Source organism: Equus przewalskii, chromosome 13 (assembly GCF_037783145.1).
Source record: "Equus przewalskii isolate Varuska chromosome 13, EquPr2, whole genome shotgun sequence".
Lineage (NCBI taxonomy): Eukaryota > Metazoa > Chordata > Mammalia > Perissodactyla > Equidae > Equus > Equus przewalskii.
This window is the reverse complement of record NC_091843.1, coordinates 56174312-56246400: the sequence shown is the minus strand read 5'-3', so window position 1 is coordinate 56246400 and position 72089 is coordinate 56174312. Positions and strand designations below refer to the sequence as shown.

The following is a 72089-nucleotide window of genomic DNA, read 5'->3' as shown; positions in this document are numbered from 1 at the left end:
GAGCAGAGACCAAAAATCATTGGTGCTTTTCTCCTCTGTTCCCAACTTACATTTTAACATGTTCATATGGCTAAGATAGCAAAGGTACACCCTTCATCTCCTTCAGTCATCACAATAACCCAGTGAGGTAGGTGGGGGAAGGTATTTTTATCCATGCTTTACAGGAGATTATATGACATGTCCCTGATCATTATTAGTAAATGATGGTGGCAGCAGGACTTAAATTCAGTCTCCTGACCTCAAATAATTTCAGGTAGAGAAATTTAGGAGCTTTATCCACGTACCCCCCAGGCCATCTGGGACTAGAGTGGAAGGGCAGTTTGGAAATGCTAAGAAGGATATATTTGGTTCCAAGTGACAGAAACCCAACTTCAACTGGCTGAAGAAGAAAAGGTAATTTATTGGCTCCTATAATAGAAAGTCTCTTTCTCTCTCTCTCTCTCCCTCCTCCAATTTCTTATTGTCTTGGCTCAATTCTCGGGCAGCACCACTCTAATGAAGGCAAGATGGCCACCAGAAGGTCTCAGTTTACATCCGTCCAGACTAGGAATCTCAAAAGAAAAAGAGCTTTCTTTTGCAATGTCTAGTAAAGATCCAAGGATTGGGTTTATTGAACTAACTCGTTTTATGTGCCCACTCTTGAAACAATCACTTTTTTTTCTGAGGAAGATTTGCGCTGAGCTAATATCCACTGCCAATCTTCCTCTTTTTGTATGAGCTGCCACCACAGCATGACCACTGACAGATGAGTGGTGTAGGTCTGCACCTGGGAACCAAACCTGAGCTGCTGAAGCGGAGCATGCCAAATTTAACCACTAGGTCACCAGGACTGGCCCAACAATCACTTTTTCAAAAAGGATGGAGTCTGTTGACTGGCCACCATGAGTTATGGACTACTCCTATAACTAGAGGTGAGGTCAGCTCCTTCAGGACTCCACGGCCTGAAAGGGAGGGAGGGATGGCACCTCCTAGGAAAATCAACAAGCTGTTATCAGAGGAAAGGGGAAATGGATGAAGAACACAAATTGATGAAGAAGGCAGCAAAATCTAGTTAACAAAAATAAGTTTAACAAAACTAGTGGATGACCTGGATCGACTTGAATTGTTGAAAGTTTACCAGAGCTCTCTTGGAGCTCTGCAAACCCAGGCTTTAGAGGTTTTCACTATGGAGGCATGACTGATTATATCACTGGTCATTGGTGATTGAACTCAATCTCTAGCCCCCTCGCCTCCCCTGAAGTGTGTGTGAGGCTGAAAGTCCCAACTCTCTAATCACCTGTTCGGTCTTTCTGGCCACTAGCCCCCATCCTGATGCTATCTAGAGCCTCTCTCATCCCTCAGGAGTCACCTCATTAGCATTAACTCAGAAAGGCTGACCGGGAACTTATTATGAATAACAAAAGGCACTCCTAACAGAGGGCCAGTTGATGCTCTTGCCTCAGGTAACCACTAAGAAAATGCAAACAGTTCCCCTGCTCCCTAATTTAATAAAGGATTTGGAGTAAAAAGGCCCATGTGTTCATGTGATGTCCTTCCCAGAAAATTTACCTGGCTTCTCACAGGAACCTTCAGAGCTTAAGCCTAAGGATCCAACTGGATGTATGAGGTCCACTCCAAACCCTTCCCAGGAAGGTTCCCAAGCAACTATGGTCTGTTCCCCCTTCCCTGAGGATGACAGGTGTCATGTGATGCCTCCGTACAGCAGTCCCTTACTTCCCTCAGAGATTTTCAGGCATCAGTGAAGATATAAAAAACTACGCTATTTTTTTTGGAGGGGGGAATGTTTTATTTTCCAAAGGAATCACGATAATGGTGGCCATTTTAAATGCCAGGTCTTGAGGGTCCTACTTCTGCTCACACGATCATCGTTATTCCTACTGTGATAGGGAATGAGAGGTGGCGTGTAAAAAGGTATTTGCCCACAGCTTCTCTTTTTCTAAGCACAGATGACAGAAACAAGAAAAAGTTGTGGTAAAAATTTCACGAGGTCAGCACAGTTCCTCCAGACCCCCTGCCTGCTCTTTTGACTCTCTTCCCCTTTGACAGGTTCCCAACAAATTCCTCCTTTCTAACCCCCTCACTGCAAACAACACAGGAAAGGGACACAGAAAGGAAGGAAATGAAAAAAGACAGAGCCCAGGGGAGCTCAGCTCGGTGCAGCCATGGGAAACCCAGGAGTTGAGAAGTGAGAACCAGGACAAGAGACTTTAGCGAGTTGATATTGAGATTGATCGACCATGCAAAAGGGATCAGAGGTGATTACTGAAAAGCAAACTACAGATCTTCAAAACTCAATAAATGGGAAGGGAAGAACTGAAAAGAACTGAAAATACAGTTTGCCAGATAAGACCGATACCAATTAGAAAGTCATCTTGTTCTATAATCCCAACATAGAACTCTAAAGTTGGTCTCCACATCACTGCCACCACCAGAGTCTGTCCCAACCACCATCCCTGGACTCCTCATGCCTGCTCTTGTTCCGTCTGGTTTCAGTCATTTTAATGACAGCCAGACGGTACTTCTTGAAATGTGAGTTTAGTCATGTCACTCCCTTGCTCACAATTTTCAACGGTTTCCAACTGCACTTAGAATAAAATCCAAAATCCTTACTATGGCTTAAAAGGCCTCTGCCAGCTCCCTAACCTTATGCCCTATTGCTCTCCTTCCTTCTACTGAGCGCAGCCACCAAGGCCTACTTTTAGTTTCTCCTAGTACTGGGAGACTGCCCCCAAGACCCTGACTCCTGCTGTTACTGCTTCCTGGAAGACTCTCCCTGCTCTCCCCCACACCACCTCCTGTTCATCGATAAGACCTCAGACTACTCTGTCAATGCCTCTGTCCACCTAAATTAGGTTCCCTATGTTGTCCTATCTCTTTCCTTTCATTTATCACTTACATGTGACTATGTATGTTTGTTTAGTCTGTGTCCCACACTAGAAGCATCATGAAGACTGGGGCCATATCAATTTGTTTACTGTCATATCTCCATTTCCAAGCATAATACCTGGCATGTAGTGACCCACTATAAAGGTTTGTTGAATGAGTGATGAGTAAATGAACTGCTGTATACTCATCACTCCGCGGACCTAGTTCTACAAACGTCATTGGATGCACCTGGATTACTCCCTTCTCCTACCACAAGTCATGTTCCCTCTCTTAAGGCACTAATGAGTTTCTCCCAAGTTAGCATTATTTTTTCTTCCCCTGCATTAGACAGTAAACACCTACAGAGCATATTGATTCACCTTTTTGCAGCCTTGTAAGGTCTAGTGCAGTGCACTTTAAAGATAATCTAAAGCATTTTTGAATGAAAGTTCAAAACAAGCAAAGATAGTTAACTTCTTGCTCATGTATCCTACCTCTCCCTGTGCCTACATCGTTAAATTGCATCTTCGTATTCCTGGAAGAGCAAAGGATAGCGGGATGGGGCCAGAAAGAAAGAAAGAATCGATGAAGAGAGAGGAAAGAAGGAAGGGGGAAACACGAGGGAAAAGAAATAAAGGAAAGTGGAGAAAGAGAGAGAGGTAAGGGATAGAGTTACAACCTGATATTATGATTGATGAAATGGATTTGAAGTCTCAATCGTTAAAAATGCTTAAATCTTCTTCACTCTCTTCTCTCTGCCATACTTGCATTTGATTATTTCCATTCCCCAGGCTTTTTGCTGAAAGTTGACAGGTCTGATGGTGGTACTTCATATTTTAATTCTTGCAAGTCTTGCTCATGACTCCTCCTAACAGACCTGGAGGAGTTAGAGAGTGGTAGTGATAGAAACACCCCTATTTCACAGATACAGAAGCTGACACTGCAATGGTCGGCCACTTGGCACCATAGAGTGAAGTGTCAGAAAGCTCTACCTCAGACCATGAATGGAACTGATTCCCAGGGTCTCAAAGATCTACAGTCAATTCAGAAACCTCACAATCTCAGGGTCAAAGTATGTCCTTTAGTCCAGTGTGTTCTCAGAATATGTTCGAAAGAAATTTTTTTCTTTCATGAGTGGCTCTGCTTTTCCTGTTAATTAAATATGACATCTCAATGGTCAATCATCATTTCATTTCATTTGACCCGAAGAATAAATTAATTTCTAACCTATGTACTAAGGAATAATCAGTTGAAATGGCTATCAAACAAAGTCAAAGTTTAAGTGGAGAATAGTTTAGGACTCTATTCATAAATTCTAAAAAAGATAAACTTATTTCTAGAAATGAGAGGATTCAATTGCTTGGTGGGAAGGAACAGTCTAAGGATAATAGACAGCTTAGCCTTGACAGCATTAACTTGCTTCATAATAGTTTCCAGAGAGTAAATCTTTCAAGTCCTACCCGATTTTTCTCCATTTTCCCATTCATTCGCCTCATCCCCTTGAGGGAGGCACAGTATCAAAGAAGTTGAGATTTGTATGGGATCTTAAAGGGAAGAATGACGTGTAGCCAGAAATATACTGAGATAGGGATTAGAAATCTGAATTTTATTGCCCTTTGCCAATAATTAGTGTGAACTGGGATAAGTCAAATTCCCATTCTGGGCCTTAGTCTCCTAAACTTGGATGATAATCTCTAGCTTTTATTTTTCAAGATGCTAGGCTATCTGGATTAATTCCCCCCTTAATTCAATAATTTCTCCTGAAGTGCTCAATGTAAACATACTCCTTTTAGCTTCGACACATGAGTGATGGAGAACTCTGCTTCCCAAGGCATTCGCTCCTCATTAGTTGATCTGTGGTCTCAGAATCTGCCTCTCTGTAATTTCCTCTCGTTGATCTTAGTCTGTGCACCAGAATAACCAGGGCAAGAGACCTCGTCTGGCCACACAACAGCTGTTTAAAATTTAAAGACATTATCATAGCTTTCATTTTCCAAGTTAAACCTCTCCACTTCCTGTCACTCTATATAAATGCTTTCCAGACACCGCAACGTCCTTCTTACCTATGCTGGCCCCTTTCTAGTTACCAATGTCCATCTTAAAATGTAGTTCCCAAAATTAAATTGTACATCCTAGCTGTGATCTCAGCAGATAGCTTAAAGAGCATTTCCAGTGATGTAGGAAGAATACTGCTCCAAGTGTTTTGGTTTGATTAGTAATGAAACAAAAGTGTGCACTGGCTGTTGATATGGTTGGGGTTTTTTGTTGTTTATACCATCTACATCATACTGTCACTTTTCATAGCTATGGTTCCAGCTGAACCTGAACTGGGATTCAGACTCTGAGAGTATCTGATAGACTGGTATTAATTGTGACCCACAGGCATTGATCATTCTGCATGAGGTGAGTTTCATGGAGGAAGTAGCTTGTGGGGAGGGCTTGGTGCCAGAGTGCCTGGGGATGGAAATGGGAAGCGAAAACACAGGTGTTTATCAAACTTGTGGCCTTTGAAATTTCTTAAATCTGTGGAGAGTGGGGCTGGGAATGATATTAGGCAGACACAAGACTATGTCAGAGACTTGGGGAGGTGGGACCTTCCACATTTCTGCTCATAACCTAGTGGAGTCTTGATGTGGTGAATAGGGAAGGAAACATGGCCCATGCATATGTCTGCCCCTGGGAGGGGACTTGGGGTTCTCCAGAAACACCCCAACAGGCAGTGAGCAACAGGCAACAGAGGGAGCAGGAAATCTGCTCCTCAGGTAGCATGTGGGGAACCATCTGAGGATGCCAAGAAAAACTTCAGGGAACTTTGAAGATGAACTAAAATCCTGTCTTAGGCACTGCCAGGGAAAACTGAACTAGTGCAGTTGAATTATTACTGAGAATGAGAGCCTATTGGGACCAATGCATTGATGAAGCAAAGGAAATTTGGGTTCTTTTAATATTAACAGTTAGTGCAATCTCTTTCATGTTAATACCAATCTGGAGCATCTAGCACTTTTCTGAAAAAATTCCCAAGTGATGCCAAATCTGCTAGTCTGCATACTACACTTTGAGTAACAAGGAATTAGAATATATAGCCATAGATCCTCTAAAAAAAAAAGAGTATTGGGTGAAAAAGTCCCCTGAACTTGGACTATAATAGTTGGCTTCATTGCTCTCTGCTGAGTTTCCATCTTTCTAAATCCCCTGAAACTTCCTCCCAGTTAATAGAAATGAATCTCTGCTCACAACATTTTTTCCATGTTTGTGTGGTCTGGTCCCTGAAAATAAAGAGAGAAAACTCATTTGCAAAAGAAATACCTGGGAAGCAAAGCTGTCTACTTTAGGGAAGGAAAGAGTCAGTTTTTCTTAAGGATATGTTAAAATCAATCATAGAAACAGACTTGGAACTTTCACTATATTTGACCTGACATTTGATGTTCCAGAATGACTAGTAAATAAGAGAAGGGAGAAAAAGCTAGAAGTCATTTTAATATGATTTCTCCACTTCTTTAATCCCAGTATAAACTGTCTATGGTTCTGTGGAGACTTTACACCCATAAATAAAAGCATGCTGACAGGAGACTCCCTGGTGAACTTCTAGATCTTGTTGAGATCCTTTGGGGCCAGGGTGGTACAGAAGCTAGAGGGGCAGATGAGGGGCCAGAGAGAACTCACCTTGAATGACAGACCCTGTTCTCACTCAGCCCCCAGCCTAAGCAGCTCATTTATCTTCCTTTAAACATTGTCGGAGAATCTCCATTATTTCCCCTCAAGCATCACACTCCCAAATCTCACACAGAAAATCCTTCTTAACACCAACCTAAAACACAAGGCAGACACTCAGGGACTAGGACACCAGCAGAAATTTTACATTACACTCAAGTACAGAGGGAGGTGCAGACACATGCACTGCCATTGGAAGATGACATCTCAGAGGAAGACAGTAGCCACACAGGCTCAACCTCCAGGGCAAGCCCTGTCCCTGCTACCATCTTGAAGACCTGGGGCTTGGGCTCTCCAATAGCAGTGCTTTGATAACCCTGCCCACTTAGGCTCGAGTAAGTTTTCTGCTGACAGTATGTGAAGAGCAGATGTATTTACACAGCACTTCTCTGACAACAGAGGCTTTCCAAGATTTGCATAAGAATATTAATTTCAGAAGCCAAGGCAGTGACCAGCTGGCTTCATTCAGCTGGCCAAGCCCAAGCAAGTCGTAGACGAGGCGGAACACATACCTTGCATACGCATAGCACAAAAGCAGCTGACCCAGGTGAAATGTAGCCAGGCCGCTATCTAAACTGGGACAGATGACTGATCAAGTAATTTACTAAGTCCTTCTATTTCAGCCTGCCAGCCACGTGGTTGTTTTTCATATCTCTTTCCATTTATTTATCTCTTATTCCTTACCTATTTAAAAAAAATTGAGGAAGTTTATGACAAAAGCCATAAATCCAGCTGACCCATTAAAACAAAAATAAAAAAAACCAGAGTCTGGATTGGGAAACCTGGAAAGCACTGAATTATAAAGTCTAAACTACAGACAACCATTGCAGTCATCCCCCAAATTAGTTCTGTGCTCTGGGTAGCCAAGGCGAAAAAAAAAAAGGGGGACACTATTAATTTTAAAGCTCTTATCTAATAAAAGTAAACACATTTGTTCATTAACAGAAATGAACAACCTACCCCTACTTCTACACTCTAAGATGACCCCTGCACATCTTCAGTTTTCTCAATTTGATTAAATCATAATCAGGAATGTCCTACTATTCCTGGGAACTGATACTGCCAACATTGGAGAGTCAGAAGGTAACTGTCTTGTTTCTGGACTTTACCCGCACTCCTATGTAGGGAACACGTTCTGACATTATAATTTATAAAATTATACTTCTGAGATAAAAATGGACTTGAACTGTCAAACAACTCCAAAAATTGACATTTCTTAAAATAACAATTATTTCAGTATTAGAGCCCCAATATCTTATGGTAGGAGGGTCCACGTGTGTTAAATATGGAGTAGGTGGAGCTCAGCTCCTGACATCCTGCCCTCCCATTTCTTTCTCTTCCTGACAGATGCCAATTTTCGTTTGTTTATAGTAATTTTTCAAACTTGGGGCTTGGTGATATTTTTAAAACATGCATAACAATGACCATTTTGTCCATTTTTAAGTGTACAATTCAGCAGCATTAGGACATTCACCTTCCCTCCCATTTCTGCAACTCCCACCTCCACCCTAGACCCTCCTATAAGAGAAAATGTACAAACATTATTATTTTTCTTGGGACTTTATATCTACTGACCTCTTAAAAAGAGGTACATCTCAAGAGGTTTACCATAAAGGAAGGCATGAAAGATTTTCAGAGAAGACAGACAGTGAGACAAAGAACTTTGGGTCAGCAGGCCGTTCCAATGTCCTTAACATCATACTTTCTTTCCCCTCTGCTCTGTTAGGGGTGTAATGGAAGAAGCAAGAGATTTAGAGTTGCTACTCTGCTGTGTGTTAGTTACATAAGGTTTCAGCTGGTATCTTTCTACTTTGATGTCTTCATCTGTAAAATGGGGATAGTAATACAGATATCACTGTTGCATAATTTAAATGAGTAACACACATCATGAGGGATCTCAGAATTAGTATGCACAAATTGGTTATTACTTCTGTGAAATTTTGGTCCTAATTAATACTGTTAGGCTGCAGGCTCTTTGAGGACAGAGTCTAGGTCCTGTTCACTGCTGTGCTGAGCCCCCAGCCTGAATACAAGTTTGGCACTGAGAGAATATTGGTTAAATGTAGGAAAGGATAAGTTATCTCCATTTTTCTGCAAGTTCTTAATGTATCCAGGATAATGAGAAGTAAAAACCACAAAGACGAAGTCAGTCAATTGACAAAGTAAACGAGTCTGTGTGGTTTGTTGCACTCCGGGTCCAGCATGAGCGGAATTATCATTAGGACATGAAGACTTGCACTCAAGTAATGGTACAATATTCTTATAGGGAAATTTGGAAAAGGGTGTAAAAACCTTAAAAACAAGCAAAATTTAACACAGAATTCCAAATTAAGGAAGTTATGAGAAATATTCAAAGATGTTGGCAAACATGTAACTATAAGGATGTTATATAGGAAGACCAGAAACTACTTTCTCACCCAATAATAGGGACTGGCAAAATAAATTACTACCATCCAGACAATAGGACAAAATGCAGCCAACCTTTAAAATGGTTGTATAGGAGTATGTTTATTAACAAGGAAAGATGTCTAGGATATACTCAATTAAAAGAAAAAAAAATTGCCAAGCAATAAACAGAAAAAGAAAGAAATACATGTAACAAATGTCAACAAAGGTGACCTCTGGGCTTATTCTTATTTCTTCATTTTGTTTTTCTGAATTTTCTCTTGTTTCTATAATAAGCATGAACTCATGAACTCTATGTAATTTGAAGGAAATAGTTAATAACAAAAAAAGAAAGAAGTGGCCAGTCTGGTGGCATAGTCGTCTAGTTCACATGTTCTGCTTTGGCGGCCTGGGGTTTGCAGGTTGGATCCTGGGTATGAACCTACACGTGGTTCTGTGAGGCGTCCCACATACTAAATAGAGGAAGACTGGCACAGATGTTAGCTCAGGGTGAATCTTCCTCAAGCAAAAAGAGGAAGATAGACAACAGATGTTAGCTCAGGGCCAATCTTCCTCACCAGAAAAGAAAGAAAGAAAGAAAGAAAATATGGTCTCAAATATGCTTGAAGGAATTTTGGAGGCTCGGGAAACATATTAAAAAGTCCTAGAGAATAAAGCTATATATTTATATGCCAGTAAGACTACTCGAAGGGTGAAGTAGAGCCTACAAGATGTCAAACCAAAGGGTCAGTTGACTAGTTTTTGTCTAATGAGTCATTTCGTTGAGGAAAATGCCAATGATCTCTACCTCCTGCTTCCCCTGCCTCTGCCACACTGACCACCAGCCAGCCTCACTTAGAAACCCAACTGTTAGCATCAGTTCCTTTTCTCCTCCACTTGAGATCTGGACATCTGCATGCCACAAAGTGAGGAAATGTCCATGCTCTGGGTCAAGTTCCCAGTGGGAGACAACTGCCCCCTCCTTTCCTTCTCCCAGAGGAGAAGGGGAGCCAGGGGACTTCAGGGAAACCACCCACAGCCCGTCCTGCCCCAACCATGAACAAGGCTCAGGCCCAATGCAGAGGGACTTCTGGGAATACATGCACAGACAAATAATTTCCTCCTGCTTGGTGAACCCTGAGAACAATCTAATGACTCAATCTTTTTAACTTTGTTCTACAAAAAAAAAAAGGAAAAAGTGCTCATACAGTAAGAGCAGCCAAGGAAGTATCAGTTCTGGTTTTTTGCAATTGCTACATTTTCCGGTTGAAAACTGCTTTATTGTCTACAGTGTCCTCTCTGCTTCTTCTCTCTAGCTTTCTTGCTTGACCGAGAGCCCTGAAATTCCCCATGCATCTAGAGTGTATAAGCTTGTTCAAAAGTCTGTGCCACAGCTGTGGAAGTATTGGAAATTCTCCTTGGCCTTTCCGCTTTCTGAAAACGTCTTCTTGCTGCTGTATCTCTAACAATCTTCAGGCTTGTCAGGTGCCCAAATCTCCTCAGTCTGTCTAGAGGGGCCTGGAATGCTGGGCAATTCCAGAAAAGACCTGGCACCAGCTTTCCCCAAGAACAAAGGTCCTTCTGCACAAACGTCACACTGAGCCAGGAGTTCTGTTTCACCAAAGTCCTAGAGAACCGGTTCCTTCTAAGGACAGAATTGCTGTTCTGAGGACAAGTTCAAAGCCAAGGCTTTCAAGACCATATGTCGGGCCCCTGCTCACTTCCCTAAACTCTAAGGGAAAAAGGGAGGAAGATGAGGAGGAACTACAGCGTTTGTTACTGTCGTTTCTGGATGAAAAGTACTTTTTTCCTCGTAAGCATGGGCTTAGAGCAGTTTTAGCAATACAGTATTGGGAAACTCCACTCATTGGGTAGATGAATCTCTTAGGACTCTTTGAGTTCCAATTGAAAAAAATCCCAAGACTTGTAGGCTTAAGCAAAGGGGAATTTATTGTCTTGTGTAAATGAAAATTTAAAGGGTGAATCTGGTTAGATACATTAATTCAGATCAAATGATGCCAAGAGTCACTCTCTCTCTTGCTAACTACTCATCTAATTTCCTCTGTGTTGGCTTCATTCTCAGCATACTCTCATGATCAACTCCCAAAACTCCAGGCTTTCCTTCAATTAGACCAAGGAAAGGGAGCTTCTCTCCTTTGTAATAGCTCCACATAAGTCCCAGGACTGATTCACATTGGACTGACCTGAGTGACATGCCCTGCTTGAACAAATCCGGGGACTTGAGAGGTGAAATCTGCTGATTGGCCAGGTCTGGCCCTCCCCCTGTTATTCCAAAGGAAAACTCATGTGATATTCCCAGAAGAAAAAAAGGTTGGAGGTCAGACAAAAACATTAAATGCCCTCCACCAGGGGCGTGTGATGGTCTTGGGTAGCAGAATGCGTAGGGTACAGACAAGGAGTACTCAAAGGTCAGCAGGTCCAAGGTCTAGTCATGTCAATGGCCCCTAAGCTCAAAGGCCTTCGAGAGAGCCAGGAAACAACTTCCAGCAATTGTCGCAACTCAAATGGCAACCTGAATTCAGGGAAATTTAGAGACTCATGTGCAAACGTGTTCATGGAGAACACAGGACTTGCACTGAGTCTTGAAGATTGGTAGGATTTGGATTGAAAGATGGGGTGGGAGGGCAGCAGGAAGAATGCAGACCTGCGTGAACACAGGCAAGGAGTCTGCACAAGCGTGAGATCCGCGGGCGGGAGCTCTAGGAGAGGAGGAGACACATGGGCAAGAGCGAAAGGAATTTGAGGGTCCGTTACTGAGAGTAGTGATTGATTCTCATTCCATCCTCTTCCTTTTCTGGTTAGTCTCTAATGTTGTAATATTGCCAATATTTCAATTCTACCTCATTCTAAAAACAGATTTTTCGTGCATTCCGTGCATTCCATGCTAATTGTCCTGCGGAGCAGCGGTTGAGCTGGCTCAACCCATCCCCTCCAGGATGCTGGTGCACAGCGTTCTGAAGCAAGCAGGGGGCCCGTGTGCTTTTTCCCGTCACGTGTCCGCCACAAGCCTGAGGTCTTCATCCCTTCATCGAGATTTCAGTGTTGCCAGGAGACAGGAGCATGTTAACAGAGTTAAAGCTTCTGTTATTAGGAGGTGCAGCAGGTCAGTTAGATCACTTGTAAGCAGGGATTAGTGTCCACTGTCACTGGAGAAAGCAAGAGCCTTGGAGGAGTGGGGCACAGGACTGGCACGAGGTGGGGAAGGAATTGCTGAACAAAAGGCTGAGAGCCAGGAGTCCTTCCAGAGTCTGGGAAGGGCAATGAGTGGGAAGCCTGGATACACAGTGGAAAACACAGGCTTGGAGTCAAAAAGAACTCAGTTTGGTAAAAACTTTCAGTGATGAGATGAATACAATTTTAGGAATCTAATGTACAGCATGGTGACTATAGTTAGTAACACTGTACTGTTTACTTGAAATTTGCTAAGAGAGCAGATCTGAATTGTTCTCACCACACACAAAAAATGGTAACTATATGAGGTGATGGATATATTAATTAACTTGATTGTGGAAATCATCACATCGTATACCATTAAAAAAATCACATGGTGCAACCCAAAAAAAAGACCTCAGTTTGAATCTTGCACTTACTAGCTGGGAGACAAAACTTAGTCTCTCTAAACTGCAGGTTCCTCAACAATAAAACAAGGATAATAAAACTTGTGTTTTATTGCAAGTGTTAATAAAGATGAAGGAAGTAAAGTGCCTGCTGCTGCATATCATTGTTCTGCCACTTTCTTGCTGTGGGTCCTTGGACACATTAACCTCTTTAAGCTACAATTTCCTCCTCTGTAAAGTGTGAATGATAAAAGTGCCTAGCTCGTAGGGTCGCAGTAAGGATTAAACAAGATAACACACATACAAGTTCAGCACAGCGTCTGCCAGCAGTGAGCACTCATAGATATTAATGATGATGATGGTGATGCTGATGATATTCATTGTATCAGCATGCTTGCAACTGTATGTGACAAAAAAACCCAAACAGAAGTGACTCAGCAGGAAGGAAATGTTATTACTCACATGACAAGAAGTCCTGAGGTCAAGAGTTTCCAGAATGTTTAAGTCATTGGTTCAAAAATATCTCGAAGGATCTAAGTGCTTTCCTGCCTCCATTCTTGAGTTTCTCAGCATGTTGGCTGTTTCCTGACATGCCTTGTCCCCTCATGGGCACAAGATGGCTGCCACCATTCTACTCCTAACACATCCTCTCCTAACAGTCTCCAAAAGTGGAGGAGATCACGTCTTTCCTTCTTAAGAGAAAGAAAAATTTTTCTGGAAACTACCCTGCACCAGTACACTTTCCCTCATATCTCATTAGCCAGAATTGCATATACATACTAATGCCTAAACCCATCACTGGCCTCTCAAGAGATGAACAAATTCATGGTTCTCTTGGCAAAGAAGGTGGGCATGGCTGTTGAGAGGCAAACAACATCAGTCACGTCAATAATGATGAATACTCTGGGCCAGAGTGCTGCCGGGGGACAGAGAGCTGTACCAGGGAGAGAGGTGAAGAGGGCGCTTTAGCTGTTTAGTGCAATTCTTAAGAGAAGAATCTCTGGAGTGACAAAGTTGTACACTGAATTCTTGGCTCTGCCAGTTTCTAACTGTGTGAGCCTGTGCAATTATTTACCCTCCAGGCCTTTGTTTCCACAGCTGTAGAAGGCCAACATCTAAAGGATGCTTGAGAATAAAATGGAGCCACACAGAGTAAGTGCTCAATAAATAAGTGAAACTATTATTAGTATTTCTGGCCTAGCAACAAGCACAGAAGCCAGATCAGTTGCTATGCCAACAATCATTGATGCTCTTGAATACAGACATGTGTCTAGATGTGCTACTTCGGTAGGCTCTTCCTTTCCTGAGGCTGCAAAAGCATGTTCAGAATGAGGGGAAGCGATTAGGAGTGTGATGGCAGAACGAAACAGGATTCAAAACCTGCTGCCAGTGCTACTATTTAGGAGCTATGCAATCTTGGGAAAGTCATTGAATCACCTCGTGCCTCAGTTTTCTCATCTGAAAAGTGGAGTAATAGCCCATTAAGTTGTGGGATTATACAGTTAGTATAAGTGCCTGCCATGTAGACTGTCGATGAAGGTCAGCTATTGTTAGCGGGTTCTCCCTTTTTGTCATAAAGATGCAGTTGTTCTATTCTGTCTCTTTCTGACTCTGCAAATTGTCGTGACTAGAGCAGCAGTGAAAAGTCGGGTTTTCAATTGTTGCTTCTTTTCTTAATAGCCACGTGGCTTCTGAGCACCAGGTATTTCATTCATGTGATCAGCCCGCCTACCTCTCCAGGGATAAGAGTCTCCAAATCAAACGTTTTGAAGACCGAAACTCAACATATAATGTCACATTATTTATACTTACTTCCTACAGTTCTGATTTTTGTCTAATTCTTTCTTATCACCCACGCTTTTCTTTGGCTTCTTGCCTGGAACTTTTTCCTATACAATCTCACTACTTATCATCATCTGCAGTATCTCCACTCTCCCTTCTATCCAAATTCTTATGCATTACTAATAACCTTTTAAATGTGCCTCAAACTTTTTATTATAGGAGGTGATATATACCTACATACGTATTCTTTTTATTTATTTTAAATTTGATCTATTTTCCACAGCCCACAGGGACTCGTACTGAACCAGAATATGAAAAATACTAACTAAGCACATAGTAGTGCTTAATTTATAAATGCTAAAAAAAAATATGATTTCAACAAATATTTGCTGAGGTCCTACTGTGTGCATTGCATTGTGCTAAAGAGATAACTCACACAGTTTCTGCCCCCAAATTGCTGACCTACTCTGGTTTGGGAGAGAAGACTTGTAACTAAGTGAATATTACACATATAAACACTTCGAGGGGCCAGCCCCGTGGCCAAGTGGTTAAGTTCAACAGCCCAGGCTTTCACCGGTTCGGATCCTGGGCGTGGACATGGCACTGTCATCAAGCCGTACTGAGGTGGTGTCCCACATAGCACAACCAGAAGGACCTGCAACTAGAATATACAACTATGTACTGGGGGGCTTTGGGGAGAAGAAGAAGAAGAAGACGACAAAAAAGAAGATTGGCAACAGATGTTAGCTCAGGTGCCAATCTAAAAAAAAAAACCACTTCTAAATAAATATTCAAGTAATAAAGGCCTTTTAGAAAGAATGGATTTCAAAAGCTTTGAAGTGGATGTCACTGAAAAAGCATCAGAAGGTGAATTTTCTTTAACAACTTTTAATATTTTAAATGTTTGAAATTATGTCATTTCCCAGAACAGATGGAACCCGGATGACGACTCACTGAAAGCGTAAATAGTTATCAATTCCATTTGCTCATCCTTTTCTGATCCTGTCTGAGGGTGAAGGAGAGGCTGCTGTGAGTCACAGGGTGGGTGTCTGTGGCCTCGAACCCCAGGTGTTTAACTCTCAGAAAACATGATGGTAACCAGGGAGCTAGGGAGATAAAGTATTAATGAAATGGAAGGTGGGATGAAATTGCCTTCAAGATTTCTGTGTCAGTCTGCATTCTTCCTGGTTAACAGCAGAAACCAACTCTGATTGGATCAAGTAAAAACATTTAGAAGGTTATTAGGACCTCACAGAATCCACAGGAGGCTGAAGGTCAGGCTTGGAAAACAGGCAAGAATCAAGGCTGATCCAGAGAGTCTGAGGCATCAGGACCACAGCCAGGCTTACTCTTAACATTCATGGGGCCCAGGGCAAGCATACAAATGGAGCCCAGGGGGGCCAGCCTGGTGGCGCAGCGGTTAAGTTCACACATTCTGCTTCGGCAGCCCGGGGTTCACCGGTTCGGATCCTGGGTGTGAACATGGCACCCCTTGGCAAGCCATGCTTGCTGTGGTAGGCGTCCCACATAGAAAGCAGAGGAAGATGGGCATGGATGTTAGCTTAGGGCCAGTCTTCCTCAGCAAAAAGAGGAGGATTGGCAGCAGATGTTAGCTCAGGGTTAATCTTCCTAAAAAAAAAATTAAATTAAATTAATTAAAAATAGATAAATAAACAAATGGAGCCCAAGGCCTGTGCTCACAACCCACCCACTTTCACATTCCAGCCACAGCCCCATTTGACACAAGAGGCCTCACGCACACCGGTGAGAACACCCAGCCCTCTTGTCCAAGCTCCTTCTATACACCACTCTCCCTCCAAAACAGATGCTCTTGGCCACCCCCAGGACCTGGGAGTACAAACACTGGTGGCTTGATCTGCTCTCACAGGCTTGGTGCTCTCCGGGCAGGGTACCCAGAGTATGGTCTAGAAAGGAAGATATGCGCTCTGGGTGGGCAGAAGTGAAGCCAGAGGAGTCAAAGAGGTGGCCCTCTTGCTCAGGCCTAGCAGAGACACGGCTTACAGCAAAGGTCAGTCAGACAGCAAGGCTCATCTGGGCTGCCTGGCCCCACACTGCTGGCATGAACCTCCATTGCTAACCCTGCCACACCACTCTCTGAAGGTCCAGGTGACACCTTCAAATGGCCAAGCCCAAGTCACTTGTCTTCCCCAAGGCTATTCCAGGCAGGAAGAGGTCCTACTTGGATCCTTGGGCCTCCTCCCAAGACCACACACAGAGGTGGAAAGGAATCTACAAAAGAAAATTAGGGAGCCGTGGGCAAAGCTGACTGGTCAGATAGCTCTAAAGCAGCAAACTCTCATGAGTATCTCTTAAGACTCACGGCTTTTCACCTCATAATAGCTGTTCCCTCTGGGCTTGACCTGGAAGCATCACCATTGCCAATCTCACCCAAAGGAAAACCAAACCTCTAATCAACACTAAATTTTTTTTAGTACACCCATCGATAAAATCAGAGGACAACAAGGCATTTATTTTATCTAATCATTGCTGGCATCACATCAACCTTCCTTCCTAGCTCTTTCCACATATCCCCAAACCCTACCCCAAAGGTCTCTGCTCCCTTGGAATTTACATAAACAAGCAAGAGTATTAAGAAAGTGTCATGGACTATCAGTTTAAAATCCCTCACATAGGTACAAGAATCCTTTGAATATAGCAACAAGGAGAAACCCAGTTATAGGACAGAATTGTACAGGAATGGAACCTGAAACAGACACTTCCAGTGTGCCAGCCTCCTGACACCAGGACCATCCTGGACACATGCCTGAGGCCCAAGGCAGGGAGAAAAATAGCAGAAAAGTAGTTTAGAGCATCACAGAATTCTCTCTAAACAGTCAGACACCTTAAGTTTCTATGTCTTTTCCTCTCTTTATTAAAAGAGAGAGATCTAGGTATTAAGTGCACAAAAAATATTATTTAGTGACAGCTTCACACACACACAGAGGGGAAGAAAACCATGCTTTAGAAACATAGAAACCTATGTGTGTTGGTTTGTAATAATGGCCAAGACATATTATTAAGTGGAAAAGGCAAGTTGCTGAAAATTGTGGTGAATACAGAACCAACTATAAAAATAGGGAGGAATTGCATATACATTCATTCTTGCACATGCTTAAAACACCTCGGAAGGTACACTAGTAAACTGCTGGAGGTGGAAGCAGAGACCGGCGTTTGGGGACTGGGAGTGGACGGACACTTTTCTCCTATTTCTCCAGCACAATTCCTCCTGGAAAAAGTGTTATGAAAGCAAAGAAAACAAAAGTTGATATGCACTGGTTTGTGGTACTACCCCATAGATTCACTATAGAATGGAACAGGTCCATGGATGATCTAGCCAAAATTGTAAAGGGAAAAATAGAGAAATGCATCTCACAGTTAAGCCAATAGGAAAGGGAGATGCAGTGTCGGGAGGTTAACAACGACGCCCCAGGCCCTTTCAGAGCATACAGCCTTTGCCCCACTCTCATAGGAGCAAAGTCTTGAGCAAATGGGATATTTTTAAAGAAATGATTGGAAAATCCTGAATTACTTGATTGATATATGAATGTATGATTGAGACCTGGAATTTCCTTCAAGAACTGGTTTCCTTTGTTTCTCTTGCTTTCTGTTTATTCCGTATGTAGTAGAAGCACAAGAATCAGCAGCATTATTTTCCAGCCCTTGGAGAAACAAACAGGGCAAAGGAGATTCGAAGAAGCCAAGACGCACAAGAAGAAAGATGCATCCAAATGCTTCTTGGAAGTTTCTTAAGCATACTCAGAAACGTGGAGGAGCAGATCTCTAAAGAGAAAGAAATTGGAAAGCCTGGCAAAGGTGAAAAAACAACTGTTGTGAAAGAGAAATCAAAAGCTACATTTCTTGGGAAGGGGAAAGAACCAAGGGGTTCAAATAATCGTCCTGTTAACTAAATGCTACTCTATAATTGCAAAATAAAGAGCTGTAGGTATGTTATTGGCATTCTGAATATATCTAAGGAAATATGTTTTTAATTAGTAAAAAGTCAAAAAAGATGATATCAGCTGTTTGAAAGAACACAGGAATTCTCCGACATTGCTTGAATAATTGTTTTAAAAGATTTGCTCTTATCTCTCAAAAATGTGAACTGAGGATTGAAAGGACACTTGGTGTTTGCTCCAGAATAAGACAAGGGGGTAAAGAATGCTTCTAGAACGTTACAACGGTAACAGACAGGGATGCACTGATTTCCATCATCACAACTTGATTCTGAGCCTCCTCCAGGATCCTAGATTGACTAACCACGGTTTCTATCAATTGTCATGTTCAACAAGGACAATGGGATTTTGAGTTTAGTATTAGCACATAGCCCCCTTCTCTCAAAATAAACTTTACCCTGGTGCATTGGCTGTTCATCACTCCACAGAAGGAAAATGTGAGCGTAGAGAAAAGTGGGAAACAAAGATAGAGCAGGGCTAGGAGTAACTTACTAAGAAGTGCACCTCCCAGAAGGAAGGGGAGAAGGAAGTAGTAACTTTCTTTACTGACACTCAAGCATGTAGGCACTTTATAAAGATCCTTTGATTTAATCTTTACAACCACTCAGTGAGGTAGGTCCTGTTATCTCTCTATTTTTCAAAGGAAGAAGCAGGCATTAAGAAGTTAAGTACTTGCCCAAAGCCACTCAGCTCCAGCAAGTGGCTCTGTTGGGAGTGGGGTGGGAAAGGAGCGCTGATGGAGGTTGGGCAGCTCAAAATCTCCCACTTGTTCCTAACCTCACTTCTATTGGGGCCAACCTAATTTCACACATGGCCTGTATTCCCTTGTGTTCAAGTTAATTTGTAAGATTGTCCTACATTTTCCTTTAGAGAGTGACTATTTGGAGGCTTTTTGTCACAAGGGCACAAATGTCTTTTCTAAATGGGTACTGTTTCTGCTAATTGAGGAAGACTGAATGCTGGAACAAGCATCTCTGACTCACCCTCTTTGGCTTCATCTATGAAAACGGACCCTGGGGATTCAAAAGAAGAGAGATGATCAGAAGCATGGCTGGGCACCACCCTTCAACTGGTTGAAAAACATTTGAGCATGGCTTCAGTCTGACCGAGAATAAGGCTTCCACAACTGAAATCTGTTCAGACACTCATCAAAAATATCTTGCCTCTTCTTTCTCCCAAAGTGCCTCTGAAGCCACAGCAAATCTCAGCTCAAATATTGCAGAACACCTCCTCCCATTGGCAAAGGAGAACCGAAGCTGTCTAATTTTAGGGTCTAACAGTTGGCATGCAATTAAAACTATATTTATGATGGGCTTCAGAGGAGAATAATTTATTTATGGGTAAATTAGGATCATTGCAATACAAACATGCTCCCACGGATCAGGAATTAGCTATGCTCAACCAGGGACTCGAAGAACTCTGCCATTTTACAATATGAGGCTTATTGTTTCAAAACAAGCAAAAGATCAGACACTTTCTAGTCACTTTTCAACATCAGTCCCAAAGTCTGCAGCTGGGTTCCAGACAAGACTGTCTCTATTTTGGCACTGGGAATCATTTGAGGGGATTTGATCAAGAAAATATGTACCCATTCCTGAAAAGAAAAGAAGTCATATCAGTTCAAAGTTCAGAAAAGTGATTGAGAGTATTTTGTTTTTGTTTTGCTTTAAAAACTTTGCTGACTAGAAATTTAGGCTGGGATAGATGAGTCTAATTATGCTAGTTTATTTTGTGTCAATGATTTGCTAAAATAGCATGGAGAAAAGCATGCCTTATGATTTAAATAATGAGAAATAAAAGAAAAAATAAATAAAATAGCTTATAGTGTACAACCATTGTTCTCCTGAGAACAAGGTTACCATAATACCTCCTGTCAATTCAGTATCACCTTCAATTTCCTGTTTGAGTCTTTCAACCTAATTAGAGTATGTCCCCACCTCCACCATAGTAGCTTTACAAAAAAAGGTAAAGCATATAAAAATACACAAAAGTATGTGTTCCTCCCAACTCAAAAACTATATCACAATGTTCTATGTGGAGTAAAACATTTTGTTTTTGAATTCGTTTTTGTGTTCTGGTGTAGATAGAAGTCTAAAGCCTAGAGCTAGGATTTAGTTTTGTAGTTCTCTGTTATTTGATCTATTTTCCTCAGATTGAGGACTTTAAATCATTGGTAATCTGTGACTACAGTCTCTGGGTTATGTGTTTCTGCATCTTCTTTTCCTGCCCACTCACTATTATGCACTGGCCCAGGCGTAAGTACTTACACGTGATTCTAACTAGTACCTTTATGGTCAAACCCATTCAGCATAAAGAGAGATGGAGATCTGCTAACTACCCCTGAGCACCCATCCTAAATGAGTACACAGACATCTACCTCCCCTTGGGTCAGTCTTCATCACAGAAAGTGTTTTGTTTTCATGGAAATTTCATTACTATAGGAAATAATCTTGTTCATTTGTTTGGATACTTTATTGTTTGTCTCTTCTTACTGAAACACTCATTCCATGAGGTTAGGAAACTTGTCTTTCTAATTCATCCCTACGTCCCCAACACCTCGAAGAGAGTCTGGCCCATAACAGAGATTCAACAACTGTTTGCTGAAGGGATGAATTTCCTAATGACTTTTGAGAGTACAAACAATGGATCTAAAGGGACTCTCTAAAGACAATACTCAAAGATCTTAGAATCTTCTAGATAGAGGGAGTCTCAGGTCATTCAGAGTTGGAAAATTTTTGTTAATGGACCAGATAGGAGTATTTCAGACTTTGTGGGCCATATGGTCACTGCCATGACTACTCAAGTCTGCCACTGTAGCATGAAAGCAGCCATAGACACTATGTACATGAACGAGTTTGGCTGTGTTCCAACAAAACTTTATGTACAAAAACAGTCAGTGGTGGCCTAAGTTGCTGACCCCTTCTAGACCAACGGTTTCCCAATGGCCTTCTAAGAATATGTTTTACCAAGGGCAATAAAAGGAAAATATGAGGAAGTTCCTGTGAGATTTTTCATAAAGCTAAAGTTTTTCAATTTAAAAACTGTCTTTTTTTGAGTGTGTGTTCTTCCTACCTTTTCGGTCTTCAAAATGTCTCTTCAGATAAATTATGGTAATAGTAAATTGATTTTGTATTGTTAATATCCTTTCTTGGCAAAAGAAAAGTTAGCAACATTAATAAAATTTCAAAATAGTTTCTGGTAATTTTTCTTATCCAAGAAATTCAAACAGCTGAGAATTACTGTGACACTAGGCTCATACATCTCATCCTATAGTCAGGTTCTCATTTACAGTCAAGAGAGCCTTTTCTATCTAGGATAAGTAAAAGAGATTACTGAAAAGATCTTAGAAGTGTATGGAATCTCAGAGGACCAGAGAACTAAGCACTAGGAGAAATCCACCCCACACCACGTGACTGTTTTGGCAGAACACGAACACCCCTGCTGTCTGTTGGACTGCACCTACATCAACAGGGGCTGAACGCCAGAAAGCCTGCCTCCGCTGACCCCAAGGAACAGATGCTTCGAGCACCATGCCTGTCAAAAAAATTGTTTCCCATCCCACTCCCGCGCCTAGCCACTGCCTTACTTTACTCACATACTCCTCCTAGTCTCACACAGAGGCATCGGCTTAGCTGAAGTGAGGTCACACGCAGAACCCTCACTGCAAGGGCGGTGGAGAAATGAATGTTTAGCTCTCAGCCTCTTTGAACAGGAAGTCAAGCTAGTAGGATGTTGGAATTGGTGCTGAGTAAACCAGTTTACAGCATCTTCCACAAGAATCCTAAGGCCCCAAACTCTTCACCTCCACACCAGAAGTTCACAATTGAAAGAATAAAATTTAGGAACAAATGATGTCACTACAAATACTACAAAAGGCATAAGTGTTCTTAGAAATATTTATGTTAATAGAGACTGTTCCTTTTTTGAGCAAAGAAATGTGAATGCTGATGTGCACATGTAATTTTTGGATGCACGGAATTTGACATTCTATGAAGGGATGAGAGGTTGGGAAGTGTTGAAGGAAGAACATTGCATCGTAGGGAAGAAAAACTAAGACATGCACAGAGTGTGAAAGTTTGCCAAGAATCTCAGTTCAGCAGTGTCTTCAATTCTTAATAGAACCTAGTGACCAAAAATATCATTTGTGCATATCTGTGTAACAAGTTCTCTTCAGGATTAAAAACATGTCAAAAAAGTCATGGCCACTAAATGTTCTAATAAACAAACCAGGAAAAAAGATATTATGTGTCTCAGTCCATTTGGGCTGCTTTAACAAAATACCATGGACTGGGTGGCTTATATACAACAGAAATTTATTTCTCATAGTGCTGGAGGTTGGAAGTCCAAGACCAAGGCACCAGCAGATTCAGTGTCTGATGAGAACCCACTTCCTGGTTTGTAGACTGATGGCCTTCTTCTCACTGTGTCCTCACAGGGCAGAATGGGTGAGGGAACTCTCTGAGGTTTCTTTTATAAGGGGACTAATCTCATTCGTGAGGGCTCTTCCCTCATGACTTAACCATCTCCCAAAGGCCCCACCTCCTAGTACCATCACAGTGGGGATTAAGTTTCAACACATGAATTTGGTGGGGGACACAAACATTCAGTCTATAGCATTATGTCCTACTGTTTGCAAACAGCAGGCTAAGAAGAAAGGAGGTTGCCTAGCCTTGTTGTGAATATCAGAGGCAGGCCCCTCCAGAACTACTTTTTCTACCAAGTGTTTCACTTATAAAAGTAGAAAGCAAGACTTTAAACAGCTTATACCAAAACCTGTACTAATCCTTTCTTTAGATTAATGTCAATATTCTCTCCTAGGCGTGTGATCAATTTCCAATCAGAGATTCTTAGCAGAGCAGCATCTATACCGTGTTCTGAGACCTGCTTCTCCACCAGCATTGGAAGCGCTGATCTGTGGCAGCCTCTGGGAGGTGGTTTACATTCCAGGGATTCATTTACAAGGAAATAGTCCTGTTCGTCTATGTCTAGGTTGCAACTTAACCACATTTTCATAAAGATGAAGTTTATATTAGGAAAAAGCTGGATTTACTGGCTATAAAGAGGGGATGTGTGCCCAGGGACAAAACTGGAACCAATGTGTGATGCTCCCAACTAAAGCATCTCTAGCCAGAATGGAGCTAATATTTGCATAGCTATTTGGAGTTGGACCACGCCACTCCCCCCTCATATCTATTTACATCTACTGACCTTAATGTGGGCTGAGAAAAAAAGGAAGCATGTCCACAGTAGGGTTCAGACATATACAGACAGGGCTGACAGCCTTCAGGCTCTGACAGAAGCCAGTTTGCACCATCAGAGAAGCCTCTAAGAGCAAGTTCACCAATTTTAAGCAGCCTGGCTGACTTAGCAGCAAGGTTTAAGCATCAGAGATAAGTGGTATCAGTAAACGATACTAGAATCCATCCTGACCCAACTCCCTGTGTGGCATGCCTGCACTCTGGGGAGAAAAAAACATGTGTTCTAAGACTGGAAAAGCTCTCTCCAAACTCTGCCGGGCTCCAGAACTGACGCAGCCCTCTGCAGGAGTGGTGCCGCAGAGTTGGCATTCTTATTACTCACTGGGGAAACGGAGAGGGATTCAGGCTTCACGAGGAAGATTCTTGCTCAATATAAGGACAACTTTAAAAAAAAAAAAATAGAGACTCTCATTAACAGAACTTTTTGTCTTACAAAGTAGTGAGCTCCCTAGCACTGAAAGTGTTTAAGTAGAGACTGAAAAACCTGCATTGCATGGAAATTTGGCCTGCGTGAGAAAGTGTGAAGAGCATACCAATGGTCCTACCTCACTGCACTGCTGTGATGGTCAATTTCATGTGTCAACTTGACTAGGCCACGAGATGCCCAGATATTTGGTCAAACACTATTCTGGGTGCTTCTGTTGTTGACGAAAATAATATAAATGAAAATTTGGGTGAGTTTATTCTGAGCTGAAATCTGAGGATTTAGCCTGGGGAGTTTCCTCCCAAAGGAAGAAAGGGCACCAAGGAAGTGAGGTATACAGACTGGTTATATACCCCCATACAGGACGTTTCACATAGGATTGAAATGTCCCTCCCACAATAGTCACAAGATTGCCCTGTCAGCACAGCGCTTGATGGATACAGCAGGTAGTGGGTCTGCTCTCTCAGAGGGCATAGCAGGAGGCAAGTCTATTGTCTTGAACTGGGTGGTCACAGGTGAGCACAGCAATCAGTTTCCAGCCTAAGGAAAGATGCTTAATCCTTAAGGAAATGCCAACGTTGGGAGAGGGAGGGAAGTTGCACCTTTATCTCAAGGGCCTTTGTTCTTGCCATAGGGAATATCTAAAGTAGATATACAATGCATGCTCAACAGCCACGGTCAGGCCCTTTTGGAAAGACAAGGTTAGGCCGAATTAGGTTTATACCAAATGGCTTCCTCATGTTCTCCAATATATCCTATTGCTTGCCATTTTTATTTGTCACTGTGAAGATGGTTTTGGAGGAGATTAACATTTAAATCAGTGGACTTTAACGTTTGATTAGATTACTATTTCAATCAGTAAAGCAGATTACTCTCCATAATGTGTGTGGGCCTCATCCAATCAATTAAAGGCCTGAATAGAACAAAAAGACCAACTCTCCCTCAAGTGAAAAAGAATTCTCTAGCTGATCACCTTTGGACTTCATCTGCACCATCGGATCTCCGGGGTCTTGAACCTGCTCGCCCACACTGCAGATTTGGACTTCCAGCCTCTATCATCATGTGAGCCAATTCCTTATAATAAATTTCTTTCTCTCTGTATACACAGCTTATGGTTCTGTTTCTCTGGAGAACCCTGACTAATACAACTTGCTTTCTCAGTCTCCATTGCTGACTCAGCCTCCACTTTCCAATCTCTAAATGTGGGAAGCATTCCAAAGCTCAGTCCTCAATGATGTTCTCTATGTACCTTTCTTCATAGGTGAGATCAGCCAGTGCCACAGCTTTCAACATCATCATCTATACATTGATGGCTTTATACCCAGCCCCAACCTCTCCCTGGAGTTGCAGACTAGACTACACTTCCTATCTCTTGTTGGATGTCCAATAAGATCTCAAACTTAACCTATCCAAAACAGAACTCTACTCTCCACTGCCACTCTCTCCCTCCACTCACTCATCTTAATTAATGGCACCACCATTCACCCTGTTGCTCAGGCTCAATACCTAGAAGCCATCTTGAATTCCTTCTTTTCCTTCAGATTCAACATCTAAATGTTTAGCAAGACCTATCAGTTATGTCCAAAATAAATCCCAAATCTGTCCACTTCTCATCATCTTCACCACGCTCTCTGCTTCTGTTCTTGTTCCCCTCCCTCTCTTCTTCTTAGAGTTATGAGTGGTATTTTTTTTTTTTTTTTGAGGAAGATTAGCCCTGAACTAACATCAGCCACCAGTCCTCCTCTTTTTGCTCAGGAAGACATGCCCATCTTCCTCCACTTTATATGTGGGATGCCTGCCACAGTATGGCTTGACAAGCAGTGCATAGGTCCGCACCTGGGATCAGAACCAGTGAACCCCAGGCCACCGAAGCAGAACATGTGAACTCAACCACTGCACCACCAGGCGGGCTCCTAGGAGTGGTATTTTTAAAACATGAACCTGATCACATCACTTCTGTCCTTATTATCCTCCATGGTTTCTCATCTCACTCAGAATAAAATCCAAACTCCTTACCAGGGCCTCAAAGGCACTGTACATCCCTTTGCTTCTCTCTCTGACCTTAGGTCCTACCACTCTCCCACCTGGCCTTTCTGCTGTTCCTGGAACATCCAAGCTACTTCCTGCCTCAAGGCCTTGACATTTGCTATATCCTCTGCCTGAAACACTCTGTCTCCAAATCTTCATAATGGCTTTACCCTTCACAGCATTCACGTCTCAACTTAAACATCATCTCCTCAGAGGGGTCTTCCCTGACTACCCTGTCTATCTCTTCTTCTCCCTCACATTCCATCCCCTAACACTGCTTTGATTTCTTCATGGCACTTACATTTAGCTTGAACCAGGTTGACATCTGAACAGAATCCCTGCCACTTGTTTCTTGAGTCTGGATCTTGGGATCCACTTGCAGAAGGGACTGGGCCTCCAGACTACCCAAAACTTACCAGTCAGCATCACAGGAAATTGCTGCCTCATTACCTATTGAGCCCTGATAGCAAGAACAAAGAGACAGAGGTTTCCAGAAGTGCACGTAGAAAGTGGGTTCTGGGCCTGACAGGTGTGCTTACTGCATGGGGGACAAGTGAAAGAGATGACTCTTGTCTTGAGGTACAGGATGGCCGGGGAGAAACCTGACTGTTGAGTCACCAAGCTCTACAATCAGATATTACTTCGCCTTGGGAGGAAGGGGTGGAGAGAAGACCTGCTAGTGGAAGATCCCTTGTGGAAACATGAGGCCTGGGGAGTAGGGATCCTTCTCACAATTTAGAGTAATGAAAAATAGTTTGAGGAGATGGGCTGAAAAGCAAGTAAGTTGACTAGTTCACATCTAGAAGACCCTCCTCCAACCACAACTCAATGCCGGAAGAAATGCAGTCTCAGTAATGACATTCGACACATTATTTTATATGGAACATCACTCCCACTTGACTGGTTCCTTACCTACGGCAAATTAAAGCACAGGTTGCCCCACCCCCACTCCCAATGCCTCTTCTACATGAATTTGGTTACGTAAGTTAATGATCTTCCTACTTCTCCTGTCTTTTATGTCATTTACAAATTAAGTTGCCTTTCTCTTCAGTGGTTTTATTATCCTTCTGTAGCTCTGTGAATACCTCGCTTAAATTGTAGGTTCTTCATTTAAACCAAGGAAGCAACAGACTTATTGTGCAGAATGACACCATGTTGAAGGTGCTAAGAAAAAAAATAGTAAAAAAGAGAACTAAACACCCTTTCTTTCTCCCATCTTCCCAAATGCACTCTCATCATCCTCCATGTACGGAATGTTAGGCCAGGCCCTGCTCAGGCCACTGTCAAGTCACATGACTCTCAAAGTCTGATCACCCTGTCTGTGTCTTGTGTTTGATCTAGACTTCTACCATTTCTCTTGGCAGCAAATCACAGGTGAAGAAGAGGCATTTTAATGAATTGTGAACACTTTTGAAGACAGCAAAAGTAATATAAACTGAATATGAATCTTCAAAAAGTGTATAAGACATATAGTTGTTGCTTTAAATCATATACAAAGAAAATTTACGGGACTAAGAGCAGCATCACTTTGAATAAATATCTGTATCCCAGTAAGTGTCTCCCTGAGAAAGTTATGGGAAACGGCATGGCATCTAAAGGCATTTCTAAATACACAGGTTCTTTTTTTTCAATTATTTTATTGAGGTCATAATGGTTTATAACACTGTGTAATTTCAGGTGTACATTATATATCAGTTTATGTATAGACTGCTTCGTGCTCACCACAAACAGTCTAATTTTTATCTGTCAGCACACATATGTGCCCCTTTATCCTTTCTGCCCACCCCACCCAACACCCTTGCCTTCTGGTAACCCCTAATCTGTTCTCTTCATCCATGTGTTTGTTCATCTTCCACATATAAGAAAAATCATGTAGTGTTTGTCTTTCTCTGTCTGGCTTATTTCACTTAACATCACACCCTCAAGGTCCATCCATATTGTTGCAAATGGGATGACTTTGCCTTTTTTTTATGGTGGAGTAGTATTCCATTGTATATATATATATATATATACAACATCTTTATCCATTCCTCAGTCAATGGGCACTTGGGTTGCTTCCATGTCTTGACTATTGTGAATAATGCTGCAATGAACATAGGAGTGCATAAATCTCTTTGAATTGTTGATTTCAATTTCTTTGGATAAATACCCAGTAGTGGGAGAGCTCGATTGCATGGTATTTCTATTTTTAATTTTTTGAGAACTCTCCATACTGTTTTCCATAATGGTTGTACCAGTTTGCATTACCACCAACAGTGTATGAGGGTTCCCTTTTCTCCACAACCTGTCCAACTTTTGTTAATTCTTGTCTTGTTAATTATAGCCATTCCGACAGGTGTAAGGTGATATCTTAGGAAATGCATTTCCCTAATAATTAGTGATGTTGAACATCTTTTCATGTGCCTGCTTGCTATCTGTATATCTTCTTTGGAAAAATGTCTGTTCATATCCTCTGCCAATTTTTTGATCAGTTTGTTTTTGTTGTTGTTGTTGAGTTGTGTGAGTTCTTTATATATTTTGGAAATTAACTCTTTGTCAGATATATGATTTGCAAATATTTTCTCCCAGTTGGTGGGTTGTCTTATTGTTTTGTTCATGGTTTTCTTTGCCATGCAGAAGCTTTTTAGTCTGATGTAGTCCCATTTATTTTTTCTTTTGTTTCCCTTTCCTGAGTAGACATGGTTAAGTACAGATTCTTAACACCATTCCCTTTTGAAGTCTTAGCTATAACTAGGTACTGAAAGAGCACAAGAGTCTCTTCTAGCATTCTTTTGCTAAATAAACTCAGGTTTTATTAAACCAGGCTTTGTTACTAAAAAGATATAAACTGTTTCAGGTACGATTCTTCTATTGCCAGCAATAGAAACTAACAACAGCTAACTTAGCAAGAAAAGGGGATTGAGAGGATATGGTAGCTGCTGTTCACCAAGGAAAAGCTGAAGAGCCAGGTCTCAACAGGGACAGGAATTAGGCTGCTCTTGGGAATGTAGGCAGTCAAAATCAACAGGGAGTCTCTTCAAGATGTCACTGTTGAGTTTAACAAGTTCCAGTCATTTTTGTTTGCATTAAATCCACAGAGATAGCGCATCTGATTGTCTTACTTTGGTCAATGTCAGCAGGACAGTGCCACCAAGACTGTAACCATTGGGAAAGGGTTAGTCTACCAGGCAAAATCAGGAAGCTGTTACTAGGAGACAAGAATGGACGATGATGAGGACTGGGGTGGGCTTTGGATGGTGGAGGGATGGGCAGAGGTCCCTCTAGAGCACCAAGGTCATCTAGTGACTTAACTGATGAAAGGCCTTTTCATCTTAGTCATGTACTTTTAAGCATTAATTTGATGACAGTGACTGATCTAATACATTACTTTAAGAAAAGTCTTCTTCTCTATGCATTGGCTTAGCAATCCAGGTCGGCTGTGTCACGTGGTGATTGTCTTGAACTTGCACCAGAGGGAATATCCTATGTTGCACTGAAGGCACCATCCCCCTTTCTCGTTACTCACAAATTCTTTTCATCCATAGTGTGTATGCCACATGTTTACTTTGAGCTTCTCTTTCTCTGTTTTATGACTCAGGTGTATCTAAACACCTGCACTCCTTGGAGACTCATAACCTAACATTGTTACTTTTTTTCATTTTTGCACTATTGTTATTTTGGGGAGAAATATGTACTCCAAACATGGATGGTTAGACTGCCTTAATATTTCCTCCCATGAGTCTCTAAATAGGCTAACATTTTTTAAATTGACTTTTTCATTGTGGATTTTATTTTCATGTTCTACATGAACCAAAGTCATTTTCAGCATTCATTCATTTATGCCTTCTTGGATTTTTTTTGCTTTTTAAAGATTCTGACAGCTATTTTCAATAGGCATGTAAACCAAATATCATTAGTTGTGTCGTGTGTATGTGTGTGTTGTGTGGATGGAATTTTTTTTCTTTTTTAAGATTCTGACAGCTAAGAGAATATTTGCTTTTCCCTTTTTGAGACAAAATTAACATAATAATTTAAAAGAAAACATTTTAAAACTTCAATATTTAAAACCCCATCATCACTCGCAAGTGCCAGTATACACTGCCAGTCACCACTGCTGTGTTTGAGGAGTGACAGAAATGACTGGTAATCATCAGCAGGTGGGGGGGGGGGGAAGGTTATTTCATAACTGCTAAGAAAGTGACAAGTTGTCAAGCATATGTTTAGAGTCGCTGACTCCTCTTCTTCCTCTCACACTCAACATTCCATCCATCAGCAATCCTTTAGCTCTAAGCATCATTCAATCCATCAGCAATCCCTACCTCTAAGCATTAGCTTATATCCTTCCACTTCTCTCCATTTCCATTACTAGCATCCTACTCCCAGCCACCATCATCTTTCATCTGGACTACAGTAAGAGCCTCCTAAAGATTTCCCGGCTTCCACTCACAACTGATTCTCCAGACAGCAGCCAGAGTTACCCTTCAATAATATAGAGCATGTCAATTTGAGGTCAGAACCCCCTAATGACTTCCCATCACACCCAGAATCAAATCCAAACTCCTCCACATGGCCACCAAGGCCTGACATAAGGTGCCTGTTAACCTTTCCTACTCATCTGCTATGTCCTTGCCACTCCTTAAATAACAAACCTAGAGCCCACCTCAGGGCCTTAAACTTGCCATTCTCTCTGTCTTGAGTGCTATGTCTCTTGGAGGATGCACAGCTGCTCCTTCCTGTTTCTCAGGTCTCAGGGTAAATGGCAGATCTTTGGCGAGGCCTGCCTTAGAAAGTGATCTCCCTTTCTAAATGACCACCACAGTCCCATTCCCACTCACTTTCCTCCCTCTATGTTGCTTTTATGTTTTCTTGCAGAGCATATATTACTTTCTGAATTTATTTTATATATATATATCTCTCTCTTCCATTGGAAGCTCCATGAGAATAGGAACTTCGTCTTAATTACTGCTGATTCTCCAGCCCCTGTGACACTGCCTATCATACAGTATGCTCTCAATCAATATTTGCTGCATGAATGAGTTCTCCTGCTCCTGAATACAACATTTTGCGTGAGCTATTTATGAAGCCAGTTATCATAATAGAGAAAACATATCTGAGTGCTGAAAAGGCGAGAATAGCTGTCTGAAAATGTGGTAGTAAAACAGAAACAAAATTGGGAGGGATCCTAAAGCTCCGGAGCATTTCAGACAGCCTCCTATGTGGGACCGGATCACGCTGTTACTGAAAGGCTGTTAGAAGTCCCCTGCTCTCTGTACCAGGGACATCTTTGGCAAGAATGCATATTCACCTGAGGGCATAGTACCTCCGAGGGTGAGAAATGATGAGGAAGCTGCTGTTCTTTAGCACACTGGAAACCAGAAATCCAAACCTTAAAATCTAGGCCTATGTCTTGACATTATGGAATTTGCCTAATCTGCTTCACAGTTGTGGTCTAACTCTGACTCTAGATTCTAAAAATAGAAGCTGAAAGATGATAAGTGTAGAGGCAAGAACTCTGCATTTGGAGTCTGAAGACATTGGTTAGAAGTTATGGGCACTGACACATAACAGCCTTGTGACTTTGGTCAAGTTTCAGATGAACTTATTCCCTTTCTGTAAAGTGCACCAACTTCACAGGTTATCATGGACAGTCGGCGAGATATGGCTATGACAGAGCCCAGCCCAATGCTTGTATGGAAGTGCTCAGCGCATGCTAGTTTCCTTCCATCCTTCAAACTCCGTAGCTCTTTCCTTTTGTCCTTCAAATACAACAGAATGATTGGCATGCCATGTTATGTTTTCTGGGCATCAGTATATAGACTTTTAAGGTCTGTTTTCTGAGTCTCACATAATCAGATGAGTTATGTCTAATCAGCCAGAGACGCAGTCTTCTTTGGATAGTAAGAGCTTTAGATTTTGAAAATACATTGCTTTGCCTGCATTTTCTTCTCCAGTGCATCACTAAAATGACAAGCTGCTTTCCTTAGAATGTATCAGGAATTCTGTTTCTTAGCAACACCCCTCCCACAGGCAATAAAAGACAGAACACAATTCCCTTTGGGCATTAGGAGTCTGCTCATAATACTGAAAATGTGGCCAATTTTCCCTTAGATGAAGAATTAGAAATCACTTCTCCACCTTCGACAGACAATACAATCAAGACCCTTCAAAGTAAAGCTTTTGAAAAGTTTAGTAGATTTCTCATTCCAGGGCCTGCCATTTCAAGGATTATTTTTAAAGATATTACAGAATTTTAATGGACTAGGTCTCATAGCCTTGCTCTTCATGATTCAAAACTAAGAATGAAGATTTTCGAGTTCTAAGTGCTTTCCTCCTACTACCTTCCAGGATCATCTGTCAAGAAAGTACAACATCTCACTAGTTTGAATACCAGCTGCACTCTTCAGTTTTATATTCTAGATTTCAAAAAATAAAAATTTTACATTTTTGATCAAGTATAAATTAAGCTTATTGTACATGTAAAGTTTGTTTAAAGGTTAAAATCCAAATAAATTTAGTATTTATTTTATTATCTACTTTTCTACCAAATAATAACAGCTACATTTATTAAGAAATTATTATGGGGGCTGGCCCCACGGCGCAGTGGTTAGAGTTCAGAGCACTCTGCCTCAGTGGTCTGGGTTTGCAGGTTCGGATCCTGGGTGTGGACATATACCACTCATCAACCATGCTGTGGTGGTGACCCACACACAAAGTAGAGGAGGATTGGCACAGATGTTATGTCAGGGCAAATCTTACTCAGCAAAACAAAAAGAGAGGAAAAAAAAGAAAGAAAGAAATGATTATGTGCCAAGTGTTCTACTTAGCACTTTAAATGCTTTATTTACTCCTCATAAAAACCTTGTGAGATGGGTATTATTAATTCTCATTAACTGTGGAACTGAGGCTTAGAAAAGTTAAATAACTAGCTCAAGGTCACACAGCAAGTAATAGAGACCCATGTACTTAAGTAATATATTAATCTTACTCTCTAATACTTCATTCATTAGTTCCCTTTTTTATTTTGTGTTGTGCTCATCACTGCCTTTGACCTAGTTTGTTGAATCTAATTGAATGAATAAAATAAAACCACATGTAATTTTACATTTCTAGAAAAGGTAGTATTCAGTAGTTAGCTAAGAAAACTTGAACACATCCACAATTAATACTTAATCCTTTAACACTATAATTGTGTGTTACAAAGAAGGTATGTTGAATGAATTCAATGCAGTAAAAAGGCTTACTACCAGAGCCAAACTATTTTTTCAGCTGTCTGATAATCAGGGTAATTTACCACATCTTCTCTGTGTCTGCAATTCTGTCATGTCTCGTGGGTAACTAGGAGACTAGCAAGCAAAACAAATGTGGTCACAATTATTTAAAGTGTGTTCCCATCTGATGGATCTAATTTTTTCTTAGACATCTGACATTTGAATTGGCTATCGTTTCCTATGACTAAAAACAGTCTTGCCATTATAATTTAATAAGCCACTCCTTAACTTTAACACAAGCACTCCAGAAAATGTTCTATCTGTTATGTGTTGGCACAGTCCAACAAAGCGCATTACCGTTTAGCTATATATTAAATAGTGTCTTGGGAGGGATCTTTTCTCCCTCTCTCTCTATAGAACATATGTGCGTGTGTGCATATATATATATATATATATATTTACATATATAAATGTGTACATGGAGTGTCGAGGGTCAACATATACATTAAGTAGAATGTTTATAATGAAAGGATACATAAAATACACGTCTCTTTTTTTAGCTACCTTGAGACATAAGCTTGTTGTTACAGCCTATGACATTCTCTTAAAGGGCCGTTAAACACTAAATGCTTCACATATGTGTAAATAAGAATAAAAATAAAAGCTATACTTTGTACGTCAAATAACCCATGAGTGAATTTTTCTAGTAAATTAGAGGAAATGCACTATGCAAACTCTCATCCTCCCTTTTACCCTAGACATTGCAGGAAGGTTGACTTAAGCCAGGTCTACAGTCTGTGACTACAAAATGAAAACTGCTCTGTGGCTCAAGAGTTTCTCAGCCCCAAATCTTGGCCTCACTACAGGTTGCTCTAAGCCGGTGTTTTCTATTGTGGCAAAGGAAAAATAATGTTTACATTCAGAACAGAATTCCATGGGCATACCCAAGGTCATATACGAGTCTCAGCACAATTATAATTCTATGCTTTTCTGATCCATTAACAAAGTGTAACTGAATTCTAGGGAGAGTATCAATATAAGAATGACCTTGATTCAACCCTAATTTACAAAACTGAAAATCCCTTAGTAACTCTGGTACTTGTGACCCAGCATAGTCTAAAATGAGACTGGCGGACTAGCTTAGTGCATACTACCCTCTCATTCCAAACACAGGGAAAGGGTGGATAAACATACCTACGCCCCTCCCAATTTTTTTTAATACATAGTTGAGCTTGAAAGAAAGGAAAATCCTTAAGTTTCAGAAATGAAGAGAGCAATTCAAAGCCAGAGTGTAAGTGCATGAGCAAACACCAACACTGACGGGGGTAAGGGTGTCTAAGGCTAGGGACTGAGGGCTTAGCACCTACAGAAAGCATCTCCTTGAGATCCAATTAGACAGGGAGCTGGAACTGAATTCTTTTTTAAAGATTTTATTTTTCCTTTTTCTCCCAAAGCCCCCGGGTACATAGTTGTGTATTTTCAGTTGTGGGTCCTTCCAGCAGTGCCATGCCCGTGCCCAGGATTCCAACTGGTGAAACCCTGGGCCGCCGCAGTGGAGTACCCGAACTCAACCACTCAGCCACGGGGCCAGCCCCTGGAACTGAATTCTATACATAATGTCAGGAACTTGAGAAAGACTATTCCTTGAGTAAAAAAGCCAGGAAAACCTTAGCCTTCTAGTCCCATGAGGCAGCAAGGAGCCTTTGCTGTCTGTCCATTACTATGGGTTGGGTTAAAAAACAATATGCTTCCATGGGAAACTGGAACTTGAAGCCTGCACTTTGTGCATAGAATCCAAATTAACTTCACTCTCTTCATATAGGACGCCCAAACTAAAAATTTAATATAAAACTGATTCTGGAACCCCTGGGGCCCTGGTTGCTCTGTAGGGATGTTCCCAAAGCCCTGGACACACGAGTCTTCCCCTTGAAGAAATATCACCTGCTGAGAATAGCTACAAAAATAAAATGACAATCTCCAGGAGGAAAGGATCCATCATGAAGAGAGCAGCACTATAAACAGGAGGGTTAGCACCTCAGAAACTGGAGATAGTACAACTACAAGGGATCATAAAGTAGGAATATTTAAAATAATGAGATAGGTAGAAATTGAAAAAAAGAAACAGGAAAACTTGAACAAAATAGAACTTCTAAAAATAAAAATACAGGCATTGAAATTTAAAAACTTCTTAGATGTGTTAGACAGCAGAATCAATAGGAGATAATAGGATTCGTGAATGGAAGAAAGGTTTAAGAAAATTCCAGAGTCTAGTACAGAGAGACAGAAGACATGAGAAAAGTTAAGAGACAAAGAAGAGATTGGAAAAGTCTAACAATATGTCTAATAGGAGTTCCAGAAGGAAAGAATAAAGGGAATGAGGAAGAATCAATAGACAAAGATATAATGGGTGATAATTTTTCCAAAACTAAAGAAAGACATGAGTCCACAGATTGAAGAATCATACTGCATCACAAGCAGGATAAATAAATAAATCGCAACTTAGTCACATCCTAAGGAAACCACAAAATGTTGAAGACAGAGAAAAACCTCAAAGTAAATGAGGGAAAAAAATGATTACCCACAACGGAACAAAGAATGACAGAACTTAATAGCAAGATTAGAGGTCAAAAGACAATGGAATAGTATTTTCAAAATGCTGAGGGAAAACTGTCAGTGACACAAACATAGTTTAACACACAGAGTACCTCCTGCTCCCGTCCCAAAAGAAGAATATTAAAGGTACTTTAGAAAGAAGAGAATTTTTCCCAAGAGGAAGGAATGAGGCACAAGTAACAAACAGTGCTATTAATGAAACTGATAAATAAGTACATCTGAGCACAAACTAAAACAACAAAATGACTCATTTGGATGGGAGGAAGGTTAAAACCAGGTGAACCATCATCTTAGATTTGTAACAACCTGGAAGATGAGAGGTGATAGGAGTTAAAACATCCCAAGGTCCTTGTAGTCTGCACAGCCTGTTAGGCCAGTATGTATGATTTATTAGTTTTCTAGGGCTGCCATCACAACTTACACAAACTTGGCTTAAAACAACACTAACTTATTCTTTAGCCAGCCCTGGGTCTAGTGGTTAAGATTCAGTCCTCTCACCGCTGTGGCCCAAGTTTGTTTTCTGGTCAGGGAACCACATCACCAGTCTGTTGGTTGTCATACTGAGGCTGCTGCACGTTGCTGTGATGCTGAAAGCTATGGCATTGTATTTCAAATACCAACAGGGTCAGTCAGGGTGGACAGGTTTCAGCGGAGCTTCCAGACTAGACAGACTAGGAAGAAGGACCTGGCTACCCACTTGCAAAATAAAACGGCCATGAAAACTCTATGAATAGCAGCAGAGCATTGATAGAGCACCAGAAAGTCAGAGGATGGCACAAAAAGACCAGGCAGGGTTCTGCTCTGCTGTACACAGCGTCACTAAGGAGTTGGAATCAACTCAACGGCACTAACAACAACAAATTAATTATCTCACACTTGTGGAAGCTAAAGTCCAAAATCAAAGTGTCTCAACAGGGTCAGTTCCTTCTGGAGGCTCTGAGGAAGAACCTGTTCCATGCCGCTCTTCTAGCTCGTGGTGGCTGCCAACAACACTTACCATTCTTTAACTTGTAGCTACATCACTCTAATGCCTGCCTCCATCTTCACATGGCCTTCTCCTTTGTGTGGCTCTGTCTTCACATGCCCTTCTCCCCTGTCTCTGTGCCTCCTTCTTTTGTGTCTCTTATAAGGACACTCTTCATTAGATTTGAAGCCCATCCTGATCCAGGATGATCTCATCTCGAGATCCTTACCTCAATTATATCTGCAAAAAGACTCTTATTCAAAATAGGGTCACATTCTGAGGTTCTGGGTGGACATATCTTTTGGGGATCACAATTCAACCCAGTATATCTGTTAAAAATGTAAAGGTAGCCACTATAAAAAGTATTTTAAAAAATGGATTGTATAAATCCTAAACAAATAGAAGGAAAAAGAAATACAGAAAACAATCTCCTTGAAGGTAGGAAAGGAGAAATAAAAGCTAAGTAAAAGCATAGTAAAATAAGATGGTAGAAGTTAAGTCCAAACGAATTAGAAATTACATTAAGTGTAAATAAGGTAAAATGCAATTGTTAAAAGACAAATTCAGATTAGATTTAAAAAGAAACAAAACCCATATATGCCATTGCTGATCAAAATATTCAGACTTGGGTCCCATTCTGTTAAAGACTTTTTCGGTGCTTTAGCTTAGCAATGCAGTACATTCTCATTTGATTAATGTCCTGAAGTCATTTTCACCTGTGACAATATTAAGACCAGACTATAAACAGAGGTTACAGAACAGAAAAAGAAAAATGCCTTCAAACCAAATTTCCCCCATTCCAGTGGTAGCTAAGGAGTTAATTTTTCAGGATCAGTTTCAAGAGTTTTTTAAAGTAGTTTTATATGGCTTAAAAGATTAACGAAAGGTTAAAACTGTGAGATTTATTTTTTATCCTTCACTCACCTTCATTCTTCAACCAATTCCAAGTCTAACCTTTGAAATTCCAGACTACAGAGAGCAGACCTTGTTACTGAATCTGGTAGACTATGACTTATTTTCAATCACGATGGGCACAAATTCTGAATGCACAGCATGGGCCAGATTTAACGAGTTGAGAATACAAAAAAACCATCACTTGCGCACACACATTCAAAGGATAGCTCCTACAATTTTATAAGAAAAAGTACATATTTCAGAATAAAATATCAAGTACAAATTTTAGTACAATGATGTCAAAAAGATGAAGAAAATTCAGTCAATGGACTATGCACTTCTCCTCTAAACTGCATTTTGGTAAAAAGATGAAATAGCCAGCAGGTACTAACAATGTGAACTACGATCTTAAAAAAAAAAAGTATACAATGTAATATATAAGTAATTTTAATTCAAGACCTATCTCAATTCTTATTAAAAGTCAGGAAAATCCTCTACCCTTCAGAATACAGCTAAAAATTAGCTCTGTTTGCCTCCCCCAAAATATTGTTCACTCTTCAATGGCAGGGCTGTATTATGAATCTTTATATCCCTGACTCACTGCATAGTGCTTGATGGTCAGTAAATTTACTGAATGTGTGAATTTACATGATAAATTCTCCCCAAATTTATTTCCTTTCGGTCACAAAGACTCTTTCCCCTAAACTTTCAGTACACTGGCAGTCTAGAGGAGTTTAAGTTCTGACCCAACAATATTCTTTTATGTCATAGTATACACAAAAAAGTGGTTGGGGCCTAAAGAAAAGCCAATGCATTCGAATACAGAGCGCTATGAGGTATTATGAGAGTTACCAGCAATTCTCTTATTTTTGCTGTTAGCACAAATTGATTAGGGAGTTTCAGTATTTAAAGATGCAGAAAAATTTCTTTTTAATAAAGACCCCTAAGAAGACAATTCAAAGGAAGACTCTTCCCTACCGTTGCCCCCAACTACTCCTAACAAGCCTCAAACATCACTTCATTTTAAAAGCCTGTTCAAAATGGCAGGAAGACAAATTTCACCGGCTGAAACTCTTGATTCTATTTCAGTAATTGCAACTTCTAAATTTAATATAAAGAAGCTAGAAAATCAGCAAAAGCAGTGAAAAGATAGTACAGTTAGATTTGTTGAACAATCTGCTGAGACAGCAAGAAGACAGAAATTTTAGTTGACAACAGGTTAAATGTATTTATCTCTACTTTAACATTTTATACATTATGTCTCTCATATTTCCTTGGTTTTGCTGGTGAGCTCTAGCTTGTAGTCAGAATCTTCTATCACACAAAAGTTACTCTCTTCGATGCCAATTGTAAAATAGTCATAAAAGAAAAGTTTTGTTGAGGACAAAAGGTGCTGCCTTAAGTAACCTTAAGTTTTGACTGGACAAAAAGAACTAGAAAAAAATTTTTTAGTACATAAGCACTGTACTCTAGTAGGTAAATTTCTCACAAGGGTAATGGGTTAGCAATCCTGAAACTATATGTGCACTAGGGTTGAAAAATTAAGTAAATAAATTGTAGATAATGGGAGTTAGGTTTCTCACTGACAGAGAAAGAAGTCACAAATAAGCAAAGGGAGAAAGCTGGAATGAATCCTGTGGTGCTGGATCAGGAGTCGGAGTTCTAAGTATGACCTCAGGTTTATTTTAAACATACACAGACAAACAGAAGTAATTATAGATATGCGTGTGTACCTGTGTTATACATTCAACAAGCACATGCAACAATCAAGTCTTCAATACTAAATACCATTCTCCAATAAAAGGAACAGGGCTCTTCAGAGAATGGCTGATTCTTGGGCTGGGGCAGAGAAAATACAAGGTGAGTTTGGAGTATCTTGTACCAGAAAGTAAGGAAGGCTAAGGAGAAAAAATGAGGTCATGTCAAAAGGACATGGTTCCCAATGTCCAAAGCTGGAACAATTTGAGAAACAAAAGTAATTATATATTTGATTATAACACACACATAAAAAAATACATATCCATGAGCCTATACTGAAAAATGATTGAATGAGGAAGGAGAGACAACGCTCTCTTACTTAGCATTCAAATAATCTATGTAGATACCCTCTAGGAAGTAGAGCTTAATTCCTCTCCTCCTCAGCAAGGGTTGGACTTAGTGACTTACTTCCAAAGAAGAGCACATGGAATGAAAAACAGTAACTCTCCAAGAGACAGAAATCTGGCAGATACCATCCTCATCAAGTGATCAACATTAATATCACCAGTGATAAGTCATGTCACTATCACGTACCTCCTGATATGCTGTAATGAGAAGGGCCCCTCACCTCTGTGGTCTTCTTCCCCACAGAGAAAATTACAATCCCAGTAAAATCAGGAGAAAATACCAGACAGATCCGAATTGAGGTGCATTCTACAAAACAGCTGACCAGTACTCTTCAAAAATGTCAAGGTCTAGGAAAACAAGGCAAGACTGAGAAACTATTACAGACTAAGCAGACATGACGACTAAATGCAATGTGGTGTCTTTAGATTGGGTCCAGGAACAGAAAAGGACATTAGCGGAAAAACTGTGAAATCCAAATAAAGTCTATAGGGGCCAGCCCGGTGGCACAGCAGTTAAGTTCACACGTTCCACTTCTTGGAAGCCCGGGGTTCACTGGTTCGGATCTTGGGTGTGGACATGGCACCACTTGGCACGCCATGCTGTGGTAGGCATCCCACGTACAAAGTAGAGGAAGATGGGCATGGACGTTAGCTCAGGGCCAGTCTTCCTCAGCAAAAAGAGGAGGATTGGCAGCAGATGTTAGCTCAGGGCTAACCTTCCTCAAAAAAAAAAGTTAAAAAAAATTTTTTAAAAAACCCCAAAAACAAATAAAGTCTGTAGTTTGGTTAATTGTATTATACCAATCTTAATTTCTCAGTTTTGACAAACTGTTTTGATAAGCAGGTACCATGTACGTAAGATGTTAACATTAGGGGAAGCTAGATGAAGTGTATACAGGAACTCTCTGCACTATCTTTGCAACTTTTCTGTAAATCTAAAATTACTCCAAAATTTTAAAAAGTTTTGGAGTATTCAAAGAAATAAAAATATTCTACAACTCATACTAATTTGCATAATTTATCTGTAAAATTAAAAATTTTCATAATTTAAATATGTCAAGATCTGTCCAAAGTCAGTGATGTAGAAAGAACACTACATTACAGATACCAGCTTAGATTACTATAGAAAAGTTAGAAAGGTTTAAATATATTTTATAAGCTCTTTATGTGTAACTAAAACCTTACGCAATTTCTTTAAAAAGTTACATTTACATGAATAGAAACCATCCTAACGTCAGCTACTGCAGAGATAAATAGGAATGAATTGTTGCCTACTGGCAAAGAACATGGACTTTGCTACTTGATTTTTTTGTGAAAAATTACCCTGAACAGGCCTGGGAAATATCCCTAATTTCCCCTTAACACTCCATTATAAACAGGTCACACTCATTTAACTTCATTCTTGACCTAATTCTATTTTCAGAATTTTCTGAATTTTTGCTACCACTCACTACTTTAAAAATCTGTTTGTCCTGGAAGAACTTTAGATTTAAAACAGAACACATACACACAAAGAAAACATACCTAAGCATTAACTGTGTGTAATTGGGAGGCGAGACTCGTGGTTTTCTTTTTGCTTATTTTCTAGTCTTCCACAGTGAGTGGATACAATAATCATCATTTGGCATAGTGCCCAGAACTACAGGAATTCAGTATTATTGACTGAATACTTAACTGGAATTATTTTTACTATTAAAGAATCAAGATGGGGATGGCCTCCCAGAACCACTACCTAGCCACCCCCTGTAAATAAGCCAGGCCCAGCAGGTATGCCATCCGGGGCTCTGTGAGCAAGAGGCTCCAGCAGAAGCTGATGAACCCGTGAAGTCTGGTGGCAAGGGAATTTCAGCCTTCCCTGAGTCAACCTTTTCAAATGGGTGAGGACCATCCGTGGAGCACCCAGAACAGTCTGTGAAGACCTGAGGTATCTCTCCGAGTTCTCCAGTGGCTCCTGTCACAGCACACTCGTGGTAAAGCTCTTCACATCTGGCTACCACCCCCAAGTGGACACCAGGGTCACGTGTGCCTGGACATCCTGGAGGACAAGTCGTAAGCCCTGTGTGATGTCACGACCATCCTGCCATCTGTGCAGAGACTGCTAGGAGAACTCAACATCCACAGCCCTTTGATCACACATGCTGCTAAGTTCTGGAAACACCGACACCTTTAAGAAGTACCTACAAGAAATCTACACAGAGCTGGATTCCCTCTAAGGGCCGTGACCCTGGCTGTCCAGCCTCTCTCCGTGTGTCGTCTTAGATGGTCTGTCCTTTCTTTGTATTTTGTCTCCAGTTGGGCCCTTAAATGAATATATTAAATAAATACATTTTGTTTTTAAAAAATAAAAAGAATCAAGGTACCTGCTAAGTTTTAGAACAAAGCATTATCACGTGTTCTTTTATAGCTTTATAATCTACAGACATTCAATTATAAGGATGAAAGGATTTTAAAAATAAGTATCAATTCTAGGATCAATTAGTGCTGGTTATCTATTATGGAAACAAGGGGGGAAACCTGCAATGAACAAAGTTAAGAAAAAAGTAAATTAATAAATCAGGTTCAAATATGTCTAAAATAAATCAAGTAGTCCTCACCCTACAAGAGACATTATTGGGAAATTTTGTAAATTTTCTATAACAGACTGAATAATTTTTTTCCATTTTTATTTTTGGCAATCATGCCAAACACTTTAAACCATTCCACTCCCTGATTTACACCAAAGTATATGGTGGTTAATAAGCACCCAAACTGTTTTAGCGGAACTACCACTCATCAAATCCTTCTTTAATGTGAATGTATATGTCTTAAATGTATTTCTTCTGTAAGTTTAAATTTTCAGTTTCTTAAGGCAGGGAACTGTATTGTTTCATTTTTTAAATCAGACACAAATACTCTATTAGTAAAATCAAATAAATTGAAATCATTATATAAAGCTGAGCTAATTTTAGGAGAGAAAATCTTATTTAAAACAGCCTTTACAATAAACAAAATGTAACGTAACATAGGACCCAGGAAGGAACCAATTATTTCACAACTCCCAACAACCCCAAATTACTCAAGAAAGAACATGGGGGGGGGTGGGGCAGACACACAATGTATCTTGAGGACATACGACTTATTTAAATCCTTAAAAATATAATATTCTTATCCTCATACATTGGGAAGATTTCCTTTTAAATATTGGTGGTGGTACTTGGGGCCAATCATAGAACCAAGGGTAAAGAAGACCGAGGTCCTGTCAAAAGGATGACAAAACCTGTATTTGCTATGGTAAGGTAAGTTAAAGATTCAAAAGGGGAAAGCCTATACAACTCGATATTTCAATTTATGCTTGGAGTTTAGAAATTAGGGCCACTGCATTTTCTGAACCTATTAAAACTTTTTGTATTAGGAAATTGAGATATCCAGGAAAAGACAAGGACTACTTAGATTTTACGACTTAAACCAGATGGAAATAAATTTATAAAACTTATCTTCATAGTAATATATCTATGACACACTTCTGATACTTAATACCAAACCAGTTAAAAAAACAAGAACAAGAGTTAAAAGCAGCTCCTCTCCCATGCAACTGACAACAAAAGTCGTCCCGTATCTTTAGTTTCTGTGGTCTTTACCGGAAAAAAAATTTAGATTAAACTGTATATAAATCATCTTTGCTATTTTACATAGAAGTATCAATAACAAATACTATCTCAAGTTCTGACCATAAATTACCAAGTAGATGTTTTTTGAAACAGGAGTCCACAATCATATGCATTGAGATAACATCAATCAAGTACTGAGTTATTAAGAATACACTTGTATTTGGTGCAAATTTAATTTTATTAAACCTTACAATGAATGTTGTGGCATATCATTTTCCATTGTGTGACAACTTATTGGCTGGCATCTGTATACAGTACTTCTTTTGAAAAATACACAATGGGAACTGACAAAAAAGGGAGAGAAACTAGTTGTTTAGTGATATATGAGGGCAAAAAAAAAAAGATGAGCAAATAATTTTAGTTTCCTTAGCATCTAATTCTAAAATGGTTAAAGTTCCAAAAAACAGTGCTGCTGTTACAGTGTACAAGATTATGGTTGTTATCTCATCTGGCCCCCACAATTCTGAGAAAATTAATTATAAAGATTATTATACCTGTAAAATTCAACCTAAGATTTCTGCTGGGCGGTATGATTTTAAAGAGCTACTTTTCCAAATATAACCTAAACAATCTTCCCAAGTCACAGTAGATGGGGGTCACTTTATAAGTGAGCAACCTCTTAACTTCAAAATCATAATGGGCACCAAATTATCCTTTGCTGATTTGGGCTTATGGCCCTGTTAGATTTATGGATAAGAAAATGACTATTTTTTAAATCTATAATCCACCATTTCTTTTACAGAAATGACCAATAGTGGAACATCTAAAATTCAGCAGGCCTTAACAGGGCATTTTTATAGAAATGTAATCAAAACTTATCAAAAACGATAACTCCAGCCAACATCACCACGCTACAGCGTACAGTTTAGTTTGACTCAAATGAGTACAATTAGCTCACTAAGTATTAAATTACTCATCTGTGGTTAAGAAAATAACACAAATTTAAGTATTTCTTTTAATTCAGTCTCACAACAATTTTGAGAATACTTTCTGACAAAGGCCTTAACAGTTTCTGAGGTCACATTTATTTATTAACCAACCTCCTCTAAAATAAAATCAGTGACAATTTTGAGCTATTAAATTAACTGATTTTTAAGAGCTCCTAAAAGGATTTGGGAAGATGACAAACAGAGGACAACTGTATCCTAATGGAAAAAGGCATTTCAGTTATCAAGACTGAGGAATAGTTCTAAGTTATCCATATTTAGTGGTGGAAAAATGCTATGTAAAGAAATCCTTATTTTATACTAGAGTTGCACAATTCAAGTTCACCTGTAAAAGTGTGTGAGATATGCCTTACTATAAGAGCATGTAAGCCTTCCTACCCCCTCCCCCAAAAATGAGGGGGTAATAGTAAATCACTTAAAAATCCAAATTGCTCACCCTTTACCCAAAAATTATTGAGATCAACTAATATAGATTTACTGTACTTGTAAAGTTTTTGTTTTTTAAAAAAAATAGCTCATGAATATATAATTCTTATACTGCAAGGTTAGAGGCAAATGATTTCAAAATATTGATGTCTGATATTTCTAGAATATTTGTCTAAATCACAAATTATTCCTATCAGATGTGGCAGTTCAAATATTCCATCAATTTTGCCCATGGTAAATAAAATAAGAAAATCTCTTCATCAAAAGGCTGGAGAGCAACCATTTATATCCAATCCACTTTTTTCAAAGGTGAAATTAAATTTACAACCTAGTAAAATGAGTAGGGATATCATTTTAAAAATTAAACTTCAATTATTTAACCAGAAAGTAAGTCTAATGTTTTTTTATTTACTACTCTTCATTACAAGTTTTTTATTGAGTAAAGATGAAATAAACCTAATGTGACTGTTGGCAATGATGACTCCTTAAATACCATTATATTAACCCTCAGAATAAAATGTCAACGCAAAAATCCCAGTGATCCGGCTCATTAAACTCACAGGTAAACTGATTTTTTCTCAAACCAATAAGGAGCTTTTTATTCAGAACAATTTCATTAAGACAACTGCAGGGCAAATATGCCATCATAAATTTTATTCTGAATAACAATAAAGTGCTGAATGATAATTACCTGAATCTTTTTTAGTACTTCTCACTTATCTGTTCTTAAGTTAAAAGAGCCCTTTCTGTGGCATTAGCAAAGCTGTTAAAAAAAACCTCAAAAGAAAAGAAAAGCCAACTTTCAGTAAGGGAATAGGAAGCACTGCAACCTTTTGTGTTTAACTATGGTGACAAATAATTGAGACCAAAGTAACTCATGCAAGTTATCTTTAAAGGTATAATTAAGCTTGAAGAAAGAAAGAACACTGTTACGGACCTTTGATACTATGGCAGTAAATTGCATACGAAAATACCTTAATTATCCTAGATGCCTAGATCTGGCTTGGCAAGCATCATGCCACTGACATGCTTCAGCTCTTTTTGTTAACTAAAAGTGATTTGCAGTTCAATTACTGAATATTTCAGTGTGACTCATTAAGCTGTGTGATAAACTTTGAGGTTAAATTTAAGCAAATTCTCTACACCTAATCACATCATCAGCACAAGCAGGACAACGCTGGCGTAGCATGAAAGGTGGGTCACTTTATAAAGATTCTTCCTTTTACTGCATGATATATTAAGATGACAGACCTAAATTTCAACTGGGTTAATGAGTTAGAATAGATTTGTTTCCCAAATTTAGCACACAATAATTTCAGTGGATTAGAGAAAGAAATCTCAGATGTGAAGGAAAAAAACAAACAAAAAAGTTTGAGCTCAGGTAGCTAACCTATAGCTCTAAAAATTGTCATGCTACTAGAGTACTTTCATAAAATGAACTTTGTAACAAACTTAACAGTGTTTTGAGTTGAAGTTGACCAACTGCTGCATAGAAAATTTGCTAACATACAACAGTCAAGTTTAAGCCGGTGCATAGAGAAGATAAAGCACTTATGGTAACTGCAAATGGTAACAAGTCCATAAAGTTTGTACAACCTAGCATGGGTCCATAAGGGAAAAAAATTGATAAGTAGAAATAGCCAGGAAAACATAAAGTGGAAACAGGGGAGAAGCTTAGAGAAAAGAAGGAAAAAGCAGGGAAAAAAGACTGTCAATTGTATAAAATTCACAGACCAGAAAAGTATAAAGACACCACCAAAAACTAGTTCACTCTGTCCCAAGCACCCAACAGCAAACAAAACCAGAATGGATAAGCCTTTGGCAGACAATTTTAGAAATCTGGGGGCCGGCCTGGTGGCACAGCAGTTAAGTTGACACGTTCCGCTTCGGTGGCCTGGGGTTCGCCGGTTCGGATCCCGGGTGCGGACGCGGCACTGCTTGGCAAGCCATGCTTTGGTAGGCATCCCACATATAAAGTAGAGGAAGATGGGCATGGATGTTAGCTCAGGGCCAGTCTTCCTCAGCAAAAAGAGGAGGATTGGCAGTAGTTAGCTCAGGGCTAATCTTCCTCAAAAAAAACCAAGAAATCTGAATATGACATTATATTTCTCAATAATTCACAAACAATATATTATATGGTATATTTATATTAAATACTGGGAAACCAATCCTGTAAATTTGATGCTTATAATGCTTTAGCCAATGAGAGCACGATGATATCAAGCTAAACGAATGCTGGTGTTATCACAACAGTGCTCATTTATGAAACAACTGTTACCAATTCGTGCTTTAACAGTGCTAAAATACAGTCAAACTATCATCTATGAAGTGAAACAAAGGTCTCTAGCTTTTCTGGAATATGCCCTTTATAATATATTCTATGATTCACTATGACACGAGCAGCAAGACACTGCAATGTGGTATGATTTATGGGCTGGATCAAATTTTTAGCTATTTCCTTCTCATCCAACAAGTCACTAGCAGTTTGTTTGTGCAAGTTTGTGGCATCAAAATGTGCACCTGATTTAATAAGGAGATTCATGATGTCTGGATGGTTGTTCAGAGCAGCGATATGTAGGGGACTGTTGTCATCGGAGTCTCTGACGTTCACATCAGCACCACATTCTATCAGTATCGCAGTAACTTGCAGAGATGGAAATTTACAAACAGGGTACCGCCCTACACATGTAGTATTCTTGTCCACAGCCAGATGAAGAGGACTGAAGTTATTCTTTCCCCTCGGATGCAGCTTAAGAAATCTGTATATAGTCTGCTTTTTGAAATGGTCCTGTTCTAGAGTACAAGAAACTTTTTCTAACAAGCAAATTAAGTGCAAAATGATGGAAAGAGCCTTATTTAACTGTAATGGGTCAGCTGGACACTGAGTTTGCTTGATAGCCCGCTCTATTTCAAGGACACTTTTGCAAAGTATGCCCATAAGATCATCAAATGTAACAGTGGTGCCCAGCAGGCCTTTAGCCCTATCCTGTAGCATAAAAGAGAACAGTTCTGCAAAAGATAATAAGCTGCTGGCAGTCATTGGGCTTAAAGGGTCCAAATTGTTCTGCTGCATATCCAAAGCATACTTCCATAGGTTGATGCATCGTTTGAAATTTCCAGAGTCTGCATAGACAGCGCCTCTATATCTAATATAGTAAGAGGTATCAGGATGAGAAGGACCAAGAATTCGTTCTCTAATTAATAGTGCCTGCATTCTCATCTCATCGGGATCAGCAATCAGACATTCTAGTTCTTCTGCACTGTTTACCTCCTTGGCATAATCATAAGCCATTATTAGTGTCTGTGGTACTGGTTTGCTAATTATATTAGTCCTATCACTGTATCTCATGTTCATTGCCTTTTTCCAGTATTTCAAAGCCCCAAGTAGATCTCTTTTTTTGTCTACAAATGTAGCTCCCAGCAGCTCTAGAGCATTGATCCGTTCTGTCTTGCTGGTCTGTGCATGGTGAGTCAGAAAATCCACAATATTTGTGTGACCAGTCACACTTGCTGACAGAAGGGGAGTCATTCCATAACCATCCTTTTCCATCTTGGCACAATACATAAGAAGCATCTTCATAATGTCCAAACTTCCAGATTCTGCACAGTCATGCAATGCAGTATTTCCTTAAGGAGAAAAAAGAAAAAGAGAGAACATATTTTGAGGGGCCAGGATACAATGTAATACATGTACGTACTTTAGAACCTAAACAAAAGCAGGCAGCTCCAAGCCACTCTTAATGGGACATATTTTCATTTGATTACAAGAAAGAAAAAGATCTCCAACACCTAAAATAGTGTCTGAAACACAGTACAGGTTAAAGAAATACTTAAGTTTGTTGAATAAATGAAATGACCAAATTAGGCATGAAAAGCTATCCAAAGTCACTAGAAACTCAAAATTAATTCATAGCTTCTTGGTATTTTTCAATAATGTTTTCAAGTGCACAGTCTATGCCTAAAAACTGATAAAATGAAAGTAACTGGCTATTTGCAGTTTCGCTGACAGTCATTTAACTTTCTGGGTCAGCTTCCACATTTATAAACAAGAAATCTAGTCTACAATATCTAAGATTCTCCAATTTGATTCTGATAGTAGTCAGAAATTATTTTTTCAGTATTTCTGATTGCCAAGTGAACTTCAGCTGTTTTAGTCAAAATTCTTGGTAAAAAAGTACTTTCCTCAAAAAGCTCCCATAAAAAAAACAAGTCCAATGAAATCTGAAAAATATGTGGGTGGTTCAATACGAACTTTAAAAGGAGACATCTGAAATGTCCTTTCATAATGGATTATTTTTCATTGTAATTTAATTTTTTAACCATTCTTTTTAGATGTACTAAATGTTCTAACACTGTCCTGTTCTTCCCACACATGGATTAAAACTGACAACAGCACTGGCACATTAGTAAAAGCCTGTATGGAACATATTAAGACATTATAAACACCCAAGTATTTTAGCTACCTAAGTTTAATGATAAACATTTTACTAATTATCAAAACAGAAATCATCATGTAGACCTTTGATATTTACATATAATGTTTACGGAAAATTTTAACACTGAGTCATTTTAGGCACGTGTACAGAAACAAGTTAACATAGCTGGCTGAGACAGCTATCCTTACAAAGACTTACTTGCAAGGATAGCCCTTGGTTGGCTTCTGGGAACTTACCTGGCAAACAGTTTGAAGATATAAAACCTTCCCCAAATGAGAACGGTAACTCACTGTTTGTATAAACAATACATTTTATGCTGAACATCTGCTTTCCTTGTGGGAGTCTAGAATTTTGGGTATGTGCTTAGCAAAGGGTGTCTACATAGTCAGCCTCTAAAAAAATCATTGAGTGCCGAGTGTTTAATGGATTTCCCTGGGCAGAAATATTACACACAAGCATCTATGTTGCTAGGGGAAGACTGCTCTACGTGACATCCCTCGAGAAGGAGACCACAAAAAAAGCCTACACATAGATTCCTCCAGACCCCAACCTATGCCGTTCCCCTTAGGATACAGCTGCATGTCCTTATTACATCACTGTAATTAATCTTAGCTGTAAGTACAATTATATGCTGAGTCACCTCCAAACATGAGGGTGGCCTTGGGGACCCTGACACAGAATGTGTACTAGCAAGTGGTTTAAACCTCAATAGTTCACATAAAAAGCTACAACTAAAATTCTAAAAAGCAAAAGCTATAACACATTAACACTTTAATTTCTGGGGCTAGCTCCGTGGCCGAGTGGTTAAGTTCACATGCTCCGCTGTGGCGGCCCAGGGTTTGGATCCTGGGAGCGGACATGGCACTGCTCGTCAGGCCACATTGAGGCGGCATCCCACATCCCACAACTAGAAGGACGTGCAACTAAGATATACAACTGTGTATGGGGGGGTTGGGGGAGATAAAAGCAGGGGAAAAAAAAAAAAGACTTTAATTTCCCCACAAGTTTATCCTGTTTAGTCTTCCATGATATCTACAGGGACTACATAATTATCTGGATATTTTTATTCTGACCCAGAATTTCAACGGTCTACAATGGAATGGTGTCTAATAGAATGTTTTAGCAATGTGTGTGGTAACCAAGCACTGAGAGAGCCCAGAATTTCTGACTACTGATGTTCATTTGCTCAAAATAATTTCAATTAAATATGACTACTACTCAGTATATTTTTAAAATTCTTTTGAATTAAGAAACCCTAATATTCCCATTTTTCTCTAAGAAACAGACTATTTAAGAGAAATATGACTATAAAGAGAAGGCTTAGATAGTCTTCTTTATTCACAGTAACATAAAATCAAGAATAAGAATGCAGCAAAAGCCAGTTTCTTAACAAACTGAATTGCTGTATTGGAAAAATACAGAAAATATGTGTGTGTGTGTGTGTGTGTGTGTTTTGAATCACTACATGTTGGAAAAAATGGTTTATTAAAAAAAAAAGACGCAAGACTTTCACATCTAGTAATGGCAGAGGTAATATGATCGCCCTCCCACTAAGGACAAGAAAAGCTGAAAAATATATTTTTAAAAATCTGTGTGACAGCATGTAAGAGCTAACAAGGGGACAACATCCAGGAGAAGAAAGAAAATTAGAGAAGTAAAGTTTAGAATTCGAGAAAGCTTTCCTCAATGGCTTCTACCGATTCTGGAAGAGGCAGCTGAAAAACTGAGCAGAGCTTTTGACAACCTTGCAGGGTGAGAGCAGAACTGGAGTCCAGAGCCCACTAAGAAGGGAACTTTGAAATCCTCTTACTCTTTGGGTTATAGCTCTGAAGGGATGCACTCCAGGAGTTAAGGTGAAGTGCAAACAGACCAGCCACCACAGGAACTGAAATTCAATTTAAAATCATCTCGATATTGAATTAAAGTAATCTAGGATTGCTTGTATACACAATAACAACCCAGAAGCAAATGCAAATACCATTTGGAGGAAGATATTATCATACTAGGGCCCAAATTATTTTTCCATATTCTTCATATTGGTATCCCATCAAAAATAATGGACAGAAAACAAGGAACCACAAGACAAAAACCAAGAGAAATAAGAGCTGACAGAAAAGACCAACAGAAGATTCAGATAATACAGTTGTCAAACACAGACTTTAAAATAATAATTACACTTAGCATATTCAGATAGATTAAAAAACAATTCTGAGAATTAGACAGAAAACTGGAAACTACAAAAAAGAATCGGATATTCTAGAACTGAAAAACTCAGGTGGCTTTAAAAAGCAGACTACACACAGCTGAATAGAGAATTAACGAAATAGAAAGTAAGTCAAATGAAAATACACAGAAAGCAGCATGGAGGTGAAGGGATAAAAAAGGCAGGAGACTGTAGGAGACAGAGGGAACAATGTCAGAGGGTTAACATACTTAAAACCAGAATTCCAGAGGAAGAAAACAGACCCAAAGTGATACTTAAAGAGTTAAAGTCTAAAAATTTTCTAAAGCTTATGAAAGATTAAACCACACATTTAGTAAGTTTTACAAACACCAAGAAAATCACAGTGAGGCACACTACAGCAAAACTGCTGAAAACTAAGGACAAAGAGAAAAATCTTAAAACCAGAGAACAGGTGGAAATGAGCAAAAGAGCAACAATTAGATTGACAGCAAAGTTCTCATCAGGAACAGAGGCCAGGAGACAACAGAATGATATCTCAGGAGCACTAAAGGAAAATAACTGCCAACTTAGAATTCTATATCCACACCAAGAATAAACGTGAACTAAAGGACCATTTCAGAGAAAGAAAAGAGAAAAACATTCAGATATTATTACCAGCAGACCTAAATACTATAGGGTGTTCTTTAGGCAAAAAGAAGATGAGCCACATGGAGTCCTGGGGTGTAGGTATAAATATTAACAGAAAGGGTAAATTAGTGGGAAATCTAAATCAATATTGACTTTGAAAATAATAATGTCTTGGGGCTGCCCAGTGGCGTAGTGGTTAAGTTGGTGTGTGCTGCTTTGGTGGCTTGGGGTTCACAGGGTTGGATCCCAGGTGCACACCTAGCACCACTCATCAAGCCACGCTGTGGTGGCATCCCACATAAAACAGAGGAAGGCTGGCAACAGTTATTAGCTCAGGGCCAATCTTCCTCACAAAAAATAATAATAATGTTTTGTAGGGCTTGAAATACATCTATCAATAAAATGCTTGATAGCAATAGCATAAAAGTAAGGAGTGTAATTAGAGTTTAAAGCATTCTAAGATTTCTGTATTGCTTGGAAAGAGGTAAAATTAGAAATTTATGTTAGCTTTTGATTAAGTCAAAGTAGTACTATCTAAGGTAACCACTAAAATAGTAAAGCGTACATATACAATTACTACATATTCTCTGATATAGAGAAAAAATAAAATAATGAAAAATAATCCAAACAAAGACAAAAAAGAAAAAACAAAGAATACAAAATAGGGCAAACAAAAAAGTAGCTAGAAGATGAAAACCCAAATGTAACAGTAATTACATTAAATGAAAGCAAACTAAATGTTGCCATTAAAAGACAAAAACTGTCAACTGAAAATACAAACACATAAAACTCAACTACATGCTGCTAACAAGGGATACACCTTAAATATAAGGACAGAAAGCGGCTGAAGTGAAAAGATGGGAAAATATATATACCCTATACAAAAACTAACCATAAGAAAGCTATCTGATATTAAAATATCAGACTAAGTAGCTTTTAAAGCAAAATGCACAGAGATAAAAGGGAAACATTTTATAATGATATAAAATTCAAAACACAGAGATATAATTCTAAATTTGTTTTCACCTAAAAACATAGGTTCAGGCCCCAGCCCTGTGGCTAAGTGGTTAAGTTCGTGCACTCTGCTGCAGGCGGCCCAGTGTTTCGTGGGTTCGAATCCTGGGTGCGGACATGGCACCACTCATCGAGCCATGCTTGGGTGGCATCCCACGTACCACAACTAGAAGGACCCACAACTAAGAATATACAACTATGTACTGGGGGGCTTTGGGGAGAAAAAGGAAAAAAAAAACTTAAAAAAATAAAAACATAGGTTCAAATTATATAAAGCAAAAACCAACAGAATTACAAGGAAAATCAGACACATTCACAATCATAGTACATTTGAACACACCCATCTCAGTACAGAAGACCAAAATCAATAACAATATAGACAATTTGAACACAGTTAACATATTTGATTTAACTACATATATAAACAAACACCGGACTCAACACTGTAGAATACCATTTTTCTCCAAGGATACACAGAATGTATACAAATATTGACCATACTCTGGGCTATAAAGTGAGTCACACACAAATGTCAAGAGACTGAAATCACTGAGAATGTTCTAAGTCCACAAGGCAAGTTAAAACATCGAAAACAAAAAAAAGAAACCTACAAAAATCTCCATATTTTTCAAATTTAAAAATATACTTCTAAATAATCCATGGGTCAAAGAAGAAATCCCAATAGAAAATAGAAAATATTTCTAATTGGATGATAAAGAAAACACTAAGTAACAAATCTTGTGGGATATGGCTAAAGCTGTGCTTAAATGTATATTAGAAAAGAAGAAAGGCTTTAAAAAAAATAGCTAGTTTCCATCTCAAGAAGTCATAGGGAAAAAACAGTAAACTTAACCCAGAGAAAGCAGAAGCAAACAATAAAAAGCAGAAATTAAGAAGAAAAAGGTATCGGTATGCTAGCACAGCATTTTTTATTTTCCTAAGTTTATTAACTGTTGCCCCTTTGTAATCTTAAGAACTATGCAAAGTAGAGAAGATAAACTTATTCTACAAAGAGAAAGCAGACAAGTTCATAGTAAAACATAAACCCATGCCTCTCATTTGCCGTTTCAGTGTTCTGCTCACTTCTGAGGTCATATTTTAAATGCTGGTGATACTAGACTCCAATGAATAAGTTACATCTAATGTAAGCCAAATCTCAGAATAAAACTTCCACCAATCACATTACTTTCCAACTCGAAAGCTTCTATGCTTCTGCTAAGGAAACAGCTGAAAATCTTTTAAGAGGGCTTTCAAAATTCTACAGCACTGACTCTCAAAGCACTATTTGTGCGGAGGTAGGAGGGCAACGAGGAAGAAATCTATACTTTTAGAAGGCATGTTATGTGAAGTAAAGTTTAATCCTGGTTGGTGGGAATACGCATAAAAAGATAAACTATGGGAAATGGATTTTAAAACACTGAGAAATATTTCTCTACCCTACCTCCCCAGCCTCATTCCTCATCATCTTCAATATGAGTGCTGCACTGTGAATCTAGCCCAGGACTTGGTAAACTTTTTCTGTAAAGGACTAGCTAGTATTTTAGGCTTTGCAGGCCATAAGGTCTCTGCTGTAATCACTCAACTCTGCCACATAGCAAAAAGCATCCCTAGGCAATTAGTTAAATTAATGTATATGGCTGTTTTCCAACAAAACTTTACTTCTGGACACTGAAATATGACTTTCAAGTAATTTTCATGTCATGAAATATTACTCATTTGATTTTTTTTCAACCATTAAAAAATATAAAAACCATTTTTTAGCACTCAGGCAAAAAATGGGGTGAGCAGGATTAGACTCCTGGGCCATACTTTGCCAACACCTACTCTAATCCAAAAGACATTATGAATACGTGCCATACATAAGGGAGAGATTCGGCTTATGCTTCACATCACTCCATCCTAGCTCTCTCTCCCAGCACCAGGAACAGTCCCGCTCACTCCCACCTCCATGCCTCTGCTCTTAATTTTCCTGTAAAACACTCTTTCTTCTTTACCTTTTTAACTTCTTGTCCTTCAAGTTTCACCAGAAATTTCAGCTGCTCAAAGAGGCCTTCTCGGTTATACCATATCAATTTGTCATTTTGAGAATGACTGGTAGGTACTCATATTACATCTACTATTATAATATTATGTAATACCTTAGCATAATGTTACTGCTTCACAAATAGGCTTTCTTACCTAAACTGTCTATTCCTAAAGTACAGAGATCCTATATTTCCTTTACATCCCAGATAGCGGTTAGCACACTGTTAAAGCTAAGGTAGATTCTTAAATTTTTAATACTTGCTATCATAAAAAGTGATTCAAATTTAGCTTCTGAGGATAAAATAAGCTTAAAAAGTAAAATCTTAGAAGGAAGGGATCTTCTTAATTACTCTAACAAGTTTATAATCACCACACTTTCATGCCCTAAAAGCCTTGAAAAAGAAAAGCATAGTTTTAAAGCAACTATAATTTTTGTATCATGTCTCCAAGTCTCTTTACATGGTATGTTCTGATAGAGTTGTAATCAGTACATAGACAACTGTTTCCTGCTTTTCACCTACCCCAGAGTCATTTTGTCATGTTATGTTTCTACACTGTCTATATGAACTACATAGATACCACTTAATCATTCTTAATGGCTTTACTGTGAAAGTTGAAGTAAAGAGGTATGTCATAAATTACATAAACACTTCCCTGTTGATGGACACCTGCACTGCTTCAGAATTTTCACTATTAAAATTAATGCCTAAAAACCCATAAGGACAGATGATAGACCAGTGATTGTCAGGGGGTGGGTGTTGGGAGAGAGGTTGACTGCAGAGGGTTAGGGAACTTTCTGTCCTGTCTTTACTGTAGCAGTTACAGTATGTTTGTCAAAACTACAAATTACAACATATGTTTGTCAAAACTTACAGAACCATATTCTAAAAGGATGGATTTTATTCTATATAAACTATGTTTCAATAAACAAATGACAAAAAAATTAATGCCTACCTTAAAAAAGAATCACACGTGATAGCTTAACACACATCTTTAATTCGCTTCCAAAGGACTAATATTAATTCGCTTCCAAAGGACTAATAAAATCTTTTAAAGTTCCACTTGTATAGTACTCTTTCTAGCACTGAAACTAATTCTTGAATTTTAATTTATATTACCTCTATATCTAGGTATATAAAATATTTTCCTATGTCTGGTCACAAATTTTATTTTCTTTTACGATATGTCTATTTATGTTCGTTTCTGGGCTTAGTCTGACTTTCTATATATAAGTACTTTATAAAATGACAACCAGTTGTACGTTATATTTAATGTACATATTTTCCTCTATCGGTTGTTTCATTCAACAGTGTTAGATATGCTGTAAGTATTAACTGCAAGTTCTTGTGAAAAGATATAACAAGCTGAATTAAATAATCAAGTTACTATGTTCTTGTGACTAGTCTGTGCTAAGTTACATGCCAAAGACCAATAATATCATTACTTAATTTTGGTAAGTAACTTCATTGATTTAAACTTCCGGTGCATAGCAATATATGCCAAGCAATACTGAAGATTCAACTCAAATATTTTCCCTGGGTTATGTGCCCCTTAAAAATGCTTCCATAATACATGATCACCCTTTCAAAAGATTTTGTATCTCTACCTTACTATGTCTTATTTTTGTCTCCTCGGAGAAAGACAATTAAAAATAGAACACTAAGTTCAAAAATAAATACTACCAGGCATCTTAGACGAAATTAAGGATATTTAGCATTGAAATTTAATAAATTTACCTTTAGCTAAAAAAAAAAACCTAAGTACTATATTATGCAGTTCTCAATGCCTGATTAAGAAAAAGCTCATTTGAAGAAAAAAATAAAATTTCTGCTACTGAACTCATAATGGAAATTTTTTATGACTTCTCAAAAGACATGTTTGTTAAATGGACATTTCTTAAAAATCAAGCTAATGGTACATTAAGTGTTACTTCAGTTCAAGTATTTCTGCAACAAGTTAAACAGTATGATCTAAACACATTAATTTTCAACTATATAACTTAACATGGAAACAGTGCTAAGAAAATTTGGAAGAACAAAAAGTAGCCATATTCACTGGGATGCTTCTGGAATTGATACTAAGGGAAAGAAATTATGGGAAGCACTCATGCATTAAGCAAGCAATATTCCTCAAAAAGACCTATCTGAGGTGCCAATCTTAGTTGCTGTTAATTTTAAAGAGATCTGTAATCTTTTGACAGCAGGTACATAAAAGACAGGAATTTATGTTCAACTGTGAAAATTTAGGTGCCTAACAATGGGGTGAAGATTTTTCTAAAATAAGTAATCCAAAAACATACTAGTATTTTGAGTAAGAACTAGTTGGAACCTAAGAATGCCCCGGCTCCAAATCAGGTGTTTTGGTTTGACTAAAAGATATTTATCTTGATTGTCTGTGATTGTTAGCAATCAACCACTTAAATCACATAAGAACTTCAACACAGCATTTATAAATATTTCAATTTGGCTAAGACTACTTAGACTCACCAGGATCAAATTAAGTTAGTTTCCAAACCACTCCCAAGTAGTAAACAGAATTTATCTTTTTAAAGAAACAAAAACGTCCTCATAAGGGCTATAAAATATTTAACAAATACAAAATGTCTATTATAATTTAAATTGCTTTTTCTAGATCAATTCAACAGATTCTGCCATTTGTAAAATCTTCACATAGTTCAAGCCGTGTGTGTGTGTGTTTCCAGTATAGGTCAAATAAAGTTGTGTTTCTCAAACTTTCAAGTACAAAATCACCAGAGCATCATAGTAAAATGTAGGTTCTAACTCAGTTGATCTCGGATGGGTCCAAGTGATGCCAATGCTGCTAGTCTTTGCTACTTTGAGCAGCAAGGTAACAGAGGAGAAATCTTATTTTCTTGTTTGCTATATAGATATTTGCCATATAGCTAACACATCTAATAGCTATATCAAGTCATCTGAATATAAGTTTAAAAGGAGGGTTAGGTCACAGCCCTGTTTTACACGATACAGAAACGAAAGTTCACCATTCCTCTATCTTCTCAATTTAAACATTATATGCCATGGCAGGAATAGGGTGTGTTTTACAACTAGGTTACACAGTTTGATCCACAGAAAAGTTCCTGTCTATGTAACAAAGGGTATCAGTAAACCCTGCAGTCTATTCTTAACAATTTTCTTAAGTCAAATCCAAGTAATCCACAGTTGAATTTTTAAAAAATTAGTTTGTAAAATAAAATCCAAATTGCTGTAAACAATACCATCGAAAGAGTGAAAAAACAATTCACACAATGGGAGAAAATATTTGCAAATAACATATCTGGTAAAGGACTTGTATGCAGAATATACAAATTACTCTCACAACTCAGTAATAAAAAAACCCATCAATTTAAAAACATGCAAAGGATAGGAGGACACTTCTCCAAAGATGATATGTAAATGGCCAATAAGCACATGAAAAGATGCTCAACATCATTAGGCACTGAAATAAAAATCAAAACCACAATGAGATACCACTTCACACCCACTAAGATGGCTATCTTAAAAAAAAAAAAGAATAACAACAAATGCTGGTGAGGGTGCGGAAAAACTGGATCCCTCCTACGTTGCTGATAGGAATGTAAAATGGTGCAGCCACTCTGGACAACAGTTTGCAGTTCCTCAAAAGGTTACCATATGACCCAGCAATTCCACTCCTACATATATGCCCAAAAGAAATGAAAACATACATCCACAGAACTTGTTCATGAATATCCGCAGCAGCATTATTTCCAATGCCAGAAAGTAGAAACAATGCAAATGCCTATCAACTGATGAATGGATAAATGTAGTATAGCTATACAACGGATTATTCAGCAATAAAGTTCTGACACATGCTACAAAATGGATAAGCCTTGAAAAGAAGCAAGTCACAAAAAACCACATATTATGATTCTATTTATATGTTATGTCCAGAACAGGCAAATTTTTAGAGACAGAAAGATTAGTGGTTGCCTAAGACTAATGAATGGGCGGGTGACTATTAATGGATATGGGATTTTTGGGGCAGTGATGAAAGGTGATTGTGGTGATGGCTGCATAACTCTGTGAACATACTAAAAATTATTGATTTGTACACTTTAAATGGGTGACTGGTATGTGAATCATGTCTCAAAGCTGTTTTAAAATCAAAGTATTTGCGTCTTTGTTACATAAATGTGCGAGTTTTGACAGAAGCAGCAAAGGGTCTTTTATTGTAATAGATTTATCTGGAAATGCACAAAAACAATTCTCATCTCTCCTCTTTATTCTACTGTACTTGGCATCCATTCTTCTTCAGCTTTGTAGCTGGGACTAAGCTAAATCTATAAGAAGTCCTTTGTAAAGATGGGAAGGGGGCGTGCCATTACAACTGCATAACAATGCTGATTCCAAGTATTTTATTCCAGAAATCACTAATTGGTAGGTGTTAAGGGAGGAGGTGAGAAGGGGTAGAGAGAAACACTTTAGGGTATCAAAGGAGCACTGGAGGGTTGCTCTGCTCAGAATGTTTCCCTTCCCCAGGTATACTCCAACACCAGAGATACTTAAGGACAGGAGTTCCAAAAAAAAGAATAAAAAATAGAATCAAAGACAAATTGTGCCAAGGTTACCATATGGCCCCCTTCATTAATTCTTTGTAAAGGCACTGAGCTAGGAGCATAGAGAAATTTAATAATACAGGTTCCTGAGCTCACAACAAAGTTAAGTGCTAAAGAACATCTGCATCCACAGAGGTAAGATACATTCTTACTGACTAAAGGGGGATGAGGAATTGCCTTTGAAATGGGTCTTTTTTTTTTTTTTAAAGATTTTACTTTTTCCTTTTTCTCCCCAAAGCCCCCGGTACATAGTTGTATATTCTTCGTTGTGGTCCTTCTAGTTGTAGCATGTGGGACGCTGCCTCAGCGTGGCTTGATGAGCAGCGCCATGTCCGCGCCCAGGATTCGAACCAACGAAACACTGGGCCGCCTGCAGCGGAGTGCGCGAACTTAACCACTCGGCCACGGGGTCAGCCCCCTGAAATGGGTCTTGATATCAAGTAGCATTTTCAAGGCTAAGAGCACCAGAGCTAAGGGATCGGGACTAAAAACAACTACTGTTAGTGTAATTTCAGGAACATTAAGCAACGTAAATTGATGAAAACCTCAACATTACAATTCAGACTTCATTACAATTCCTTTTCCTGGCCATTCTACTTCAGACTCTATTCAACTGCAGTTTTTCCCAAAGGGAGGGAAAAAAGAGGAAGAGAGATGTTTTATTCACATTTGCATCCAAGTGACTTCTTTACCTAGATCTCTCCTCACCTCTGTCTTCCTCACATACATTACTGATGTCTCAATAGCATAAATCTCTAGAATGCCAAGGGCTTCCTGAATTTTGTTTTAAACAAATAAATTTAAATAATCAATAAAGGAAAATCTGATAAAGATGAACTCAGTGAGGTAACCACATGTACCCAAAAGTCAATAAGTAAAGCTTAACCTCTGCCTTAAGTTCATGTTGCTGCCAACAACTCTGAAACAGCAGTAGTGTTCAGGATCTACTCATTTTCACCAACTTCAGTTCAATTCTGTGAGGGTTCACAGTTCAAAATCCAATCTCCAGGGATAGAGGAACACAATGGATATTTCCCTACTGAACACAATTTACACATCATCTACAGCTTAGCTTCTCCAACTAGTCTCCCCAAGGATACAGGGAAGTGTGCCAAGGAATACAAGAGGGAAAACAATGAACACGGAACAACTCGAAGGAACAACTTGATGATCTGGAATTAAAATGTTAATGACTTCAACTAGTAAGTTATTTGAACATTATTATTAAATCAAAATAAATACCGACATGTTACAGAGTAGAATGAAATTTTAAGTCCCCCTCTTAGTCTTCTCAGCAAGTAGGTGTGTTGAGGTAACCATAGCTGAGAAGAGCATTCAAAGTCAAGAAAGAAAAGAGAACTTCAGCTTCTAACACTCTCAGATAGTCCTGAAGTACAGTGAAATAACCTATCTACGCGACAATAGTCATTATCTTCGTCCATTATCGTACTACCAGCAGTTCTTAACTTACAGGGGAGATTTTCTTTTTGAAATTCCTTTGCATTTACACCGGGTTAAAAAAACAAAAAAGCATTTCTAATTTTTTTTTTTTTACATCTTCTTCACTGAAATACATCTATACCCTAAAATGCCTATACTATGGGAGAGAAATGATATCATGCCTGGGGTTTGATTTAAACTGCAGAAAACAAAAGGAGGGGAGGAAGAAACGTATTTTTTTAGAACTTTTGCAAACATGGCTAATTGTTGATAAACAGGCAAATGAACTGCCTGAACTAGCTCTACTCTCAAACTCTTTAAAAGTTAGCTATACTTACCATGCACCCACATTGATTTCTCCCTTTTTTGTATGCCTATCAAGTTCTACCTGTACCACTCATTTTTCACAATTACTGTCTTAATTTCTTACTTCAAGTCTCCACGTATGCATTTATTTCCGTACTGAAAGGTCTACAAAACACACTCCTTGCTATCAAGGAGTTTATAATCTTTCCTCTCTTACCTCCAACACATTCATTCAACAATCTCATTTACCAAATACCCACTATGGGCCAGATACTCTTTCTAATGCATTGATGCAAACAACAGGTCTCTAGCCTCAAAGAGATCACAATGTAATAGAATGAGAATGTAGTTAGATGCATTTCTCTAAAGAATTCCCAGTTATTCCTCTGTTGAAAACTTTCACTGGCTTACCACTCCATAAAGAACAAAATCAAACTCCTTTACCTGGAAGTCAATGTCTTCTATAACCCAGCCTTGAGTGCCCTTTGGTCCAAATATGCCTACTTTCCATTTCCTGGACCTTCCAAGCATATTTCTCAATATGCCTTTCCTTATGCCATTTCCTAAACCTTAAAAACTGTATCAAATCCCTTCTGCAGATCTGAACCCCCAACAATCCTTTCAAGTCCTGGTTCAACTTTTCCAAGAAGACTTTCTAGTCACTAAACTTTTCTAAAATCGTACCAGATTTATACCATTAACAGTTAACAAATTAGCAGTTAACAAATGAGATGTCCTGTATGGTCTCATAGCGTCCACAATGTCCAACACAATGCATTGCCTACAGAAAATGCACAGTAATTATCTCATTACCAATTTACTCAATTCCCTTGTGTATCTAAAATGATTGACCAATGTGTGAGGACAGTGTGTCCTCTAGAGCCAGTCTCCCCAATTCCAACTCAGAGAGCTGCTCTACTGGTCTGTAGTACTCAATCAATCACTTTTAGCTGCTCAATTCCCAGTGGAATTTGGGTGTACAAGCAGAACTAAAGGTCTTAAGTAACTTCACCATAGATCCGCAAAGTCCTATTCAGAGTCAAAAAAAAACCCCAAAAAACATAGGAAAGAACCAAAGAAAGCCAAAGATGTCTATAACCATGAAGTGCTGAGATCAACATGATGGCTCCGAGATGGGCTTGTCTAATCACTTGCGATTTGGGGTCTACAGTTTTAAATAGCAACCAATTCTCCTGTTTCAAAAATCACTTTTTGTGTTAAACTGGAGAAGTATTTCTAAATATCTCAAAGTTTTTCTCCCCATTTTGAATGCCATAGGAAAAGAAGGAACCCACTCTCCCCTCAGGTAATGAGTTGGTTGGGATAAAGTATTTCCAAACATCTAATAGAAGAAAGCACTTCTGTTGTACTTACCATATTTTGGTTTAAGTATCTGCTTATGAACCTGTCTCTCCAATCAAATCATGAGCTCCTCAAGAGCAGGGAATCAAGAACTGGATAACTTTTCTTACTCATCTTTGTATATCCTAAGTCTAACAGCCTGGCACACTGAGAGACTCAATAAATGCTCTCTTAATTAATTAATGAATTCCACCTTAGGTTAAAACATGTTCAAAATGCCAACAGCCTGTTAAAAAGTAATAGAAAGAGGTTAAATAATACATTCAAATACCAACTGCCTGTTAAAAAGTAATGGAACACAGAAGGCACACGCATTTTATATTTAAGCAGACCAAGCATAATTTATTGGAGTTTTCTTTCTTCAAAACTATTTCCAACAGGTGACATAAAATTTCCTAAGGAATGATTTCATGTTATCCCTAATCTTATCAGACTTTTCCACTTTTTGGTTGGGAGTAAAAACGTGGGAAAAAACTCTTTTTTGATGCGCTTTCAGATCTTTCTCCAGTGCTTCTGCCTTAGTTTAAACCGGCTCTTGCATTTTTACTACCCTTTAACCCACAAAAAAATCTGAAGAGTCAATGAGAGAGTGATTATCAAAGAATGGAAGCTTCAGGATCAGAGTCGGGGAGGGTGCATATGTACTTTAACCTGCCCCTAGCATTCATTAAGAATTACTATTGAAATTAAAAGGCACCATGAAAAGGTAAAAGTACTGCACACAGTGATACATATTTTATATATATATATCATATATATATATATATATATATATATAAAATACACATAGGTAGGTATATATATATATGTAGGTATATAAAATTGAGGCTATCCAAAAACAATTTTTGGTGTAAAATTGTTTTCTCGTGTTACATGTAATTTTTTAAAAGGCATGAATACTAGATATTGATACTGGGGGAAAATGACTAGAATTAGCAGAACATTTAGTCAAAAGTGGGAGCGAGCATACACATCCTCACATAAAGGCTATACGATGATGGTGATAAAAGGAACATTCTTCTGAAACAGGAAAGGTAATCAAGTTAAATACTGTTCAGAAATGCTCACAAAACTATGATCTATTCATAGTATAGTTCTCTCATACCTTATATTTCCAGAAGTATATAAAGCAGCTTTGAAAAACATAAGATAATTAGCACCAGTACTGGTCTCTCCAATGACTTAAGAGTTTAAAATATACCCCAATTTGACTTAAATGTATGCGTTTATCAACAATCCATACATCATTAAGCTGATGAATAAAAAGCTCAAAACAAAGAACCCAAAAAATCCAACAAGTCTAAACAAGCAGCCATACCTTTTAATTCTTTCTCTTCTACTTATGATTTCAAAGCATTCCCAATATTAACATGATCACTTAAGCAGTAACTTGTCCTTTAAAAATGAGCATTCTTTAAAAGAATGATTGTTTGAAAAGAAAAGTTATCTTGTCCTGTGACCCAACAATCTACCTCAAAGATAATCAGGAGCAAATGAAAACATTTCTAAGAAAGAATGTTTACATAAACATTTTTTATCACACTTAAAAGCTAGAAGCAATGTAAAACTCCATTAGTAGAAGAGTATGCACCCATTGAAATTAAGGAGCTATGATCAGTAACATTAAAGATAACATTTATTAAGCTTAAAAAGAAAAAGGTTATAGAAGAGCATATAAAATAAAATTGTACACATATATCTACATGCCAAATTGAGAAATATCTTTGGAAGGGTTATCTCTAAGTGCTAGAATTTTGTGGGATTTTTATATATCCTGTGGAAAAAAAATTTTTGACAGAAAATCACAATGAGCTTGTGTCATTTTTATAACAAATCTTTTTTAAAAAAGATGATACTAACTTCAGTAAAGATGTCCAGTAACTATGTAGTGCCCGATAATTGTGTGGTTTAGCCTCTCTGAAAGGCAATCAGACACTATCACAATGATAAATGCACATTCACTTCGATTCAGCAATTCCACTTACAGGTATTTATAATACAGCTATTCTCACACAAGTGTGCAAAGACACACTTGTTCAAGAATGCTCACAACAGCATTGTTTACATTGGGTGTGACCTAACTGTCCATCAACAGGGATTAGATAAATAAATTATGTACATTCATACAATGAAATACTGTGTAGCTATGAAATAGAATGAGGTAGCTATGTGTGTTGGAGTTGAATGACATCCAAGATAAATTAAGGTTTAAAAAAACTAGTTATGTATCAACTAACAGAGAGGAAAGAGGGAGGGAGAGAGACACAGTCAAGTATACTTGTATTTGCATAAACTCTCTCCAGGACACAGAAAAAACTGTAAATAGTGGTTGCCAGTGGGTTAGGGGTCTAGAAATCAGGGGTGAAAAGACTTACTTTTCATTGTAAACAAGGTAAACCAATTTGTATTGACTTTTTTTTACCATGTACGTACGCTACTTTTAAGTTTTAATAGTTTTTAAAATATGGGCAGTGAATTACTTTGCTGTTGTATAAAGATATTTAAGGAAAAAAAGGTTTTCAAGTATCAAAATTATGCTAGCAAAACAGTTATTTTTAAAGGTTTAAAAAAATTCTAAACTATCATTTGCTGCTTTAAGTTTATTACAACCGCTGAAAATAATACACAATTGTAAACCTGAGGGCTTCTTCTGGACAAGGGTGTTTACTTTGTTGCTAGCCAACAAATCCACATCTGTTTAACCCAGTCCTTGTTCTGCTCTCTCAGTACTGTAGCAGTTTTAAAAACGTGCCTTCTCTCTTGCTAGATTTAATACCTGTTCTATATAAAAGGATTTTCTATTGGCCACACAATAAATGGGAAATAAGGGAACAGATTTTCTCCTTTTCCATTGATACTAATCCTTCCAGGTCAGTCTGGCCTAGCCTTCCCCGATGGAGTAACAAATGAAATGCCGACCTAAGACAAGCAAGACAATGACTCACTAGACATAGTAGTTTCTACTCCAAGGGTGTTCTAAAAAAATTAAAGCTAAGAAAAATATATTACATTGACGCATACTCTCAAGTAGATTAAACACAAGCCTAAGGTCTCAGATCAACTGCCACTAACATGCTCTGTAACTTGGGGGAATCTATTTTCCAGGAATGGGAAGTTACTCCAAATATGAGACAGAAAATGCTGCCTAATACAGTGATAGAGATCTTCTTATCACACTAGCTCAGGGTATTATAAAATATCAGAGAAACAATCAACAAGGTTATAAGACAGGTCTGTCAATGTCGGCTTACTCAACACCACTGCTTATCAAACTTCCTGAAAATAAGCGGTAAACCCGTAAAAGATAAAAATGAAGAAGCTGAACTCACCTTTAACACTTTTTCTATTAACATCTGCCCCCTTTTCAAGTAAATACTGAGCAATCTCTTTGTGTCCTTTGTAACACGAAATCATCAAGCACGTATGCCCATGTCGGTTTGACACTTCCAAATCAGCTTTGTGTTCTACAAGGTACTTCACTATTTCCAAATGGCCATCGAAACAGGCAGCTCGGAGAGGAGTTGAATTGGTTAAAGTCGTGTTGTTGACAGATGCTCCATGATTTAACAAAGACTGAACCACCTTCAGATGTCCTGCTGCAGAAGCGGCCCACAACGGGGGAGCCCCCTCAATGGTTTCGCCATCAAAATTGACGGAGCCCCCGACTTCGATGGAGGCACTGCACTGCTCCAGGAGGAATTCCACCATGTCAAGGTGCCCATACCGGGCGGCCATCAGAAGTGGTGTGGCCCCATTGGTTTTTTCAGAGATCAAGGAGGAAACCTCCTCTTTGGATTTGCTTGCCAGTAACTTGGTGAGAACCCGGAGTTTGCCATCCCGAGCTGCGTTAAATACTGCTGTCTTTAGATCCATTTATGTCCAGTTGAGAGGCTGCGCTTTATTTATCCTTCAGAGCAAAGCTCCGGCTTAACTCTATCCACCCAGGAGAGAATTACAGGAACCAAAGTTCAGTGTTAATCACTGCACCCCAGAACGGATATAAAACCAGGGTCAGTACGTTCTGTCCTATTGTCTTCCAACATCTGACAACCAGAGCACCAAACTAGAGAAAGAAAAAAAAAGTAGTTTTGAATTTTCTACAGGTGAAGACAAACTATTTAGGGTTTCTTAATTTCTACTCCAGGGGAAAAGGGAGGTAAAAAAGCGCCAGACTTTAGGGACTACTCTGCAACCCCAAAAAAGGGAGGAAAGGCGAATACAAAAAAAGGTACACACAGAGACCCAAATGTTTTGATGGGAGGCAGTCTCTTCTCTATATACGGTAAATTTAAACACTACAGGCAACCGGTTTTCTCGCCTCCTAACCAGCCAAGCTTTGTTCTAGTTTTGCTTTGCACCAGAAGAGTACAACCGAGAGAGACAGGAGACGCAGGTTCAGAACTGCTTCTCTTTCCCACATCTGCAGAAGGGAGAGGGCCAAGGGCGCCAGGCTGAAAGGCCTCATTGTGGCCAGGATGGGTCTCGAGAAGGAACAAAAAGGTCGGACACAACAAACCGCGGAGCTAAAGCCCAAAGCCTCACCCGAAAGCTTCTTTCCTTTAAAACTCCTCGGGGCTCTCAGGAAATCCGGCTGCCTTTTAGCTAACTTCGCCCGCCCCATCTTGGTCCCCCCCACAAGACATCTGCAGGTTCCCCCAACCCCAGACGCCCCTACATAACCTTCACCTCTACGTTTCCCAGATGCGGCAGCCCCTCCCCAAGCTCCTCGCTCGATCACGACCCCTCGTCCTGCCACCCGCCGGCCCCCCCCCCACCGGCGGGCCGACGAGCCTGTGGCCTCTAGCCCGCCGCCCGCCTTCCACTGCCGGTGGCGCTCTCCTTCCCCTTCCCCTTCCCGCCCAGGCCTCTCTGCGGGCGCCTCAGGCCGCGGCCCGGGCTCGGGCAGGCCGCCACCGCCGCTGCCGCTACTACCTGCCCGGGGGCTAGTCCTCCCCGCCGCCGCTGGCCGCTCGCGCTCGGGCCGCCCCCTTCAAATTGAAACCGTTGTCCCAGCCACCCGGGCCGCCGTGCTCCGCCTTCGGCCGCACAGCTCCTCCATGCCCCGCGCCCCACAGGAATGAATCCGGCCGCGCCGCTCGCCCCGCCCCGCCACGCCAAGCTGCCTCCCGCCCTCCCAGTCTGCGCGGGCTGCAGCGGCTAACGCGACGGATGGTGTAATGGGCTGAGGGCCGGGGGCCGGACAAGCCTGAGCACTGCTTCACATCACTGACGCGGCAGCCGCGCCATTGGGTCGAGGGAGGGCGGCGGCCACAGCGAGCAACCGCCTAGAGGTGGAGCGGGCCGGCCGGCCGGGGCGGGGCGACGCGAGAGGGGGCGGGACCGCAAGCCCGGCGAAGGATGCGCGTGCGTGCGGCACGCCAGGGAGGGGGCGGGGCGCCATGAGGGGGCGGGGCCACGCGGCGCGCCGGCGGCCTGAGGGGCGTGGAGAGGCTGCCGGGAGCTCGAGGGCTTCTCTTCAGCGTTCCGGGCGCGCTATTCGGGAAGCTGGTTTTGGGGACGCTTGCGTCCAGTTGTCAGAACGCCGAACGGTGCAGTCACCAGTATTACCACCCGTGTACATAGACACCCTCGGCCTAGCCTCTTTTCTCCTTCCTTTGGTGGGCCCTGGAAAATACTGAGCTTTTAATTAGATCTCAACAAAACAAACAACAAGAAAAACACAAGAAGCAAATTTAAGAGGATTAGTTTTGGGGGCTGCAAAGCATGACTTTTATTTTTTTTTAATGTGAATTCTAAAAAATATAAAGCCTACGAGGAACGGTAAAACTCAAGAGCAGTGTAAGTCAACAAGGTCGAGTTCTTGAACAGTAAAACCAGGAAATGAAAGAAAGCTAGAAAGTTAATAAGTTAATAAGAATGAAAAGAATTACTACTTCATACAGCAAGAAATAAACTTCTGGAATTTGTGACGTTAATACGTGGGATGTATTAAACTAAGTTGAAGAATAGTCTGAGTATGTTTGGGGAATAACACTAATGAATCATAATGAGAACGTTTTTGAAAAACGGATCGTCAATCTCTTGAACGCTTTGTTTTGGGGAATTTAAACTCACACGGCACAGCTCCTTGGTACCATTGGGAGAAAGAGAATATTAGATTAGACAGATTGACCTCCAGCATTGTAAATGTAATCATCATTATTATTTTTAAAGTCATGTGACTTTAAAGACATTTTACAAAAAATCACTTCATTTTTGCATATTTAATTCTAGTGTCCAGAAGTTCATGTAGTTTTGCATAATTGAAATCATAATTTTCATACAACTATGTATTTTGCTTTTTTCCCTTACCATACTATAAAGATTTCTCAAGTTGTTGCAGTATTAATAATTATTTTTAAGTGGGGCATATTTTCCCTTAGGTAGTCAGTACATAGTCTCCACATCGGTACCCCAAAATTGAAGTCAAGGTTACAACTGAGAAGAAAATATAGAGAAACAGAATATAAATGATGAGGGCTGGCTGCTTTACGGGTCACAGTTCTATACTCCCAAAGAGTGGACACCAGGGTACAGTGTCCCAACCAAGGCCTAACCTAAGTTGACTTATCTCTCTTATTGAGTTCAATAAGACGTTGTAAAAATTTCCATCAGTTGTCTTTAAACTGAGATGTGCCCCCGCCAGAGGCTTTTCAAGGGGTGGGTGCACACAGTTTTAAGGCTACCGGTTTCTGAATCTTCAACTTGCGTCTGTAGTATTTCTAAAACCGATTTGCTGGTGAAGGAATGCAGTCAAGGCGTCTCCCTGTTGCATTTCATTTCTCTTTCACAGTAGCCGTAGAGTTCCCAAATTGCAAAAAGAAAGGGCATAACTCACTCGTTGAAAATCTTAAAATGGTGCATTGTTCCAGGGTGTAAAAACCTCAGGCAAACTTTGTCAGTTGTTTTTCTTTCTTTGAGGAAGATTAGCCCTGAGCTAACATTCGCTTTGCCACCAATCCTCCTCTTTTTGCTGAGGAAGATTGCCCCTGAGTTAACACCTGTGACCATCTTCCTCTACTTTATATGTGGGATGCCTGCTACAGCATGACTTGATAAGCAGTGCATGGTCACACAGAGGATCTGAACCTGAGAACCCCAGACTGCCAAAGTGGAGCATGTGAACATAACCGCTGCGCCACCAAGTTGGCCCCCTTTATTAGTTCTTTACCAGTTTAAAATACTGAGCTGTATTAAGAAAGTGTGTACTTCTAATGACTGGATAGCAAATTCTTTTGCAAGTTAGACGGTTTTCAAATAATTGCTTTCAACAAAGTATGACCTTAAAATCACTGAGTTTATAAATTGCAAGTAGTTCAAAGAATTGAGTGACTGATATGAAACTCCTTACAACTTCATCTACTTGTTAAGGTAAAAATATTTTCTTAGAATTTATGAAAATGAAAAATTGAGAAAACACTGATGCTAAACTCTGTCTCATTCTTGTGAGAAGTAGTATTTAACAACAAATGTATACACTAATTGTAAAAAATTACATGTTTAATAATGATCAAAATCTGCAATATATTTTGTATTGTTTTGAATACTTATTACTAATAAATATAATGATACCTCGATCTGGAAGAAAATGTTTCAGCACTTACAGTCTTTCAATCATAGGAACTTTAAATTTAAATATATATATTTTTCATTGCAGAGAAATTTAATAGGGTGATCGATAAAATGCATTCAAACATAAAAATACGTTAAATTATGACATACTCCTAAGAGGTGGGGATGTGGAATACAGTCATAAGTGTAAACAGAAAAATAAATTATGTAAAATATACTGTAGGTAAAGAAGAATTTGTTCATATATCTTTTAATTGGAAGATAGTCGGTAAAATTGCCATGGTATTTAGATTTCATTGAATTCATTTAAAAGAGTGACTATTCCATTTTAAAATGTCGATGTTTACAGTATGCAGGAAATTACACCATTTGCAACTACTTAAACTTAGAATGAAAAGTTTTAGATGTCAACCTAAAAACATTCAAGAGGGTAAATAGTGTTTTATGTAGGCGAACAAAAATGTTTGAAGACCACTGATTTACTCATCAACCCCCTATTGGAGGTAGTCTCCATTTCGAAAGATTTTGGCAATATCTGTTCTTTCAATTTTTTTTTAGGTTTTTTTTCTTAAATAGAAACTCAACTAAAATACCTTTCTTTTTTGCAGAAAGATCTTACAGTGCTTCTAAACACCTACCCCTCCCTACCCTCTATGAATGAGAAGAAGTTTTTTGTTCCGCTTGGTTGGTTTGGTTTGGATTTGTTTGGTTCCAAAGGCTTTAGACTCTGGTTTAACCAGCAATTACTGTCTTCCCAAAAGCCTCAGAATGCTTTTGGGGGCATAACAAGAAGAACCATGGACTCAAGTTTAAGGAATCTGCAGATGGTACAGGTAGGACCTAGAGGACTGGAAGAAAGGGAAGGGGCCAGAGGGAGCCTCTGAATTACCCATTTGGGTGAGTGCCCAGGTGATGGCAGACAAAAAGAGGAACCCCTGTGAGGAAGCAGGCCAATGCCCAGTTTACCCCTGGGGGAGAGTCTTGTGTCACTGCGTCCTCAGCTCTGACTCATCAGCCTGGCCTGAGACCCAAAGCTTCACAACTGCCTGTGAGGGCACCTCCCTGTAAGGCCCCCAGGACACTGTAGGCTCACTACTGAAACTGGCAAACAGTTAGCCATTGATGATTAAGTAGCTAGGAACTAAAGGTGTTTTTTTTTCCTTTTTGCAATTACTGATTAAAGCTTTTAGCTGTTTACCCACCCATTGCTAACTGTGCTGTTTAGGCAATTTGCTATCGACTCCCAGTAGGCGCCTATAGATAACATCTCCCTGGAGCCCAGATCACCATGGTAATGGGTGTGTGAGATATTTTTCAGGGGTTAGAACCCCTTTTCCACTTCAGGCTGGTTGAGACCACCAACCCATCAACTGGGCCTGCACAAATGTTTGATAAGTGACCTTTTGATGTCAAAAGCCTGAAAATTCCACCCTCAGATCATGCTAATACCACCATTTTGTGAATATGCATCCTATGAAGAGCCATGAAGTCTGACTACTCTTGCGTCAATCATCAATTACCTCACATTTCCTCATTTCCAATCACCTATTCCACATTTCAGACCACCTGGACCCCTTCCCCATAAATATCCGTGAGTCCCTATTTTCGGAAAAGTGGATTTGAGACTCATTTTCCCATTTCCTCAACTTGGCTGCCTTGTGAGTAAACCCTATCTGTTGTAATCTCATTGTTTCAGTGTTTGGCTTTCCTGGCGATGGGCAAAAACAAACCTGGTTGGGT

At 39.4% G+C, this 72089-nt stretch overlaps 1 protein-coding gene across 2 annotated transcripts; it reads right to left on the bottom strand.

Annotated features, from left to right (window-relative positions):
* Positions 1-43574: 43574 nt before the first annotated feature.
* On the bottom strand, positions 43575-68152 carry FEM1C (fem-1 homolog C). 2 transcript variants are annotated; one of them, XM_070569524.1, is made up of 3 exons: positions 67710-68152; positions 66107-66840; positions 43575-48415 (listed from the first exon to the last, which is right to left on the bottom strand). In XM_070569524.1, the coding sequence occupies exons 2-3, from the start codon at positions 66648-66650 to the stop codon at positions 47106-47108; spliced, it is 1854 nt and encodes a 617-aa protein (XP_070425625.1). In that variant the 5' UTR covers positions 66651-66840; positions 67710-68152; the 3' UTR covers positions 43575-47105. The 2 variants fall into 2 exon arrangements, with proteins under 2 accessions (XP_070425625.1, XP_008512116.1); XM_008513894.2 differs by lacking the exon at positions 67710-68152 and adding an exon at positions 67320-67601.
* Positions 68153-72089: the final 3937 nt, after the last annotated feature.

Bases quoted from the DNA above. Each gene is read 5' to 3' on its own strand.
- FEM1C (XM_070569524.1), bottom strand. From the start codon at position 66,650: ATGGATCTAAAGACAGCAGTATTTAACGCAGCTCGGGATGGCAAACTC. The intron at 48,416-66,106 runs GTGAGTTCAGCT...TTTCTCCTTAAG, and splicing joins TAATAGAAAAAGTGTTAAAG to GAAATACTGCATTGCATGAC.